This window comes from Gordionus sp. m RMFG-2023, chromosome 3, assembly GCF_954871325.1.
Source record: "Gordionus sp. m RMFG-2023 chromosome 3, tfGorSpeb1-WG-v2, whole genome shotgun sequence".
Lineage (NCBI taxonomy): Eukaryota > Metazoa > Nematomorpha > Gordioida > Chordodea > Parachordodidae > Gordionus > Gordionus sp. m RMFG-2023.
Genome location: NC_088777.1, coordinates 36,631,967 through 36,703,650, shown reverse-complemented (window position 1 = coordinate 36,703,650; position 71,684 = coordinate 36,631,967). Strand labels below are relative to the sequence as shown.

At 26.6% G+C, this 71,684-nt stretch overlaps 4 protein-coding genes and 1 non-coding gene across 6 annotated transcripts; 3 read left to right on the top strand and 2 right to left on the bottom strand.

Annotated features, from left to right (window-relative positions):
* Positions 1-675: 675 nt before the first annotated feature.
* LOC135925885 (NADH-quinone oxidoreductase subunit B 2-like) lies at positions 676-14,616 on the bottom strand. The gene is made up of 4 exons (XM_065461444.1): positions 14,302-14,616; positions 12,938-13,117; positions 1,620-1,755; positions 676-1,006 (listed from the first exon to the last, which is right to left on the bottom strand). The coding sequence occupies exons 1-4, from the start codon at positions 14,599-14,601 to the stop codon at positions 909-911; spliced, it is 714 nt and encodes a 237-aa protein (XP_065317516.1). The 5' UTR covers positions 14,602-14,616; the 3' UTR covers positions 676-908.
* Positions 5,753-5,840, top strand: Trnay-gua (transfer RNA tyrosine (anticodon GUA)). Its single transcript is given in 2 exon segments — positions 5,753-5,789; positions 5,805-5,840. It is a non-coding gene; the product is annotated as a tRNA-Tyr (tRNA).
* A 19,920-nt stretch (positions 14,617-34,536) lies between the features above and the next one.
* On the bottom strand, positions 34,537-57,452 carry LOC135927141 (rRNA methyltransferase 2, mitochondrial-like). Its single transcript, XM_065463086.1, has 5 exons — positions 57,378-57,452; positions 51,903-52,618; positions 40,195-40,422; positions 35,956-36,056; positions 34,537-35,069 (listed from the first exon to the last, which is right to left on the bottom strand). Exons 2-5 carry the CDS (start codon positions 52,594-52,596, stop codon positions 34,926-34,928), a joined length of 1,167 nt encoding a protein of 388 aa, XP_065319158.1. The 5' UTR covers positions 52,597-52,618; positions 57,378-57,452; the 3' UTR covers positions 34,537-34,925.
* A 206-nt stretch (positions 57,453-57,658) lies between these two features.
* Positions 57,659-59,521, top strand: LOC135927140 (polyubiquitin-C). Of its 2 annotated transcripts, none has more exons than XM_065463084.1 (5): positions 57,659-57,802; positions 57,859-58,088; positions 58,129-58,584; positions 58,629-58,856; positions 58,902-59,521. In XM_065463084.1, the coding sequence occupies exons 2-5, from the start codon at positions 57,863-57,865 to the stop codon at positions 59,360-59,362; spliced, it is 1,371 nt and encodes a 456-aa protein (XP_065319156.1). In that variant the 5' UTR covers positions 57,659-57,802; positions 57,859-57,862; the 3' UTR covers positions 59,363-59,521. The 2 variants fall into 2 exon arrangements, with proteins under 2 accessions (XP_065319156.1, XP_065319157.1); XM_065463085.1 differs by having other exon boundaries at positions 57,725-57,802; positions 57,838-58,088.
* Positions 59,522-62,970: 3,449 nt separating this feature from the next.
* Positions 62,971-63,854, top strand: LOC135926940 (uncharacterized). The gene is made up of 3 exons (XM_065462872.1): positions 62,971-63,028; positions 63,090-63,199; positions 63,276-63,854. The coding sequence occupies exons 1-3, from the start codon at positions 62,971-62,973 to the stop codon at positions 63,852-63,854; spliced, it is 747 nt and encodes a 248-aa protein (XP_065318944.1).
* Positions 63,855-71,684: the final 7,830 nt, after the last annotated feature.

Below are 71,684 nucleotides of genomic sequence, written 5' to 3'. Positions count from 1 at the left end.
TAAGATTTAAACATGCCCTTGTTCTGTCGTATAGGGGAATTTCATTTATATTTTCATTACCTGTATACGATATATCAAAATTCATCAATATCCTTGGTCCGCCTAGTTGTATAAATTGATAGGAATTTCTGATGCCACCACACTTTCCAAATCGAAACAATATTTTTTTTAAATTTAATAAATAATGTTATTATATTTTATATTACTAATTAATTATGAATTTTAAAACAGGTAGATTCTTTTTAATAAAAAATAATTTTTCATTATTATCACCATGAATATTTTTTCGGCGTGAACTATAAATGTTATATTTTACTACTCTGAATTCACATTGAGCGCGACGCGGTAAAGAATATAAAAACATAGCATATTGTATACTTGCAGCTAATTCGCGCTAATTATGAATTCAGGGTTAGGCGTATTCAGAAAGACGCAAACCAGCGAAAATAAAAAAATTATAGAAAAGTTAATAAATAATAAGATTCATTAAATAAAGATCAAAAATAATTTAATATTGGTATTGGCCAGTACTAGAGGCATGGCCAGATGGATAACACCTGGTATTGGTGTGTCTATAAAAATTATCATTATATAATATTTTTATCCAGAGAATCATACTAATTTATTTATTTCACTGTAAATAGATAATATAATATATAATCTAAAACTAAGGGGTCAAACAATTTTCAATCCATAACATGTAATATTATTAATGTATATAAATTGTGATACATATGCAGATATGGAAATATTAATAATATCTAATATCAAAATATGCGTTTTGTGCGTAGAAGGAATAAATTTTATTGGTGTTTAAAAAATTATCAGCCTATAAAGGATTATAATATAAATATTTTCTTCGTTTTATTTAATTTAATATTTGGGGTATTTTCAAAGAAAATGATTCTCTATCTCCTATACCACATTTCAGCCATTTTAGATCTCTTTATTTTTTTTTGAAGCTGCAAAACACCGTATAATAAGGCCTCGGCTGTCGGAGGACAACCTAATATGTTTTTAAGATAAAATTTAAATATATAATTATAAGTTTAACAAAATATTGCAATAATGGGAATTCGAAATGATAAAAAAATAATTTGAGATGGATGAGTTATTAAAAAAAATTACAGTCCATACAAATATATATTATATGAAACATCAATATAGAGTTAATCAAAAATAAATTTCCCTTCTCATAAGAGAAAAAAATTGAAGGTTTTTCTATGGGAATTATTTTCCGATAACCAGAAATACATAGAGAAAGAAACATCATATATATGTTGATTGTTTAAATAAACTGATCGAGTAAATAAATGACATCAAATTCTAGGGTTTAATTTAATCCTCAAGAGGAACTATCCAAAAATATATCTAAATTGTTTAAAAAAATTTCTACATTATCTAAAACACTAGTAAACACATGATATTTCAAGAATATACTTTGCATAAATTAAAAAAATTTAAACAAATAAAATCAGCAAATGGAAATTACGACCAAAATTAATAATAATTTAAAATAAAAAGAGTGGTAAGAGATAAAAACAACAAAGATAATGTAAGAATCCATTACACAGGTATTCGTGGTACTGATCAACTATGAAAATAAGTAAATAAATAACCTGGAACATATATGTCTACAGGTATGATTCTATCGCAGCCTCTGACAACCGAATAAGAATAATGATAGTAACCGCCCCCATTGGCACAGCTTCCCATTGATATCACCCATTTTGGATCAGGCATTTGGTCATATACCTTATTAAATACATTTTAAATAAAATATAAATACAAATGAAAAAAAATCACAAATACAACTAGTAATACCATCGCAAAAACAAAAATAAAATGTTTTTATATATTTAAAAAATTATTTTTAATACCCATTTACTTTTTATTATGAATCCTATTTAATATTTTGGACTTAATAATTTTTTAGTATGGTGTTAACCAGATTATTTGTACGTAGATATGTATGCCGCCGCCTAATTTTGACCACGCCGACGCCAAAAAGTGTCGGCGCTCGACACGCCGCCGCTGATGTAAAAATTCGGCAGCGTGATACATATTTTTTATAATTAAAAATAATATTTATTTTATATATTATTTATGAATTGTAATTAGAAAAAAAATAATATAAAATATTGTTTGAATTATTAAAAAATACGATTTTATTTTTTAAAATTAATAAATATTATTTGCAAAACATTTGATTTGTAACAATCCATATACGTGCTAGATAAGATAAGATTTGGCTAGTAATTTACAGAAAAGGTATTGAAACATTATTATATATTTTATTCTTTTAATTTTTGATGCTTTAAATATTTTGTATAAGACATTAAATTATGGAGTAATACAATATTTTCTTAATGCAATCTACAACTCATCATATTTATTTTTTATCATAAAAGGATTTTAATTAATGATTTTTATTTTATTGCCATTATAACTTATATAAACATAACAGGACTAAAACAATTATAATGGATGCAGCATTGCAATACCCTGTAACAAAATACAATAATATATCATTGAAAGTAAAACCTTCTTTTGCATGGAAACATTATGGATCCTTAATATTAAAAACTAACACAAATAATAAGAGAATTAGTGTTGCTGCAGATAGTCTTTTAATGCTTGCAAATAGCACTTGATAAAAATAGTGAGGATGAAAATAATTCTTCATTTTCAGAGTAAATTTTTTGATTATTTTTAAAATAATTGCGAATTTTTTAATTAGTTACCCAATCATATCTTTTTCAAAAAATATCAACACATCAAACATAATAAAACATTTACATGACTTATCATGTAAAGAAGAAATATCTAAAAATTTAAAATTAACAAAAATCCTATTAATATTCTATTAAATAGAATGGAGAAACCGAATCTCAAATTATTTAACTCCGATTGGGGCTTGGTGCAAGAACTTTTAAATTTTCTTAAAACCTTCAAAAAACTGTTGAATTTTTATCCGTCCAAAAAGGAGTTACTATAAATTTATCCTTATTATTTCGTAATGAAATTAAAAATCATTTAATTGTAAAAGAATATGATGGTCCTCCCATAGCATCCCTATGCTTACTAATTGATCATAGATTTCCAATAACGATCTTCAGGAGTATTTTAAATATATAAATTAGTTTTTTTGAAATATTATTTCTTTGTTTTTATTTTTTTACTTAAGTGTTAGGAGCATTATTGGATCCTCTTCAATCTATAATAGTAAATGAATATTTGAAGGAAAAAATATTACTCCGGTGAAATTTTTATGTCAACAAGCTACCTCTCTGTTGCCTTACACCGACAAATTAACTGAATGTTAAATGACGAAAGTTGCTTCAGAATTCGATTATCTTAAGTCATTGGCTACGAAACATTCATCTATTCATAACAATGGTCTTGAATAAATTAACTAGTCTAGAAAGTGTTATTCATTATTTTCGCCTTATAATTTAGAGATAAAAGATAACTTAGATTTTTGGAAGATAAATTGGATCTTCCTAAACTTTCAATATTATCTAGAAGGGTCCTGTGCGTTTCAGCTATGAGAGCAGACCCAACGAGTGTGTATTATCCATATCTGGACTCACTCTGAACTCTAAAATATCATTAATTTCCTATGAATCTAAATAAAATAATATTTATAAATGATAATTATAAATTAATAAAATCATTAAATTATAGTTAAACATAATAAAGCATAAATTTTATTTTAAAAGTGTTTCTAAATTTATAATTTTAATAAAAAGTTAAAAAATATTTGACTAAATCGATTCGCCGATGCCAGTCGATTGTTTTAAAAAAAGAATCGCCGCTGCGGATAATGCTGTTGGCATGTATATTTGTACGGTTATTCGATTTCGTTAAATTGGATCCGATATAACAAAATGATGATACAATGTTAATATTGAATTGAATCGTTCAAATTTTAAAAATAATTTTCTTGTTAAATTAGAATAGTCTATATTTGCTTTACTTTATATGTATATTTATTTTATTGATATATTTTTGTTTATTCTATACCTAATAAACATTTTTCCATAAGTCATTATTAAAAATTGGATTGGCTGATATCAGCATCTGATCAGGTTATTTTAAATAATTTACATGTCATCTATATTGATGTTTTTTATCGATAAAAAATTAAACTTGAAAATCAATTTTTACCCTAACCTATTTTTTTTTTGTATAAACTTACATTAATTTAGTGAACATATCAAAATTTTAAATGACCTCTTCAAAATTAAAAACTTACTTTACCTTTTCCAAAAACACTTTGTGATTAAAAAATATATAATTTTTTAATAAAGTAACTCAGTAACTATCTATATATAGGTCTTTATCATTTAAATTTTTGGAGTAATTTTTATTATTTGTTAATTCTACTGAGTGAGGCCCATGAGGGACAGGCAAAAAGAAGATTTGAAGGACTAAGCTATCTCCAAATAAACATGAAAAATCATTTGGTTACAAACCCTATATTTGGCTAATAGGGTTAGAAAGTGTGAATACTGTAAATCTGAAACCTTAGTGTACATGTGCCTGATCTAGAACATTTGTTGGACCTGCACAATAAAATAATTAATATAACCAGATGTTCAGTTATCATAAATATTACATTGTTGCATGGCGCTCAAATACAGGGTCATCCAATGCAATGGTGTCAAAATTTCAGGGGTAATTGTCAACATAATAGTAAGTATCCATTTTATCATTAAATGATTTTATATTTTAGTTATGAAAGGGGGGGGGGCTCAGTGTGTCATGATTAACTTAGAGATTGGTATAGGAGGATCTACAAGCCTCTATGTAAATCATAATTTTAACCCAGAACTCATTTAATTATACAGGTAGGATCTATTATACTCATAATTTTAAATTTATAAAAATTAATGTAGTTTTCTTTTCCTTCACCACGAACAAGATCCCCTTTCTCTTTGATTTGTAGAATATGTTTAAATTCCTTTATATTGAGAATATTCCATATTTTATCCCTTAATAATATATTAACACAAGAATTTTCATAATCTACTGTCTATTAATGAATTCATGAGCTCCATCGCTAATTAATAAATTTTAAATTATTGGATTTCTAAATTATAAAAGTTTATTGATGTTATATTTTCAAAGGCTATCAATTTGATCTTTTCAACAATGAATAAATTGAACAGTTGGCCATCTCCAGCTTTGGTCAGATTGTAAAATGTTGTGATTTCTGGGCTTTTTTAATCTCCTATTAAAGTGTTGATGCATCAATATTATTATCATACTGGAAAGCCATATTTCTATACCTTTTTTTAAGTATATATAACAATAATGTTGTATTTTCTTAAAAGACACAATAACTAGAATACACATCCCTTTTTTTGTAATTATATTCATAGATAAATAATTAATAGTAAATTTGTACTTATAAAAGATGTTTATGTTAATAAATAATTTTTAAATTAAAAATTTGATATATTTACTAATATTTATATTGTAGCTTATAATTGTGATTAGGAGTGACAGCATGACATGAGTGATAAAAGTATTATTTGCAATGATATTTAGAAAAGCATATGTAAATATTATTTTAATGTTTATAGAAAGCACAAAAACGACGATATCGCTTAAACGAGAGCATGACTATATTTTAACATTATATTTTGTAAAATATGCATAAAATAAAAACATCAAATAAAATTCACAAGATATAATAGATTTATTACAACATTTAATTATACTTTTTATGTACAATGAAGCATATCCTTCGGTAGCTCAGTTGGTAGAGCGGTGGACTGTAGATTAAATAAATAGTCATCCATAGGTCGCTGGTTCAAATCCGGCCCGAAGGATTTTTTTTTAAAAATACAAAATATGCATCTAGTTTGCTTTTTTCACAACATATGCACAATAAATACAATTATAGACCAAAATAAAAAAGATTAAATGTTTATTCATATAATTCAATACTTTTAAGAAGTATTGTTTATTTATCCCTAACCAAATTTCGACAACTTAATCAATTCTTATTGTATTCACTGTTAAAATTATGTTTTCTTTCTTTTGTAGATTTTCAAATATGCAATCAGATTTAGGTATCAACCTTTGCTCTAGACCAATTTGACAGGCATTTCCTTCACAAAAAACATCATTGTTAATCTAATAAAAATTTTGCTAAAATTTTAAAATTGATTAAGAGAGTTGTTTGAAAGTTCTTTATTCTTTCAACCAGCAAATAAAGGAGGGTTTCTTAAAACGTTAATGATAGAATTATATTTTTTTTATATGGTTTGTTAATGATGGGTTAGCTTGACAATGTTAATATTGATAAGAAAATATCATTTTAATTTCATCAAAAGAATGTTGTTGCCTATTATGTTTATTACATGTTAACATCAGATAAATTGGAAATATATGAAAGACATTTTTTAAACAGTCTTCTTATTTTAGTAAAGGCTTTGTAAATTAGAAATCATATTAATTGAAGGAGGGTATGAAACACTATAGTCATCAGAATAAAATGAGAGGGAGGGGGCAAATAAATTTAAATGGGGTAGGATTGGATTTTGCCCCATTCTGGTGAAAAAAATTGGATCCAGTCTGGTACATATGCTGGAATACATTTCCAGCAGAATTAAAACGTATTTTAAATAAATGATTTAGTGATAGGGCAATCATTTATTGTTGACTACGTTCTGTTATAATAATTTTGCCCAAAATGTATGAGCAGAATAAATATCTAATAAATAATAATTTGCACTTAAGTATTTAGTCATTTTTATTTAATTTACTCGGAAAACAAGGATTGCCTAATAAATAAACAATACCCCACATTACTGGCAACATATAAACTACCTATAAAAAATAAAGCTGGTCTTAATTTATGCAATGCAATATTAAAAGGTATATGATATGATAAAATATTATTATTGTCATAATTGTAATATTGGATATACATATGAATTGCCCATATTAGCAAGAATTTGTTTTTTAAAAAAGGTTGAATACATCAAAGAGTTATAGAATAACCAAAATTAGCTTTTTGATTCATGGATACAAGATACTAATATGGGTCAAAATTTAGAAACGTCTCTTTTCTGGGCATTATGTGTGCTTAGATACTTCATTTTCAACATTTTATCAGGATGGAATGACTTTTGAGAATACTCTCAAAATACAACGGCACCAAACCTTTTGACCATTTGGCAAACCAAACTTTATATTTCTTTGCGAAATAGTATTCTTCTTTTAGTTACTTGTTAATGGAAATTTTTTTTCTTGGCCTATCTAAACAAAAGTGTAGCTACTGTATAAAAATTAAAAACATTTTATAAAATTTATAACCCAAAGATTGAAGGTTAATTTTAAAATCGCATAGTCACAGCATAATAGCAATTAAATAATCAAATGATCTAAACAACGATCAATTGTTTTAAAAATGCAATTTCCATATTTTTAAAAAAATATTTTTAAGAGAAGGAATTTAATGATCGCATCCGATACTCTATATATCATCCCTCCATGAAAGGGCCGCCTAGTTGGTTTCGAAAAACATGGTTCCAGCTGGATTCGACCCAGAACTATCGGATTGAGATACACGTACTTAATTGACTAGGCAGCAGACGATTTTCGAAATTGTATTCCATATGTAATATTTAACATTAATCAAGAATAAATCATTCAGTTGCAAGGTAAAATGAGATTCTCTTTTATTTAATCGAATTTTTAAGTCAAATAAACAAAATTTGATCCACAATTTTCCCTGATAATTTGTTGCAAACTGATTTAATTTATCCCTGGATGTTGTCACATTTTGAGCCATTTCAACCAGATTTGACGGAATCAATTAATTTATTAATATTGTATAAGATAGTTTCTCTGTTTAGGTGGAGTTTTTCGATTAGGCGGGATTATTCATTCTTTCTTCATAAAAATAAAGAATTTCCTACGGAACAGGACATTTGAGATTAAAATTAGACTAGATTATTCATTCTTTCTTCATATAAATCAAGAATTTTCTCCTGAATAATTGGTTCAATTGGGATTCTACAGGGTATTTGAGATTATAATTAAAAAATAATTGTGATGCAGAATTTAAAAGCAGATGATCTTACCTTCATTAACTTTAGTTATGATTATTTAAAACAATGACTAAACACTAAATTAAAAAATGGCATTATTTTTTAATTAAAATATTTTCCTATAAATTGCCATAAGTTTGAATGTAGAATAAATTATTAAATCATCATTGGAACCTTGAAATTAAACTTAAATTACCATATTAAGATCATTTTAGTCAAATAAAACTATATGCAAAATTTTGTGTGCAAAGATGGGTAAAAGAGGGAAAATATAAAACTAACGTTATTTTTGTTTAGGATAATATATATCTATGTATCTTCATATTATTAAGCCATAATAATTAGGATGCCCTATATAACTCCTCTTTCAATTGTATCTGACCCATCTTACTCGTCTCACTAACTAACGGCAGTGACGAAGCGTCCATAGAAGCAAGGGAAGCATTGCTTCCCTTGAAATTTTTCTTATAAAATTTTTAAATAAACTTAATATAATCTTTGTACTGTGCTAAATAAACTAAACTGACTTAAAAATTAATAATATTTTTATAACGTTAAAAAGATTAATATAATTTTTATAACGTTAAAAATTAATATTATTTTTACTATATTAAGAAATACTATTATTTTTACTACGTTAAAAAGTTACTATTATTTTTACTACGTTAAAAAATTTACTATTATTTTTTCTACGTTAAAAAAATGTGGTAATAGGAAAAAAAATCCCCGGAAAAAAACCCCCGGAATGGAAAAAAATTTTAAAAAAAAGAAAATCGTTATTTTTAAAAAAATTTTTCTTGTCAATTTTTCTTAAATTTTTTTCTCAATTTATTATTTTCTTCCCATTTTTGCTTTAAGTCATTGTTAATCTTTATTTTTCTGACCTTTTCTCAATTATTCTCTTCTCAATTTTCACTTAATTTTTTTAGTATAACATAGCAATAATTATTGATAAATAATTTTATAAGCGAATGCCAAAATCATTAACAGCTATTAAATTCCAAAAAAAAACACAAAATATTTACGAAAAAATATTCGAAGTAATAATGTCTAAATGTCAAGAACGGGATTTATTTCTTGATCCATTATATATAATGGATTTCGAAAAGTCTGCTATTAGCGCGGTTAAAACTGTCATTGGTATGATTATTAATATGTTAAATTATTTATATTTATTTTTTCAATTAGAGGATCACATCATAATCAGAGGATGCTTTTACCATTTGTGTCAAAGTACATAGAAAAATTTAAAAGCTAGGTCTGGAACGCCAATACAGAACCGATGAAGCCCTAAGCTTCTTTTGTAACATGATGGACGGCTTAGCATTTGTTCCTTTATGTGATATGGGCAATGCAATGGCATTCCTTAGATCGGTTACTCCGAGCAATGGTAAGAATATTCTTGAATATTTCGATAAAAATTACATCAATGGAGTATCAAGGGAGGTCACAAGAAGCAATTCTCAATCACAGACAGGTCAAATTGGGCCTCGATTTTCTTCAGAAACTTGAATCAGAGCACTCTATCCAACGAATAACTCATAAATAATCAATGCGAAGGTTCGAATCATCGTTTTTCTAATCTGTTTGTGAATAAACACCCATCAATCTGGGTATTGATTAAAAAAATGAAATGCGATATGGCTGCCGATGAAACCAAACTTGAACGATGGCGTGTAGGTAGTTGGACACTGAAAACAAAATCGCAGTGCTTAAACAAGAAAAAATGCTGATATTCAAATTGGTACTGGGAAAAAAAATATCCTAGTAAAATAACCCATGTATTAATTATTTTCGTAAAAATTTTTGCTATAGTAATAAATACAATATCCATCCTTAATTACTATATTAAGTAGACTAAATTTGACAAAATTTGCAATAAGATCTGTTTATTTTATTGAAAAATCATTATTATGTATATAATTTATTATTAAATTATATTTTTATAATATTTTTTTCTAAAATACTAATTTGTCTATACCTTATATAAATCCAAATAAAAATATACCGATATTATTAGATCTTAAGTAAATTCGAAAAAAAATTTCTGGGTTTTTTTTCCTGGGGTTTTTTTCCGGGATTCAAAAAATATACATGAGGGAAGTAAATTTAATATTGCTTATTTTTTTTAATAAATAAGGAAAATCATGCCATGGTATTGTGTAATTTTACCATTAAAAAATAAACATTGGGGAAGCAAATAAAAAAATGCTTATTTATTTAATAAATAAAAGAGAAGAAAATTTTTTTATATAATATTTTTTTCCTTACTTTTTTAAAATAAAAAATTTTTCGTTTTTAAAATCCATAATTAATGTTTAATAATTGTAATTGTATTATTGAAAATTTATTAACATTATCATTTAACTAAAGAAACTTTGGTGCGAAAAAATTGATTATTGAAAAAGGAAGACCAAAACCAATTTTACAAAACGTAAAAAAAGAAATCAAAACTTGCATCCGTAATTTTTCTATCGATAAATATGAAAAATATGAATAGCTCACTGGATGTGAATTTTCTAATTCTCTATATTGTTGGTCATGCCTATTATTTCCAAAGGAAAAATATGTTTGGAATGATAAAGGATTTTCGGATATAATTTTAAAGGCAGCTAAACGGCAAAGAATCAACCGCTCATTTGCAGTCGATGATTCAATTAAAAACATTTGGCCAAAATCGTATTGAAAATATGATAGATTCGATGCGCAAAATATTCATCGAACAGCATAATTCTAAAGTCAAATCAAATAGAGAAATATTGATCAACTCTATATGTTTTGTTGGAATTCAGGAGCTCGTATTCCATGGTGATGATGAATCTTCTAATTCAGTAAATAGAGGAAATTAATTAATTTATTTGCTCGCGGAAAAAAATTTACTATTGAAACATCATTTAGAAATAGTGCAGTTTTTATTGGACTATCAAGCAATATTGAAAATGATTTGATTAATTCTATTTCATATGTCTTTCACCAAAAAATATTAAATTCGTCGAATTGTTAGATATTAGTAAATTCCAAATAATCTCCCAAAATATTTATTAGATATTTTAAACGACACTTATTCTCAATTTTTCGACTTACACAAGCTGGAAACCGAATTAAAGGTAGTGTTTTGGGATGTTGAATTAGAAAGAAAAAGAATGTTAATGAAATACTTTTTTAATATGCACCGATTTGATGAAAAGTTTTAAAGAGTTATTTAAATTATGCAAATTCATCTTAACTTTGGCTTCAACAACAGCAAGTGCAGAACGGAGTTTTTCCTTTAAAAAGAATCAAATCTTATTGCAGAAACAGGATGAGCCAAAATCGATTATCGAATCTATCTTTGATTTCGATTGAAAAAAAATTATTAAAAAATTTAAAATCTAGCGATAACTTTTATAATGCAGTGCTTGATCCTTTTACTCAAAAACAAAGACACCACTTATTTATAAATCTTAAAGTTGGTTTGAGTTTGACAAAATAAAAAAAATTTTTTGATTGCTTCCCTAGTAGTAAACTTGAAGCTTCGTCACAGACTAACGGTAATATTATGCTTATAAATTTATGTAATAATTAAAACGAGAAAAACTAAACAATTATTGGAGGGAGTTTGTTAATTCAAATTTTAATCCTGTTATTAATAATAAATTATATGCCCAGTGGTGATTTTAACAACCCGTTTGGGGCATGATACGGGTCCCATAGTAAAATATATAAGGCGATTTTCAGTTTCAAATGATTAGCAAATCTCTAGTGTGGTTAAACGGCTCGATTTGAGCCGATTTATATATATGACTCAATATTTTGTGCAAAAAAATATTATATAAGCTTGGGCACAAAAGTTTAGACATCTATTAGTAAAATCTCGAGGCTTAGGCAATAGTTTTCTGACTAAAATATTAAGTTAACGGTTTTTAAATCGGCTCAAATCGAGCCATTTATAAACTCTTTCACGCTAATTCTATTTGTAAATTTGGTGTAAACATCATTAACTTTTTTATAATGACCAAAATATAAAACATCGGCATATAATTTCCTCTGCTGGTATATAAAGTAAAAATATGTTTATATTGCATTTATCATGCCGGCCAATCAGTTCATTCAAGCATGTCTTATTAGAATCTTATATCGTGACTATAAAAACCTCAACGAAATGTAAATATTATATAAAAATATAGAGTAAATTTAAATATAAAAACAAATCTAAGTCTAATTTTTCTAGTCAGTTAGAAGGAAAAACAGAATTTGGTGTTAACACAAAAAAGTGTGATGTTAATCCTCATAATGACTATTATTAGCAAAAAGCGATAATTATTCCCAAGGGTATGGGGGGCGGGGCTCCCCCAACTCATTCATTTTTGGAGAGGTTTCATAATGTAATCTGACTATGCAACCGTATACTTCCTTACTTTCAATAGAAATTTTGAAAAGTTGATCATAATAGGATTAATTTAGAGGTAAAATTTATATCAAGAAAAAGAAAATTCTAATTTTCTAAAATTTTAATCTTAGAAGGACTTTTGTTAAGTTGCATATGATGAAGTTCTTTTAATATAATTTCTGTTTTTTCATAATCATAATGCATATTTTATCAATAAAGATTTTATCTATTTTTCCTATTCTTTTGATTGCTTTATAAAAGTTTATAATTTTGAATACCCCATTTATGGGCAATTTCATAATTATACTCTGAAAAAAGTGGGCATAATGACAATTTGAGAAGGTCTGTCTTCCAGTTTGGAAAGGTTCTCATCATATTGGGCATGCCTTTATCACTATAAAGCGTTTTTTGGCAGTGTCTTTCTGAAAATAAAAGATGAAAAGGAAGTTTAACCTTCTCTAATTGCCTCATGCAAGCCAATATTTAAATTTTAATGTACCCTTCTAAGTGCAGGAGCCATCTTATTAGTAACAGTACCAGCCACTATGATAACATCGGCTTGCCTGGGGCTAGCTCTAAAAACCACACCAAATCTATCCATATCATAGCGAGGTGCTGCCATGTGCATCATCTCAACAGCACAGCAAGCGAGACCAAAAGTTAGGGGCCATAGTGATGTCTTTTATATATATATGTTTAATTAAGGATATTATAGATAAACATATTTTGCAATCTTAAATTGAATATTTAATTATATTACTTAAATATTCTACCTACCATATGTGTCCTATAAAATCTTTCTTGTGACTATCAATTTTACTGAATTGATATAATTCTCCTATAAAATCTTTCTTGTGACTATAAATTTTACCGAATTGATATTATAATTCTCCTATAAATTTCAAAGGGAGTTAAATAAACAATAAAAAAAAGTAATCCATAATTGTCATATCAAATGCCTGAACAATGTAATTCAACTGATCAGAAAACCCATAAAAGTTTTGTCTTACAAGCCTTACTACTACAAATACATGTTTTCAAGTTTTATTATGAATTTAATAGCTTAGAATAGAGAAAAATTTAGCAAATTTAAATGTGCAAGATAAGAAAGATAGTTGATTGGTATTATTCATATAAATTTTATCACTTCGGAGCATGAGAAATATTTAATAAAATTTGGTTTGGCTCCAAATTGGTAAAATTTTGAAAGGGATTCAGTTTAAAGCGGTTTCAAAATGTCTAATAAATTTCTTAAAATGTGATTAGATTTTTAAACTATAATATATTGGTAAAATAAAATTATCATATTTCACAAAAATTTGGTATTAGTTTTGTTTTAAGAAAAAAATATAAATATGATATAGCAAGGATTTCACCAATTACAATATCCTTTTATAATAAAGTATATTATTTGTATTTGAATACTACATTAGAAAGGCTCAATTTAGGATTGGTTTTTTTTTTAAAACCCACACACAGTTCCAGGTCTGGTTTTAAGCCCATTATATATTAAGATTAATAGTTAAATTCAGCATATTTGATATTCAGATTTTTTTATCCCTATTCATTTTTTTTACTGTAAAGTGTTTTAAAATTTATTTTTATTTTACTTTACTTTTTTAGTATACATCACCCCTGATATGTCTTTAGACTTTTTAATTATTATTTTAATAACTATATTTATTAAATCATTTATTGTATATAATGGAACAAAATAAATATGTGCTTAATAATATATCTTAGTATATATATATATATACATCATTACAATATAAAGAGTATAAAACAATGTCCAAAGGTGAAATCATATGATCATTCCTAAATGCCTCAAATATAAATTAAATATTTAAAATATGTCATTACCCTTCTTGCCCAATTTAATAAGTCATCAATTTTTGCAATGGCATATTCCAATGGTTTAGGATTTATAATTGAACTTGAAAATTTTGTAGGCTTAATTAATTTATCTTGTTTTGCTATTTCTTTTGAAGATGTTGTATATGAACATAAAAATAATTTATTCCCCCAGTTAGGTATGGACTTTATAAAAGATATTTCTGGATTAATATGTTTTGAGAATAGTTTCAAATTGAACAAATTATTTATAAGAATATTCTGCTGCTTAATTTTTAATAAGTTATTGGGTGGTTTTGGTAAAATCATTATTTTGAATTTTTTTTATGTGTGAAAGAATATTATTCACCCAACTAATTATACTGTTTTCCAAACAGGGTTATCAGGTATAAGTATAACTGTTAGTGCTTTCGGTGTTTTAAATTTTTTGATAAACAATGCTGTATATTTGATTACAAATTTTGTGTTTCAATCAATGACATACATTGGTTTCAATATTGGAATATATGGTTGGTGAGGTATTTATTCATTTCAAATATATTCAAAACTAAATATTCATTATTCTATTCTATTGTAACCAGCGTCTACATGAGCAGGAGGGGTAGGAACAATTTGCATCCTATTTTTTGAGGGGGGTAGGGGTAGGCAGGCTGCTTTAATGTGGGTAGGATAAGTTTTATTTTTCTCTTTTGCCCCTTCTTTTTTTTTTCTTGTCACATAAAATAAAATTAAGTTTTTCTTTTCACCTTCTTTTGTCTTATTGTAAATGCATAAAAATTAAATAAAGTTTTCTTTTGTTTTGATTTAAATGCTTTTAAGGTCCACATATGTTTTTTGTGTTTTCTTTTTACTTAGGGGTTTTACTTAATTTTGGAGTTTTTCAAAGGGTGTTCGGTAAACAAAAGTTAGATATTTAGGTCCGGGAGACAGCTCTGCATCCAGTGGTATAATTAGAGTTTCGGAATAAATTCAGCCACTATTTATGATTAACATCTCAGGGTGCCGATGGCAATGATATATATATCATTGGCCGGTGGAAATTTTTTAAGGGGAGCGCAAAAAATATTTTATTAAAAATACCATTTATTGATTTTTTTTGTGTTTCGTCATTTTGCTTATTTTTGCGTATTTACGTATTTTTGTACATTTCAAACGATTTTTAGTATAACTTTGTTTTATTTACTTTTCGAGGTTTAGCAATAATTTGATATTGGTTTAGATTTGTTATATAATAGAAATTTTAATAAATCAAAATACTGTTTAATTATATATGTGGCCATTAGATAGTAATTGTTGTTAAATTCGGCGTTGGCACTGTAGGGTTTGACCGCTGTTATATTTTATTCAATGTTATATATATCATTGATTTTATTATCCCTTTTTTTATTTTAATGTATCAAGAAGTTCTCTTTTTTTCATATAAATTTATTATTTTTTAATTCATAATCACATAATAATAATCACATCATATATCTTTTTTTTCTTCAATATACACATCTTTTTGAAAATATATAAAAAAAAGTATTTCCTAGAAAAAATCGATAAATATGTAAAGGAAAAAATTAAAAATAAATAATAATTCCGAGAATCAAATGATGAAAATAAAATAATAATAATTCGTAGAATAAATACAAAAAAAAATAATCGATAAAAGAAATTATATCTATTCATAACAGTATTTATAAGTTAAATTTTTTTAGTTCATTCACACTTATCTTTTAAATATATTCAATTTGAACTAATCGTATATTCAATTTAATTTGCACATTATAGAGAATTAAAAAAACCTTGGAATATTATTTATATTAATCATTATTCAATTTTTATTGTATAATATATATGTTGTAAATTTGAAACTTTAGTAGTATAGAGAAATAAATATATTTTGTAACCTTCTTTTATTAAAAAATATGTCTCCCTGACTACTTACATATAGAAATCTTACATATTTTCATCGTTAACCATTCTTTTCTTTCATTTTGTATAGTATAGTGTTATTTGATCGTGGTTGAGACATGAAGAATGTTTAAAAGAGATTTCTTAAAATAATAATCTTGATGATGCACTATATAATAGGGTTGGGCAGTATCGAGGATATTTGTATCTTTCTAAAATTGGAAATATCTTGTATCTAAGATACAAATTATTTAAAAGTATCTGTATCTTAATCAAACTTTGTATTTAAAAAGATGCAGATACTTTAAAATAAATTTATATTAGTTAATTTAAATAATATTAAAATTTAATGATATTATTTTAAAATTTATATGAAAAATTTAATCTGAAGATATTTTAAGATAATGTATAATATATGACGCTGGTCGTCATATAGCAATTTGCAAATATACCATATTTTTGAATCGTTTTAAATCCATCTATTTTAAATAATGATTGAAGAATAAGATAGAATAATATCTTTATCTTCGTCTGATCATTCATGCAGAAGAATATAATTATAAATTTAAATTAAGTATTTTAAATGGGAATTTTTTTCAAGTCACTCAACATGAATCTACTAATATAATATTAGAATTACTCCAGAAAGTAAAGAATGCCACAAATCTATAAGTTCCTCTGATTTAATTTTGTCAAGCATCTAAAAGTATAATTTATAAATTTATTATAAATTACATTTATAATTTATAATAATATTCATTATCATTTCATAGTCCATATTAAAATAAATTTTTATATTAAAATGGCATATAAAAATCATCTATGAAAAGGACTAAAAGCTTTCTTGGATTCTTGTAACTGGGTAATAAAATCGTGTGCTATTTTATTTAAAAATTCAATTAAATAAATTTATAAATAAGCTCTCAAAAGTTAGTTTACAAAGACAATCTCGGGCCCTTGTTGTAAGAAGATTTTTGAGAAGCCACACATATTATAAAATAGCAGTTAGTTGATGAAATCCATTGTGACTTTGGAATTGATGAAAAAATTATTGCAATTGTGACAGACAACGGATTTAATTTTATCAAAGCTTTTAAGCAGTTTGGATATTCTATGAAAGAAGATGTGGAGAATGATTTTGAATTTAATGAAGATGAATGTATGGAATTCGAAGTCATTGAAAGTATTATTTAATACTTCCTTTATTGCAAAATTTATAATGATATCGAAAATTTAATAAAAGATTTTATTTAAATAAATTATATATTTGTTTACATTTAAGGATCTAAAGAAGCATCTATATCATTTCCTTAGCACATTCGTTGTCTATGCCATACGATAAGCTTTATTATCACAACAGATGTCGAGAAAGCTATTAAGGATTCTCCTACCATTTCTAGAATTCATCACCCTGCACTAACCAAATGCATTAAGTTATGGATGGTAGTGTTGTTAATCACCCTGCACTAACCAAATGCATTAAGTTATGGATGGTAGTGTTGTTAAACGGCTAAGCCGAGTCGACTTAGCTGCGACTCAAGCCTAGTTTCTAGTCGATAAAACGAGTTTGACTCGAGTCGACTAAATGAGCCGCATTGGTCGGCTCATTTAGTCGGCTCGCTTAGTCGGCTCGTTGGGTCTGCTCAATTTTTTTGTTTTTTTATAAAATCTGGTAAATTGCTAAATTTTGGGGAAATGATTAATGTGAACAAAATTATAATAAGAATATGTTGTTTTAGTTTTTCGTATTTTTTTGGCATAAATGGGTTAAAATAAGTATTGCTAAGGCTAACATGTTTAAATAAAATTTTAGTGAAGATGTACCATTGATAAATGACAATTGTCATAATCGTTGTTTTTAAAGTTTTTCGAATTTTTTTGATGTAAATGGGCTAAAATAAGCATTGCTAACATGTTTAAATGAAATTTTAGTGAAAATGTACCCTTGATAAGTGACAATTGTCATAATCGTTGTTTTTAAAGTTTTTTGTATTTTTTTGATGTAAATGGGCTAAAATAAGCATTTCTAACATGTTTAAATGAAATTTTAGTGAAGATGTACCCAAGATAAGTGACAATTGTCATAATCGTTGTTTTTAAAGTTTTTCGAATTTTTTTGATGTAAATGGGCTAAAATAAGCATTGCTAACATGTTTAAATGAAATTTTAGTGAAAATGTACCCTTGATAAGTGACAATTGTCATAATCGTTGTTTTTAAAGTTTTTCGAATTTTTTTGACGTAAATGGGCTAAAATAAGCATTGCTAACATGTTTAAATGAAATTTTAGTGAAAATGTACCCTTGATAAGTGACAATTGTCATAATCGTTGTCTTTAAAGTTTTTCGAATTTTTTTGATGTAAATGGGCTAAAATAAGCATTGCTAACATGTTTAAATGAAATTTTAGTGAAAATGTACCCAAGATAAGTGACAATTGTCATAATCGTTGTTTTTAAAGTTTTTCGAATTTTTTTGATGTAAATGGGCTAAAATAAGCATTGCTAACATGTTTAAATGAAATTTTAGTGAAAATGTACCCTTGATAAGTGACAATTGTCATAATCGTTGTTTTTAAAGTTTTTCGAATTTTTTTGATGTAAATGGGCTAAAATAAGCATTGCTAACATGTTTAAATGAAATTTTAGTGAAAATGTACCCAAGATAAGTGACAATTGTCATAATCGTTGTTTTTAAAGTTTTTCGAATTTTTTTGATGTAAATGGGCTAAAATAAGCATTGCTAACATGTTTAAATGAAATTTTAGTGAAAATGTACCCTTGATAAGTGACAATTGTCATAATCGTTGTTTTTAAAGTTTTTCGAATTTTTTTGATGTAAATGGGCTAAAATAAGCATTGCTAACATGTTTAAATGAAATTTTAGTGAAAATGTACCCTTGATAAGTGACAATTGTCATAATCGTTGTTTTTAAAGTTTTTCGAATTTTTTTGATGTAAATGGGCTAAAATAAGCATTGCTAACATGTTTAAATGAAATTTTAGTGAAAATGTACCCAAGATAAGTGACAATTGTCATAATCGTTGTTTTTAAAGTTTTTCGTGTTTTTGATGTAAATGGGCTAAAATAAGCATTGCTAACATGTTTAAATAAAATTTTAGTGAAAATGTACCCATAAATAAGTGACAATTGTCATAATCGTTGTTTTTAAAGTTTTTCGAATTTTTTTGATGTAAATGGGCTAAAATAAGCATTGCTAACATGTTTAAATGAAATTTTAGTGAAGATGTACCCTAGATAAGTGACAATTGTCATAATCGTTGTTTTTAAAGTTTTTCGTATTTTTTTGATGTAAATGGGCTAAAATAAGCATTGCTAACATGTTTAAATGAAATTTTAGTGAAAATGTACCCTTGATAAGTGACAATTGTCATAATCGTTGTTTTTAAAGTTTTTCGAATTTTTTTGACGTGAATGGGCTAAAATAAGCATTGCTAACATGTTTAAATGAAATTTTAGTGAAAATGTACCCTTGATAAGTGACAATTGTCATAATCGTTGTTTTTAAAGTTTTTTGTATTTTTTTGATGTAAATGGGCTAAAATAAGCATTGCTAACATGTTTAAATGAAATTTTAGTGAAAATGTACCCAAGATAAGTGACAATTGTCATAATCGTTGTTTTTAAAGTTTTTCGAATTTTTTTGATGTAAATGGGCTAAAATAAGCATTGCTAACATGTTTAAATGAAATTTTAGTGAAAATGTACCCTTGATAAGTGACAATTGTCATAATCGTTGTTTTTAAAGTTTTTCGAATTTTTTTGATGTAAATGGGCTAAAATAAGCATTGCTAACATGTTTAAATGAAATTTTAGTGAAAATGTACCCTTGATAAGTGACAATTGTCATAATCGTTGTTTTTAAAGTTTTTCGAATTTTTTTGATGTAAATGGGCTAAAATAAGCATTGCTAACATGTTTAAATGAAATTTTAGTGAAAATGTACCCTTGATAAGTGACAATTGTCATAATCGTTGTTTTTAAAGTTTTTCGAATTTTTTTGATGTAAATGGGCTAAAATAAGCATTGCTAACATGTTTTTTCGAATTTTTTTGATGTAATTTTTTGATTAAATGGGCTAAAATAAGCATTGCTAACATGTTTAAATGAAATTTTAGTGAAAATGTACCCTTGATAAGTGACAATTGTCGACTAATCGTTGTTTTTAAAAGTTTTCCGAATTTTTTTGATGTAAATGGGCTAAAATAAGCATTGCTAACATGTTTAAATGAAATTTTAGTGAAAATGCATACCCTTGATAAGTGACAATTGTCATAATCGTTGTTTTTAAAGTTTTTCGAATTTTTTGATGTAAATGGGCTAAAATAAGCATTGCTAACATGTTTAAATGAAATTTTAGTGAAAATGTACCCTTGATAAGTGACAATTGTCATAATCGTTGTTTTTAAAGTTTTTTGTATTTTTTTGATGTAAATGGGCTAAAATAAGCATTGCTAACATGTTTAAATGAAATTTTAGTGAAAATGTACCCTTGATAAGTGACAATTGTCATAATCGTTGTTTTTAAAGTTTTTCGAATTTTTTTGATGTAAATGGGCTAAAATAAGCATTGCTAACATATTTAAATGAAATTTTAGTGAAAATGTAACCTAGATACAGGGTTTCCCATTCTAAATAAGAAAATCATAATATTTTTTTAATTTTTCTAAAACTTTTATTTATTTTTTAAGTTTATTTCTAAATTTTTGCGATTTTCTTTACTTTTATTTTTCTTACTATATCTTCTCTCAATTTATAAATTTAGGTCCATTTTTTTAACAATTTACGTTTTTTTTCATCATACATACAGATATAATATTCTTTTTATGATTTATACATTTTAATCTTTTGCATATATTTTAACCTTTTCAATCTGGTCATTTTTAATCTTTATTTTTTTGAACATTTATCTATTTTTTCTTCTCATTTTTGATAATTATTTTTGCTAGTTTAGTTTATTACAAAATCCCTGTATATATAATTTTGTTTATTAAAGACCATTTAGTTAAAACATATATTTTATATCTGACTTTGATAAAACTAATTTATAAATTAAAAAAAAAATAAGGACGCATTTTTTTTACTATAATCTTTATTTATAAAATAACATACACTTTAAACTATAATAATGTATAAATAAAATATGCTAAAAAATTATTTCCAAAGGCCTTCCTTTAAATTTAATATATTTATGTCCCATGAATTTAGCGACAGGCATTGTTTAAGAGTTGAAGAGGACATTCTATTTCGTTTGTTCGTCAAGGTATCGGCAGCTCTAGAAAATACTCTTTCGCTGGCAACAGATGTTGTTTGTTGCCCTAAATAATCTCTAGCCATATTCGATAATTTTGGAAATCTCTTGGCATTTCCAGACCACCAGCTAAGAACATCCACTGTTGTCTTTGCTACTGGATCCGACAAATAATCCTCAATCTCTTCTAAAGCAGGATCAAGCACAATATAGGCATCTCTAAAATAAAATATGAACGATTATATATAAATAATTAGTATTAATTTCTATATTTACCTTCTTAACTCATTCAAAATATTTACCGACATCAAATTTGATTCGGTCTCCTCGAAATGGTATTGGTGAGAAGAAGGTGCTTGATACGTACTATACAAAATCTTCAATCTTTCATAGTATCCAATTGTATTAATAAAACTCGGTAGAAAATTTTTTTTGATCCTTGGATCAAGAAAACTACTTACATAGTTTTCAAATGTCGTCATATGCGATATATATATAGTGCATTTATCTAGCATCTTCAATGAGGCCATTTTAATAGCCTCAATTTGATGATAAGCAGCATGCCTATCTAACGTTCTATAAATTTTATCTATATATAGAATGGCCATTCCAATTGTAGGGGACTTTTCTGTACATATTTCGCATGTAATTTTATAAAATGGATATAAAAATATTTCGAGATGCTTCAAAAATTCACAATCATCAATAGTTATATTAAAATTTTCTTCTCCAAAAATTTTCTTCCCCAAATCCTTGATAGCCTGGATGTGCTATATAAAATAAAATATTATCGAACATTAAATATTATTATAATACTTTATTAATACTAGATAACATTATGAATTTGCTATTCCATCTAGTTACCACATCCATTGGTATTCGTGTACCACTAATTTTTGTAAATTCTTGCATCCATTTCGGACTTTTATGTAATTTTTTTACTAATTTTTCTACCATACCTAGCTCTTTCGAAAAGAAATCTATCCCTTCCTTCACAATAATGTTTATAACATGCGCAAGGCATCTATGACTATTAATGCCCTTTTTATATTTTGATTGAAAATTTTTATTTATTAAATCTAGGGCGACGATTATATTGGAGCCATTGTCATGTGTGATGGCTAAAAATTTTTTTTCTATTTTAAAGTTTTCAATTGATTCTATAATTAGCTCACAAATATCTTCACCTTTGTGAGGGTAGGGAAACTCTAGAATATCTAGCAAAAAATTTTTTAATATCCAGAATTCGTCAATAAAATGTACGGTAATCGCACAATATGATATGGAATTTTGTGACCATATATCCGTGGTTAGAGAAACTAATCCCGTGACATTACTTAAAATTTTAATTATGCCATCTTTGGCACTTAAGAATATATTCGATAAATACCTTTTTGCAGTTTAGCGACAAACTATCTTTATATTTTTATTTGCATATTTGAAAATATCTTTAAAGGTTTCGCTCTCCAAAATATTGAAAGATATATTATTCCTTATAAGGCATCTTAATACTAATTTATTCATATAAAGATTTTCGGTATCAGATAGTTTTCTAGCTCCGAACAACGAATCAGGAATTGCAATAAAATTGGTGGATAAAGCTTCAGGATGCATAGACTTCATATGCCTTCGTAAATTTGCTAAAAATATTATATAAGTAATTAAAGATAAATATAAAATCTGAATAGGAAAAAAAAATGAAATTTTCCAAATATTAAAGATAAAGATGGTAGATAAATCTATTCTGATTTAATTAGACCTGTACCCCGTCGTTAATTTTATTTACGCCGGAACAGCCGTCGATTTTATTCAAGCTCTAATTTTATGTTTTTTAAATATCTATTTAATTTATAAAATAAATTTGAAATCTAATGGGGCGAAAACAAGAATTGGAACCGAGCAAAAATTTTGCCGGGTTCGCAGGGCGATAATGTTTTTGCCGAAGATTTAATGTCATTTGATTCTATAAACAATAAAGGAATAACTGATTTTAAGTTTTAAAATTTAAATAAAATGATTATTAAAAAATTAATTGTCTAAGAAATATAAGATAATTATTTCTCGTCAGAATAGAAATTACATAAATGTAAATTGGTGTGAGACAGGAAATAGTTGAAAAAATGAATTAAACCATATAAACAATATGTTAAAAAAGAGCGCCCAAATAAATTATAATTAAATGTAATTGATTGTTTTATAAATTAAATTCATTAAAAAAACTTTTTAATAAATTTCGTGCCACCGTCGCCGACAATATAGTAGGCGGTGGCATAATCTGCACGCCGCAGAACCCCGATGAAAAAATTATAAATCGCCGCGGTAGATTGCGACATCGGCGCACATGTCTAGATATTATATTAGAAGTAGATTCATCTAATGAAGGTATAGATAATGTGGAAAAGCCTTTTAAATTAAAATTAGTTATTTTAATCAGTTGTTAAAGTAACGGGCTATCATTTTGGTAGTGTTAGGTATTAGCATAAAAAATACTACTACTGATAATTTATTTTAAAATAAAGGATATAATATAAAATCCTACTTTTACATATATTAAATTATACAATTTCATTATAAGTAAAAAATAAAACAAATTTATTTCTAAATTTTTTTTATAAAAAGTAACCTAAAATTAGCCAAAGCTGCTTTTAAAAAAAATAATAGCTAATAGCGCATTATGATAGATATCGCGTTATATTTTTAAGGGGTTAAACAACTGATTTTAATTTGTTACTTTTATTGAATTAATACACATTAAATATAGGTAAAAATTATGAATGATTATTTTAAAAAATATACTTGTCGCTGTACTCACTCTATACATCTTTTGGCATAAGGAACATTTCCTATGCGTTTTTTGGGGAGTATGGAGAAAATAATTTTTAATATTAGAATTATCAGAAATATTTATAAAATTTTCCCTATCCATTTCCAACATTGAACTACATCTAAACTCAGTGTCAGTATGGGTCTATATAAAATAAATAATTTTTTTAAAAAATAATTCGTGCCTGGCGTGGTTTGAAAAATTTATAGTTTCAAATAAGAATAGGCTCATCTTCAATTTTTAAAAGATTAATAATAAAATTTAAAGAAATATTTATTTATATTCCTCTAAAATTATGAGAGATGGAATAAAAAAATTCACTAATCGGATGCTGAGCCAATTAGCATATTGGGCATTAATTCTATTGTTAAAACCTCAATTAAATATAAATAAGAGCAGCAGGATTGTTAGTTGATTAAATAAAATAATAGGCAGATTCAAATTAACTTCGAAATCTAAATTATTATAATTATCAAATTAAAATATATCATATTGATAAATTTTAGCAAAATTATATAAGAAAAACTCATCTTCAATATTAAATATACATATAGTTTACCTCTATCCCTGCAATTTCTTGTTGGGACTGTGATGATTGTACCACTGAATATAAATAACTCGAATTAAAATCCATGGAAATATATTTAAAAAAATTTTATTTAGTCTGTCTTCCCTAATGTTTTATATAATAAAAATTTTCTAATGTGTTTTAAAAATAAGAATTTAAAAATGATTATATTTTATTAATTTAAATATCGTTTGGTATTACAGGGTAAACCAAACGATTAATTTATAATTTAGCAATTGTTATATTGTCTGCCAAAAACATTAAATATAATTTCAAAAAATAATTATCAAAAATGAGAAGAAAAAATAGATAAATGCTCAAAAAAATAAAGATTAAAAATGACCAGATTGAAAAGGTTAAAATATATACAAAAGATTAAAATGTATAAATCATATAAAGAATATTATATCTGTATCTATGATGAAAAAAAACGTAAATTGTTAAAAAAATGGACCTAAATTTATAAATTGAAGAAAAATAAATTGAGAGAAGATATAGTATGAAAAATAAAAGTAAAGAAAATCACAAAAGGTTAGAAATAAATTGAGAAAAGATACAGTAAGAAAAAAAACGTTATGAAATCGCAAAAATTTAGAAAAAATTAAAAAGGAATAACTAAAATAAATAAAAGTTAAAGAAAAATTGACAAAAATTAAAAAAATATTATGATTTTCTTATTTAGAATGGGAAACCCTGTATCTAGGTTACATTTTCACTAAAATTTCATTTAAACATGTTAGCAATGCTTATTTTAGCCCATTCACGTCAAAAAAATACAAAAAACTTTAAAAACAACGATTATGACAATTGTCACTTATCAAGGGTACATTTTCACTAAAATTTCATTTAAACATGTTAGCAATGCTTATTTTAGCCCATTTACATCAAAAAAATTTGAAAAACTTTAAAAACATCGATTATGACAATTGTCACTTATCAAGGGTACATTTTCACTAAAATTTCATTTAAACATGTTAGCAATGCTTATTTTAGCCCATTTACATCAAAAAAATTCGAAAAACTTTAAAAACAACGATTATGACAATTGTCACTTATCAAGGGTACATTTTCACTAAAATTTCATTTAAACATGTTAGCAATGCTTATTTTAGCCCATTTACATCAAAAAAATTCGAAAAACTTTAAAAACAACGATTATGACAATTGTCACTTATCTTGGGTACATCTTCACTAAAATTTCATTTAAACATGTTAGCAATGCTTATTTTAGCCAATTTACATCAAAAAAATACAAAAAACTTTAAAAACAACGATTATGACAATTGTCACTTATCAAGGGTACATTTTCACTAAAATTTCATTTAAACATGTTAGCAATTCTTATTTTAGCCCATTTACATCAAAAAAATTCGAAAAACTTTAAAAACAACGATTATGACAATTGTCACTTATCTAGGGTACATCTTCACTAAAATTTTATTTAAACATGTTAGCCTTAGCAATACTTATTATAACCCATTTATGCCAAAAAAATACGAAAAACTAAAACAACATATTCTTATTATAATTTTGTTCACATGAATCATTTCCCCAAAATTTAGCAATTTACCAGATTTTATAAAAAAACAAAAAAATTGAGCAGACCCAACGAGCCGACTAAGCGAGCCGACTAAGTGAGCCGACTAAGCGAGCCGACTAAATGAGCCGACTACACGAGCCGACTAAGCGAGCCTACTAAGTGAGTCGGCTCATTCGGCTCTTTGATCGGCTTGAGTCGGAGCCGTTTTTTACGACTACGACTCGAGTCGCAAGTCGTAAGAACTCGACTTTTTAACAACACTAATGGATGGTAGTAATAGACCTAAAACTGCAGAGTTTATTAAAGCAGTTTTAGGGAAACAATTAGTTTTACCATGCTGTAAGAGATAGAATAACATGTTTGATAGCCTATTTAGTATAATAAAATTTAAAAGCGAACTTCAAAAATGGAAAAAAAAGAATTTCCACAACTAAGAGATATTGAAATGCAATATTTAGAAGAATATTGCCATATAATGTCTAAATTGGCTATAGCAATCAAAATACAAAGCGAAATCAACTGCTATTATGGAGAATCAACTCCAATATTAAATGTTATTATGGAAAATCAGCTCCAATATTAAATGCTGTTAAAAAAAAATACAAATTTAATTCAAATTGATCTACATTTTTGCTAACCATTAGCTATTGCAGTAGAAAATTATTTAAATAAAAGATTTAAAAATATATATGAATTTGATAATAACTTTAAAAGCACATTTTTGGCCACTATTTCTCAACTCTTAAAAATCGTTGGAATGATGGTGAAAAAGAGAAAAATAAACCTGCAGGATTTATTAATACATAAAGCTGTAATTATTTTTAAAAATAATTTTGAAATTAATGTCAACAAAGTCATTGATGAAGATGGTGATTACTTATGTTTAATTACCACATCCAATTCTAATAATTCAATAATTGAATTAGAGGTCCTAAATAATATGAAAGATGACAGGGGCAATATAAATATGTTAAACAGTAAAATATAAAAGAAATTATTCAGCTTTGCTAATATAGTTAATAGACCAAATCGTCAAAGACTGAACGACATATTATTTGAAAAATTAATAATATTAAAAATTAATGCTGATTTATGTTGATTTATTGATATTTACTAATTAATTTTTTGTTCTGATATTGTTTTCATTATTATAATATATAATTTTTAAAAAATACCTTTATATCGTGTTATCTTATAATAAATTTGTTATTTTCTACAATTTATTTTCATATATTTGTATTATAGTTAAAAAAATAAAGCCTGATACATTTTGACTATTTAAAGTTTTTTTAAAGTATCTTGTATCTTAGATACATTTTTTCAAACAAAATTTTATACTGAATACAATTTTCTGAAATTTGCCCAACCCTGCTATATAAATACAATGAAAATTACTAAGTCACATAATGGAGAACATTCTTGAACATGATAAGATTATTGGTAAAACAAATTAAATCGCAATGATCAAAAATGATAAAATAACTAATAGTTTTAAAAAATTAGAAAAAACCATTTTTAATTCTTAAAGTTAAAACTTGACTTATTAATAATTAGTAGTGATGTTAAATGTTACTTTTGAAACATAACTAGTTACAGTTACTAGTTACATTGGCAAAACATAACTAGTTACAGTTACTAGTTACATTTTTACAAAAGTAACTAGTTATTAGTTACAGTTATTTTCAAAAGTAACTAGTTACTTACTTTATACATCATTCATATGCGCATTATTTATTTATTGAATGCATTTATTTAATATAAAAATAGGATAAACAAAGTATAATCAGTTATTTAAAATAATATACAATTTATTAATATAAAAAAATATCGCAAAATTGAATATTTACATCGAATATAAAAATATATATTTTGCATTGAAAAAAAAACATTTATTTTTCATAAAAATTAGAATCTAATAAATGTTTATTTGCTTTTAACAAATTAATTTCAAAGTTATTATCTAGGAGACGTGCTCGTTTATATCCAAAAATGAGCTTACCTAGACTGAACAAGCGCTCTACGGGAGCACTTGATGTTAGAACAACATTATATTTAATAAAGAGTAATTTTAACTTTGGAAAATCGTTATATAAAGAAAAAGTGTTGTTATTAGATTTGATAAAGTTTTCTATAAGTTCATAATCCAGAATATTTTGGCGCTTTAGGTCAGAAAATCCAACTACATCAAGTGATGTTGGTTTTGAGCATGATTCATTCGTCTGAGATTCACTTTGAGGTATTAAGGTATTTATTAAATTTAAAATTTCCTCCTTTTTTGCTTTATTCCTTTCTTGCCTAATCCAAGGCCAGTCATTTTTAAATAAAGGGTGAAGAATTGCAGCAGTGATGTTGTCATTATCATAAAGATTATTAAACCTATAACATGATATTATTAATTTATAAATAATTATTTGATTTAAGTTACCCTTTTTCAATACTAGCTAATATAGTTTCCTTTAGAGGTTGACAATATTTTAATCCCTGCACATCTGCCATACATATAAGTATTTGTTATTGTTGGGGTATAATAACCAAGATACATGTATTATTCCCCTTCAAGAATATCAATAGCTTTGGACACTGGTTGCATAATCTAATTTTTAAATTGTAAATTTTTATAAGACATTAATTTAAATTTACACTACAATATTCTTTTATAAAATCACGATCATCTGATGTGAATCTACACAATTTTAATTCATCACATAATGAATCAAATTCCACAGGCACTTGATTTAAAAGTGATAATATTTTAGGGATTTATAAAAGGAACGCCATCTTGTTATAACGGGATATGGGAGTTGAGAGTGTAATTTTTTTTAATAAGTTTGGCGGATGGCCCAGATTTATTTTGGAGGTTACACAAACGTTGGCATCTAGATATAGCTAAGTTATAAACTTTCCTATACCCCTCATTGTTTAAAAGTAACTTGTTGGCATCTAGTGCTGCCACTAAGTTTAATGTATGGCAAGAACATCTTCGATGCCTGGGAAGGTAGTCGAAGTCATTAATATCATAACTGGAGAGCCCAGAAGAAGACATTATATCTTCTATTGAGATATATTCAATATCAGAAATAGAATCTTCCTCCATGATAATAGATGGGCAGCTAAATACTCTAAGAGAAATAATTTATAAAGTAAATTAGTTAGGCATGCCTAAACGCCTTTGAAAAGTTGCTTGCATTATCCGTTATTGTACAGATATTTTTATTTTGGATATGGAACTCCTTAAAAACAGCAGTTAAAGCTTTGCTGATCACATCATATGTATGCCTACCTTGTAGTCTTTGGCAGGCTAGAATAGCTGAACGCCTTTCCAATTTCTCCACATCAATCCAATGTACTGTTATACCAATATAGGAGCTATTATTAATATAACAAAAGATAACCAAGTGTATTGTACACTTTAGTAAAAAATAATATTTACCGATTAAATGCTGTCCAGCAGTCAGCTGTTGTACAAACATAATTAGGCTCTAACAATTTTTCTATTAGAATATCCTTCATTTGAACAAAATATTTTGATATTCTTAAGGTTAAGGTTTGTCTGCATATAATCTTCATATTAGGTTGCAGGGTGTTTATCAGCTCAACAAAATCTTCATCATCACAGGTTGTATATGGGTGATTTCCATTTATTATATATTTAATAATTTGTGAATCAAATTTATCTTTGCTGATACCTTTAAAATTTGATTTTCCACCAAAGTCAAGTTTAGTTTGTTTAAACTTACTTGATATGGCTGAATTAATTTTCTTATTATCTATGGTTTGTTTTATATTTACGGATTGGTTAGGATGCTTTCTCTATAGATATATGTTTTATATATATAAATATTTAATTAATATTAATTATTCTTATAAAGTTAATTCATTTAATTATTCTATATAATATTAATACAATTTATGTAAACTTACAGAGATATGTTTCCATAAATTAGCTGTGGATGACTTAGATGCTGCAATATAATTTTATATGGTAGGCATAAGAGACATTTGACAATAATATTAGTATTACTACCAGCCTTCTCTTTGTGGAATTCAAAATATTTTTCAAAACTTGGCCAAGGAAGGTCCTTTTTTTGCAATTATTGTTGAAGGAGAAGGTATAATTTCTTCATCATCTGACTCAGAATTCATATTGTATTCTGTTTCTATCTAGGAGATAAATATAAATAACACTATCTAAATTAGGAATAGAATAATCAATTAATGAGTAACATACAGCTCTAAAATGTGTTTAATTTATATATAATTTGATTATAAATAAAAATTCAGGCTAGACCAAAAATAAATTTCAGAAAGCAATCATTTTTTAAAATTTGAATAATGTGCTTATGCTTTTGTTAGACTTGGTTCTTGTAAGTAATGATTGATAATTTAATATTAAATTCTATAATAATCTGTCTTTGTTTTTCCTTATACTAAATTTAAATTTTTTTTTATTACGTATGATATGAAGTTCCAATGCTTATTACTTGACGGAAAAAAATATATTGTGCTACATTTGTAAATAAATATAATATTTAAATTTATTAAATTACTTGAATTTGCTTACAAAATTATGAAGCCCAGCAGCAATGTAACAATTTAAGAAAAGAAAATCAATTTGAACGGGAAAGTATAACAATCAGACATTTTCACAAAATTTTAAATTAATAAATTTAATTTAAAAAATAAATTTAATTCAAAATTAATTTATCACAACATATTATAAATAAAATTAATTATTTGAATATATCTTTAAAAGTAACTAGTTACTTTTGGTAGTTACATTTCAAGAATTATAACTAGTTACAATTTTAAAAATATAACTAGTTACAGTTATTTTTTAGCCAAAATGTAATACGTAACTAGTTACCTTAACATCACTAATAATTAGGAATTATTTTTTGCGTAGTTTTAAATTTTGCATGGCTTAGTAATCCAATAAAAATACTATAAAAATTTATATTTAAAAACAAACTATTGAATGGATACAATTTCCAAATTATGAATCACTGTAATCCTAAAAATAAAATATAATTATTAGGCTATAATATAATAATTTATTATAAACGCAAGTTGTAATATCCTTGAATTTTATTAAAATACTAAAATAATTTCTGAGCAAGATTTATATGTCTTTGATTCGAAATTAAACTAAACTATCATCACACCAGGATTGTTATAGTATTTAGTTTCATAAATGTTGTATCTGTACTCTATCTAAATATAGTATATCTTTATCTTAATATATGTTTAGCTGTATCTATTATTCGATACATTTTTATTACAAAAATACTTAATGCCACTTTTTGTATTAAATTTATTTAAATTAACTTCGATTTTATTTATTCAGAATTAAAATTTAAAACAAACAGAAATTTTATTTTAAATGAAAAAAATACCAGAAAAAAATTTAAAAATTTAATATATGATTTTATTTTACATCAAATTTTTGAATGATTTAAAAAAAAGAATGTTATGCATAGGCCTAATCAAAGGGTGGGAAAAATCAGAAATTTTCCACACCACCGGAATTCTACCTTTTCCTTAAATATTATTTTAAACTAATAAAAAATTCTTTTCCACTATCTCCCCCCCCCCTCCCCCGCCCCATCACATAAATAATTTGACAATAAGTGGACCTAAAGACCTCCAATAAAATTTATGGAGGATTTAATATTGCTTTTCCCCTATAGGAAAATAGAGATTCTACTATATTTGTAGATTTTCCTAATACAATATAAATTTGCTATTAATAAATTATAGCGCAGCGCTATTTTCCAATACATCAGTGGAATTTTTTTAGTGTGGCTAAAAATATATTGTAGAGAAACCGGGATAAAGTTGGTACGGTTATGATGAAAAATAGATCATACTGGCAAGAGATCGAACCATATAGGTTAACATGGGAGCATGCTGATAATGAGAACTCGAGCTAGAAAAGAAAAAAAAGTAAACACAGAATTCCGAATATAAACATTAGAGAAATTATAGTTCAAGTAGATTTATTGAGATAGAAAATTTGCTTTAATAGATAAAACAGGAGATGTTGTAAATTATGTTTTATTTGTAAAATTAATCCATTTATTAAATGGTTAAATTGAAAACATTTTTTATTTTCGAATTAATAGAAATATGAATCAATAAAATTATTCAACGCATTTTTCCGTTATTCCTACGGTGGTAACTTAACCTATATAATTTTTATTTAAATAACGATAAAGGAAAATTTTGGCCCCGTAACCCTTAAAATAATAATTTATTATCGATTCCTATCATAAAGTTGAGTGTCTAAATATCCTTTGACGGCCTACTGGAAGGTAAAATAAATAATTGGTTCTTATTTCTAAAATAATTAATCTGAAATAAACTTTAAGACCGTGCCCCATGTGGCCTAATTTGGGTACTTAATTACTTTTTAGTATAGGCTAAAAAGTATTTGATCAAGAACACCCTATCTTGGTTTATTTTAAGTATTTGGTATTGTTATTTTTCGTATTTTATTTCTGATTTTTTTTAAAAAAAATTTTCTTTTGCTATTTTGGTTATTTACCCGATACTTAAAAAACGGCTAAATAGCTGGTTAAGTATTATGACGACCTGTGTCCTGGTTCGACATAAAACAAAAAAAAATTTAAAAAAAGAAATTAATAAAACAAGAAAATAAATACGAAAAATAAGAATGTCTCCGGTCCGAATGCCAAATACTAACAAAACAAAATAGGATGTCCTAATTCAGAAGCTGTTTATCTATCGTGTTTTTATGAGATAGTCAAACCTAAATTTCTAGTACAGGCTAAAAACATTGACACCCTATTTTGGTTTATTATGAATATTTGGTGGTATTGCTATTTTATTTTTGTCTATACATAAAAGACGCCTGTACACAGCCTAAGGATTTAATTATTTTTCTTGAATATAAAAAATCGTACTAAGTTACTCTTTTAAAGTCAACTGTTGACATAATTTTGGGTTTGATTCTTTAAAGTAGATTAAAATTGAACTCCTTTAAAATTATTGTAATGATAACTTTCAATGCTTACAGAATTTAAGATGTATGATATTAGAAAGATTGAAGAATGTTATTTGGGGCTATTAATTATGATTTTGATTGTCCATTGAGAAAGTCTTAAATGGTTACAAATAGATAAGAGGTGTTTCATCGTGCGTGCCTAAAGAAAAAGATCACACCCTACGTCTATGATGATCTGGGGACGATTAATTATAAAGGTTTGTGGAAGTTATGTCTTATTCATGCTTGGTTAATCTCCGTGTCAAGCGACCATTTCAGCCGGCAAAAATTGATTTAAAAAAAAGTAGTCGGCTGCATTCATATCCAGCTTATAAACAAAACGGAATCAGTTATTTAAAGCATATTTAAAAAATTATCAATTATTATAATTCGAGCTGCACTATCGGCAATTTAATTGAACCCAACCTTGTTTTATTAAGTATTATTTTAAAATCATTTTGATTTATATATTTATGTAATTGTTGTCTACATGTAAAATTAATTAATATAAAAATAGCAAGTATAGCACAAATTGCCCGACTAGTCATTTAAATGTTTGTTCGACCCATCCGGACCGAATAAATCTATTACTAATATTCTGGCTCGACCCGAATTTAATTTTCCTTGGGAAATATAAATTGTGATTACTTTTCAAATTAAATTTTTCTATACAATTAAATAGCTATTATCTTCATATCAATCAAAAAATAAAAATTAAGAAGATTTTTTACTAAAATTAATGATTAATTTTTTTTAAAATCAAATTTATAAAACCAGAACGAACCAAAAAGAACATTTATAAATTTTAAACCGATATAAAATATCTTTGAAAAAACCGAAATGAAAAAAAAACTTTTATAAAATTTTAAATTAAAAATCAAATCAATCGAACCGCTAAACGATTTGAAAACCCTGCACATAAGTGGAGCGAATTAACATTATAAAAACTATATAAAACATTAAAAATTATTTTTTCTTAACTTAGGAAATAAATTTTGACATGTGACGCCAGCAAAGGTTAAAACTAATTACGCTTTTATTTTATTTATAAATTCAATTTAATTAGGTAAGAGAAACTTCTTGTTATTTGTAACAATATTAATCAAAAAAAAATCCGAGACTGCGAAGCTCAGCCCGAATTTTTATGTACAAATTGTCCGACTTCTGAAATTTTTTGCCCAGCCTGATATATATTTCAAATTTACGAGGCCCGAGGGATTTCGGACTGACCGGGTAGGCAGATCTCGACAAATCCATAAGAGATTTTAAATCCCGTAATAATTTTTTAAACTTTTAGTTATTTTGCTTGTCAGACTAATTAAGACAAGAGTGTAACATTCAAATAAAGGCCTTTCATATATAAAATTGCAAAATTATGTTATATTATATAATTCGCAGGTAAAATCATATTATATTTTTATGAATTTAGGAAAATGGAAGACGATTTCAAAATTTTTATAATTACATAATATAATTTATAATAAATATCACATGTAAAATATAAATTGCATCATTGAAAATGGTTCCATTCATTATTTATTAGGTTTGAATGATTTGCAAACTAAAAATGTTTCCGATGATTCATCTCTCGAACAAGCAGGTTTAAACTTTTTGACAATTTCGAAACTTTGACCTAATTTGGTAACTAATTCTTTAGCGTTGCATCCATCCCATATCTGAGTAACAATTTAATTTGGGGGAAATATAAAAATCATTATTTAATGTACCAGGAGAACATTTAAAATAAAACTGTTATATATAATATTTATGTGGTATATTGACGAAATCTCACAATTTCTTTTGCTGATGGTGATTATTAAATTTAAAATAATGATTTGATAGGAAATGTATTCTAGCAGCTTGTGTAGAGCACTTTTTAAAATTTATATTAAAAATCTCTCTATTAAATATAAATTAAGATTGGTTCATAATAACACTACAAAACTTTCTGATATTCAAAATGTAGGTACTCTAGACATGCGGGAATACATTTCCAGCGGCAGTATAATCTTATTCTTAACACAATTACGGAGAAAATGAAGAGAGAATATATTAATCAAAATCAAAAAATTAGTAAAAGTACATTTAGTATACGTTTCTGTATGAAGAAATTAATATAATCAATTTTTTAAAATATTATTTTTTAAAGCCCTATATTTTACGAAGGAACGCAAAAAAACTTTTATAAGCGCGAAAACATTACAATATATATTTAAGCCCTCACAGAATATTATGTAAATTTATTGAGAAAAACAAAACAAAAAACTCGGATAAGATTTTAATTTTTTTTAAATATATTTATAGTAAGTGGGTGTCGCTAAGATGTGATACGCATCGCTGGGCATTTTTCAAAAGCAAGTAAATAATAGATAAAATTTATAAACTATCGCGATATAATACATTTTATCGCATCGCGCAGTCATAAATTTTGCCTATTTGCTTGCTTTTGAAAAATACCCAGCGAAACGCGTTTACTATAAACGATGTATAACCCACCTTTAAAAGAAAAAAAACATATCGAAAGATATTTTTTTTAAAAAAACAAATATTGTTTTTCAGTACTTTGCAAACGAAAGCTCCACCGGGTTTTAAAATTTGGGGACATAATAAAAACGCTTTTAGGCAAAGGGCGGTAATAACATCGTGATCTAAAGATTTTATCCCTAACAAAAAAAAGAGAATTATAGTTATACTCAATAATATCTTTACTTTTTACTATATTTTCCCCCATGTATTTTATCTTAATATTTTCTTTACCAAGTAAATCACATAAACAAACAAAAAATGATTAAATATGTAAATGTATATTATATATATATAACAAACTCCTGCAAACTCGAGTTCTCGATTTAAACTAAGAAAACGAATTCATGTAGCTGGTTGGGAAAAATAATGATTTTATCGCGTATTTTATTTAAATCAAATTCTTAATAAAATTTTTAAATATATGTAAAAAATCATTTAAAATTAAGATCTGGTGTGGGTCACAAACTCTAGGAAAATTAGTTTATCAAACGTTCATTCATTTAATTATATATACCCTTACTTTACTTTTGAGGAGAAAAATGATAGTTTAGCAAGCAAAACAAAATTTTTGGAAGATCTTGTTGATTTTAAAATTTACAGGTGATAAAGGAAGTGATGTAGTCCTAAAATTTCGGTGGGGGCTCGCTCAAGTGGCCACGATAAAATAGGCAAAAAATAAAGGCTAATTTTTGTTTTCCATAAATTTTAGACAAACTTTTTTTAAAAAATTTATTTACTTTTTTAAAAGTTCATTATATATATCAGAGACCGGCAGAAACCATTTGAACGGCCCGACCCTGACATTTTTTTAAAAAAAATTTCGGACCGGCCCGCGTTTTATATTTTCAGATCCGGCTTGGGTTTTTTAAAAATATATTTTTAATTTTTATAGCTAATAATGACTATTTAAAATATTTGGTTTAAAAATATCCGGTCCTGTCCGGGTATATTTTAAAAAATGGAAATACGACCTAGCTCGTGTACCTGAGTCCTGCTATATTTATTTTATTTTATATTATATAAAATAGCTATTTATATAAAAATAGAGATATATATTGGATAAATAAATTACATAATATTTTAGATTGCATGCATTTCATAATTATATAAAAATAATTATATTATAACAAAATACATAGAAAATAGACTATAATATTCGCCATAGCGAATCACTTTCAATATTTTTAATAATAATATTAACTGAACGGTTGCTTGTTTGGTTATCGTTTGCAAATCTGTGACTTGTAAGCTTATTATATGGAGAAGAATTCAAGGTCCGTTAATATTAATCATCATTAAACAAATGTTTTATCATAAGATTTGCAAAATCCGTCATAATGATATTCATAAGAAAGCAGCACCCACTGTCAGCAGTAATACACGGATTTATGTTAATACAATTATGAGACTTTCTAATCACAGGGGAATTTATTACTTTTATTATCATCAATATATTTCTCATCCCATTTTATTGCAGGATCCACATCGAACTATGGTCAGAATTAGTTTAAATGTCCCCATAACGAATGTGAGTCTAGCCAGTGTTCTTTTTGTAAATTATTCGATATCAAATAATACAAAACTGTATTATTTAATATAGTATCTTTAATTACTAAAATTATCGAAATTAGCATGTATTAACCTATTTTTTATATTGTCTATTAAGGCAGTAATGGATTGATTTATACTGATACCAAAGTTCCTTATTTTCTTATAGCTTCTTGAGATATTCTCATTTTCTTTAGAAATAGTCGACTGAAAATTATTATTTCTCCATTTTTTGTAATTTAACAGAAGAGCAATTTTTAAAATTAAGTTCTTTATTTTTAAATATTATGGTTATAAAAAAATTGATTTATGTAAAAAAGTCATTTTTCCAAAAAAGTGTACATAAAATAACACAATTTTCAAGTGATGAATCATTAAATAAACATTCATTTATAAATAGTAAAAGAGATTTAAAACCTATCAAGCATATCCTTAAATGACTTTACAACACGAAGTTCTTAGCGTTAGGTAAACTGACCGTTCTTGCCTAAAGTCAAGGTATGACTATAGTCCTGTTCAATTAGGTCTAGAAATTTTAAAATAAATTATTATAAGAGACACCAGTACCGATTTTACATAAATAACTAAGGTCGGTATTTGACAATGTAGTAGATTCATCTTCCAGGATGGTAATTCTCGATTTTAAATTGTAGTATTATTTACAATTTATATTTGTATTTCCTTGGCAATGAATTATTAACAGGCAGAATATCCATAATGCAAAATATGTCCCATAAATCTGTTGTGCTCTTATAAATCTATTAACGATTTAAAATCTACAATGGGCGAAGATAATATGCATTATTCAATATCATCTTTTTATCAACGTGCATAACCAGTTTAATGTATGCTCTGATTATAAAAATCCTTGTATACTTTTCAATTATTATCAAAAAGTACATGGTGGTCAAATTCCCCTATTTCTTTTGGGTATTCTTTTTCATGAACCAATTAAAATAGAGAAGGGTTCGTTTTTAAATTAAAATGTACAATTACATTAATATGCTATCATTTTGTTTATGAAATATTTTATGTTTATCTTGATAAAAAATATTAATGATAGGCTAAAATATCATTATAAAAAATTCAAATTTTTTTAGAAGGGGTACATCGTGCCCCTACTTTTGAGAATTTCTGGTAGGGGCACGCTAAAATTTTTTAAATCGGCAAGGGCACTCTGTGTTCTCCCCCAGCCTACTATATCCCTGGATATAGGGCATTTAAATTATTGTTTCATATTGATACCTTTTTCATTCATTGTAAGAAATACCATTAAAATTTACGATATTTAAATCATTCTTGTGGGAGCTTACTCTTATAATAAAAATAATAATTTTAACAAAATAAAAAAAATTAACAATTAATGAAAATTAAGCAAAAAAACAATTGATTTAACTCATGATCTAAAAAAAAATTATCATTAAATCTGTCAAGCTAAGTATCCTACCATCACTGTTAGCCAATTTCTCTGACAATAAAGAAAAACTCTACTGCGAGAGATATTTTGTTTAAAATTCAAATATAGAAAGATAAAGGTTAACTAGGATTTATTATAATAGAAAAAAATTTAAGGTCATCAGACCAAAATCATAAATGTTTTTTACATTTTTTAAAATAAAATGTATTGGATATAACATTTTTTCCTCAACAAATTTGGCAAAATGATTGAATTGACGATGTGGAAGAGCGTTACTTGAGCAAATTTTGATTCTATCAGTCTTTTTATTAGGGTTGACAAAATTTGTGATTTTTTTAATATTTAAATCGCGATTTGAACCAAATACTAATTCAATTGAAAAATATCATACATAATAAAAATTTTTTTACCTTAGCATAATATTTCTTTGTTAAGTAAAAAGTTAATGCTTCAGGTTCGGTCAGGATTATTGAAAAAATATATATTGATAACATGAGCTAATTTGATATTTTGCCAAATGAAAAATCGACTGTCAATGGTATGAGCAAACTGTTTAAAAAAAATTAACTTGTCGATATCAGTGAGTCAAAAAGAAAATCATTCATTTACTAAAATGAATTCTATTATAAATATCGAAATAAAACTTTTAAACGAAATTGAAAATTTTATTTATTTGATTAATAAAATAATGGTGGTTTTATTATTTTTAATTTTAACTACTCTTATTTCCAAATTGGGTGTTCTGATACATTAGCCAAATTTAAAATATTCGTTATACCTTTAATTTAAAATAATCTTGATTATTAGTTTTGTGGCAATTGTTTAACATTAACATCTTAAAACTCTCTCTCTCTTTCCTCCCTTTTTCCGATAGAAGCTAGTTTTTAAATTATATTATGATAAATATGGTTTAATAAACCCTTTTTTTCTGAGGATAAATCAATTGTTAATATTAAAATATTACACAAATCAATAAAAATCTAATCATTTATGTTTGGTTATTTGACAAAATAAAAAAAGATTAATTATATCTAAATTAAATTAGTTTTTATTACATGGTTGTTTTTATAACCCACCATCTTGAAAATCAACATTATTATAATACTTTCACACACACATTTCTTATCCTATGTTTTAACCTCAAAATATATTTCAAATTCGAACAATGAAACTGATGTGAAATGGAAAGTGGATAATTTTATATCTTCAACCAATCTCTTATCTATCAATCATAGTAAAATTCCAAGGTTCATCTGCATTGTTTAATTGGAGATACAATATAATAATGAAAGAGGGAATAATGTTTATACCCGAAGCATTAGGTGCCATGTCGCTCAAGATAATATCGAATATTGTTGAATGATTCTCGTCGCTATCACAAACATAATTGATTGCCTTAGCCGAAGAAGGATGTTGTTTCGCAATATTTTTGAATATTTTAGGTATTAAGAAAGGATCATTGATATCTTGGAATGGCATACATACGACACCCGAGATAGGAGAAAAATAATTGATATCGATGGCAACTATGGTTCTAGCTTCGAAAGTTTTGATTTTAAAAAAGGGATGTAAAATAGATAAGAAATTTTTCTTTGATTTTGAATTTTATATGAAAACTAATATAAAAATTAAACATTTAGATTCTCTAACGTAGTTTTTTTTTAGCCTTTTAGATGCAATGATTCCTCGTTCAAATTTGTTTTAAAACAGAGACTTGCTTCAGAAAATAAAACCCTAAAAAATTTGAGTAAATTAACAAAATAAGAAAAAAAATTCCACGATAAAAATTTCCCAAATAATTTTTTTTTTAAATTTAACAAAAATGGGTAAATGTTAAATTTAACCCTTTTTTAAAATATTGTAAACTAACTCCTGTATCAAGTTGCGGTGAAATTAAGCAAAAAGATTATTATAAACTAGTGCTGTAAAGTAATGTCAAAAAAGTAACGTCGTTACTAATGGCGTTACCTTTTTAGAAGTAAAGGAATGCCATTCGTTAATTTCTTCTAGAGGTAACGAACAAACGGTAACGCAAAACGTTACTACAATTTTTTCTTAAAAAAATATCGAAAACCTCCTATTTTTCAAAAGATAATGACTGTTTCAGCAAATTTTTCTAAATATTGTATACACAAAAAAACTTATTGATAAATTTTATAGATATATTTTACCATTTTCCAATAGTACTTTGTCCCAACCCAATTAAACAATGCTACTTATAGAAGTCCTGGTCCTGGACATAAAAAGATATAGATGAATAATTTGTTCACTGGAAGATTAATATTTTTAAATATAGTGCCTAATTAATAAATAAAATTTAAAAATTAAAGATGCTGCATTTTTCTCCATTTTGAGTCTATTAAAACAATACGTGTGATTAATAAGAAGCTCATGATCTTTTAAAAAAGACATGATTCTTGTATATGAAATTATGATCTCGGTAAAATTTATGTAAACCATAAAAAGGGGGAAAAAAATATGAATTATTATTACATCAAAAAATTTCCACCGATATACACATGATCGCATTTATTTTATTTTTAATAAAAAAAAATAATATTAAAAATTTACCCTAGTTTCAGTGACTTACCTATTTTTGTATTAATTTATTCATAAATTATATATAAAAAAAACTATTACAAACAGATATCTTATTATATATTATTTTTTGCATAACTTTTTTATACTATATATATATATAGATAATTGTTTTTTTGTATATAATATTTAATTTTTTTAAAGTAACGAGTAACCCGTTTTATTTTGAATAGCCAGTAACGTGCGTTCCTCTTTTCACAAGGTAACGAATAACGGTAATGCGTTTCTCTTTTCAGACGTAACGAGTAACGCCTTTATTTTTAGAAGTAACGTTGCACTACTATAAAAACCACAAACTTATTCCTACCCCTAAATAACCTGCCAGGCCTAATTCCGTATATTAATAAATACATTATCATAAACTAACATCTAAACCAGTAGCGTCGTAAATAAATTGGGGAGGGGCACACATGGGCTCCCCAGATTTATTTTTGCATATATTAAAATTATTTATTTTTGGCTAATTTTAAGTATAATTTTCTATCTTTGCTCATTTTTGGACACAATTATTACCCTCTTCTTTTCTTGTTAATTTTGAAATTTTAAAGTGCTAGCGACACTGATTTAAATGAAATAAAGAGGAACATATTTTTAGTATTTTTTTAAAGGTTATTGCTATTATGTTAATGTTAAGCATATATTTAGAATTACATATTTTAATACAATTTAAATGCAATCAATTTTTTGGTTTAAGCAGATCTAATATTTTAAAGAAGTACTAAAGATTATTAAAAAGGGGGTGCAATTCTAGTTGTGCGCTAGTTTTTTTGTAATGATTACAATAAAATAAAAAATTTTCATGTTCAAACACTGGAAATTTTCGGCATTTAACCTCATTTGTTGTTTTAACTCAGGTCATAGACAACAAAACTTTTACTAACTCTCAAATAGCGCTTAAACTAAATAAAATAATTAGCTCGAATTTTGGATTTGTTCGTAGTCAATGATGAGGCTATCCAATTATATAATCACTTTGCTTAACCCACATATAAATACATAAATTCTGCCGAGAGCAAAATGTTTATCATCTTGTCTTCTATTACTTTCTTGATAAATATTATTTATCTTATAGACGAGTTCTTTAGATCATATAAAACTTTCCAAAAATTTTAATTAAATACTAAAAAATCTTACTGCTATTTAAATTAAATAACTCGCAAAGAATATGGATCATTTTAGCTAATGAACCCTTTTATAAATTTGTTTTTAGTATATAATATAGATAAGCAATCAATATTAATATAAAATAATATGAAATATTATATAGGGTAAAAATATTATTCAAATAATGAGAGACCTGTAGGTACTATTTGCACGGCCTGCCTAGGTTTTTTTTTAAAAAAAATTTTCGACCCGGCTCAGGTATATTTAAAAAATTGCCCGGCCCGTGTACCTGAGCCGGGCTTAGGACCGGGCCTGAAGGTCTCTACAAAAAATATAATTCTTAAATGTATTTGTTTTTCGACTGAAGTAGTGTTATCAAACGGCTCATTTTGAGCCGATTTTTTAAAACGGTTAATTCAATAGCCAGAAAAATATTATCTAAGCCTCGAGAATTCGATAATATATGTCTAGACCTTTCCTTCTATGAGCAAAATCTTCAGGCTTGCGTAATATTTTTCTGAATGAAATTTTGAGTTAGCCGTTTTTAAATCGGATCAAAACGAGCCGTTTAATAACACTAAACTGAAGAGAGAAAATTAATATCTCTTTTAAATAATCTGTAAATGAATTATTTCTTTATATTTTTCTGCCATATAACGCCAGTTATTTGTTTCAAAACTATATTATTTTTTTTAAGGGGAATAGTAAATCCTGCTTATTGGAAGATGAGCATTCGGTCGGGACTAGTTTAACGATAGACATTTATTAAAAATTAAGCATGCGTTCAATTTAATACCAATTTCGGTTTGGATCAAAAATTATGGGCTTCAAATATTATTGTTGAGGTTCCATTATGGCGGGATGGATTATTCTTTCCATCTATAATATGAGTTATTTTTAATTACCAAATATTCTATTTTGCTAATAAATAGTTACTTTTATTGGGTGATAAAAAAACTTTTAATATTAAAAAATTATTATTAACATTAAGATATATATTACAAAGGAACTAAATTATATAAATTTAAAAAAATAAAGATTTTCAAAGAAACGAAAGGATATTAATGAATGTTTCTAAATCTACAACTTAAATTTAGTGTTGTTAAACGGCTCGATTTGAGCCGATTTTTAAAAACGGCTAACTCAATATTTTATCCAAAATAATATTACGCAAGTCTGAAGATTTTGCTCATAGATGGCACAAAGGTCTAGACATCAATTAGCGAAATTTCGAGGTTTAGGTAATATTTTTCTAGCTAAAATATGGATTTAGCCGTTTTAAAAATCGGCTCAAAATGAGCCGTTTAACAACACTACTTAAATTAGGTGAGAATTCATGGCGCTCTGGGATACTCTTTTGTTTAAAATTTTAAAAGGTACCATAGGAGTACCCAGTATTTTCTTACAGGTGGGGAACACTGTTAGGAGGGGTTTTCCGCAAAAATTTTATTGAAGGTCTTTAGGTCCACTTATTGTAGGCCTTTGGTTATATTCGATTTTATCTAAAACTAATTAGGATTTTCACTTATTTTTTTCTAAAATTTTGAATTATAGTTAAAAAGTTATTAACTTTTAATAATTTTTCCCAAATTCTACTTTAGGCTATGGCCAAAATCTAAAAATATAAATAAATTTTGAAGAAAAAAATAACATACGCTATTTTTTAAAATAGTGTGTTCTAAATCATTTTTCGTCATTTACAAGAAATATTTTTTTAAAAAAAATAATAGAAATTTCAGAGTTGATAAGAAGCGCCGCTACAGGAGCGCGCCGCAACACTTTTTCAAAAACACCAGGAGCACCCAACATTTTAAAAATCAGGAGCCGGAACGGGAACTAGCTCCTTTTAGGGCTGGTAAATTTTTTTTTAAATATTAATAAATCTTATGTTATTAAAATTCAATAAAAATGAAATTTTTTAAATTTATGCAATATTAAAGTTGAACTGAGTTTTATATTGGTTTTTCATCTAATCAGTTAAAATATTAAACATCAAGTTTTTCTATTAATATTCATTTATAGATATGATAAAAAATAGTTATTTATATTATGGATCCAGACATCATGAAATCGAAATAAATTATCTATTTAAATAACTTTATTGCAAATTTTCAAATATTTATAATGGTGTAAATATCATTGCGGCTATTATCCATCTGCGATAAAATCAAATTAGGAATGGATAAAAAAAAGCACAAAATATGGTATTAAAATACAAATTAATTAATTTTCTAAGAAAACAAATTCCTGATACAAAAATAGCTACTAGTTCACGATCCTGCAATGATTTGAAAAATTTTTTGTTCGATGAAAATGTCATCAGGAAGATAATATATTGGAAAAATATTTTTTCAAATGATGATATCAATATTACTAATTTTTAATAAATTTCCTGTATTAAAAATATTTTTATAAAATACAATACCCCGCTTCCCTCTAGTGCTCATGTTGAGCGCCTGTTTAGTATAGCTAAACAGGTTTTAGGGGAGAAGCGTGGATGTTTGTTGGATTCAAATTTAGAAAACTGTTAAACTTTTAAAAACTAATAAAAGATTATAAATATTTTATTATATCATTTAATATAAATAAAACTTTTTTGATAAAAAAATATGATTTTGTTTCGTGTACTTTCTAAAAAAAATGAAAATCAAAGGAGCGGCTATAAGTGGCACTTCATTACTTGGAGCGGGAGCTAGTTCTCTTTGAGAAGGTAGGAGTATTCGAAATTTATTTGGGTAATTTCTACGAAAAAACTAATCAACTAAGTAATTTTAAAGTATTTAGTGGCATAGTTATTTTTCGAATTTTATTCTCGTTTTTTGGTATTTTCATTTATCTTTTTTTTAATTTTTACAAAACTTTAAAAAAATAATTAAATATTTCGGACATGTTTCATAATTTTATTAATTGCGAAAATTAATAAATTTTGAGGCTTATTCAAAACATTTTGGACCCTTATAGTGATATTTACGAGAACAGGCAAATTTGTGATGGGGAATCACCCTCCCCTTCTTGGTTACAAGCCTGATAGGTATTTAGGATAGTGATAACTAAAGGTAATAAACAGTATTCTGTAAATTTGAATATTTATTTCTAACATTTCTGCTTGAGAAATTGTTTAGTTGTTAAATTAGAGTAGAGGTCTGCATTGGGACGGGGAGATGGGTGGGTAAAATTTTTTTCAAGAATGGGCAGGCGGGCGGGCAAGTTAAAAAAAATTTGAAACTATGGGCGGGATGGGCAGGCGGGTTAAGGAAATTTAAAATTTTTGTTCAAAAACAAACTAAAAAAAATAAATGTTTAATTTTTTTTATTGTACCAATCGTTTTTTATAAGTGAAGAACATTTACATAACTATATTATGTAATAAACACAACTATTAAACTTTTTTCTTAGAATAAATCAACATTTTTGTCTATTAAAAATTTCTTTTTCGGAATGTAATAAAACTTTTCTCTTAAAATTTCCTTTTTTTGGGTTTGCAATCTTCATTGTATTATTTTATTTTAGTAATAATTGTTTATCTTTATAATTGCCCTTTTCATTTTTATTCTATATAATATATAAATTTTATTTTTTATAACATAATTTTTAATAAAAAAAGAATGGGCGGGCGGGCGGGCGAGCGGGTAAGGAATTTTAGACAAATGGGCGAGGCGGACTATGGGCGGGCTGTTGGTCCAAAAACCCGCCCAATGCAGACCTCTAAATTAGAGGTCATTGTAAAGTCTAGTGCCAAGGGGAGATCGTTTGTCAATGAAATAAGTGTGATATCTGACCTAATCTAGTAGAGGAAAAATACCGAAAGGGAAGGAAGAATACTTTGAAAGACTTGAGGATTATATTTATCGGAAAAGCGGGATAAAATCTCATTCCAGTAACCGGGTTATCACTCAACTGAAATTAGCTCTGCATATTCAATCCCAATCTGTACCCATCCTTATAAAAGTGTTGACGAAAACAAACTGGCCAGGGATCCTAATCAGAGAAATGAGGAGGGAGTCATCTTCCTTTTAACAAATTCTATAACAATTTAAAACCCCTTTTTGCTTTTCTATTAACTTATCACATATTTTATTTAAGCAATGTTTTTTAACATGTCTAAAATCTAACTGTTCGAACATCTACGATCTTAAATTCAATAAAAGCTCTCCTCTTGACTCTTGGGTCATTCCATGACAAATCAACCACGATTCGGCCGACCCCCTTCGATTTTTTTAAAATTTGGTAAGCAAAGAAAGGTCGATGTAACTAAGAAATAGCCAAAATTTTAGCCTCCTAACATTTATATTTTTGAAGATATTAGGGTTCAAAGTGTCAAAAATGACGTATTTTTACCATTATCTGCCTTCATTCAATTAAGCATATCTTAAAAACTACATAATTGTAAATAACAAATTTAATATCAAAATTACGTACAAAGATTCTACTTTTAGATAAAAAAAATTTTTATTTTTTTCCCCAATTTCCGGTCATTTTATTTAATATATAAGGACTAAAAACGATTTTTTGGAAATAATACGACCTTCAATTTTTTTAAAAAATTTAGTAGACATTATTAAACTCTTCCTTTATATTTATAAAAAAAAATTGGTCTGGGACGCGGCCATCTTCATTCTCAAAATCGATAAAAATGTTTAGAAAAGTGTATAAATATTTTCCCGAAAGGGGGCGTCTTTGTATAAAATTATATATTAATTAGTTTTTAATGTTTTTTCTTGGACTATTTGATATAATTTAAAGGATTATTCATCTTGTAAGTGAAAATAACAATAAATGGGGCTTTCATTCAATTATAGAAATTGTCTATCGATAAAAGAAATTCAATTTATTACTTTATTATAAAATTTTTTGCCCATATAACATATACTTAATGAATATTAATAAAATATATTCAACCAAGTTTATAGTTCTTTAATATATGAATCAGAATCTTGTTCATTTCATAGACGCCAAAAATAATATCAAAATTTTCTCTACTCAATTTTTTAAAATAATTTGAAATTTTTAAAATATTACAAATATTAATTTATTATTATTATTATGAAATTATATACAAAATAAAAGTATTATCATAAAATTACCCAAAACAATATAAATATTGGATCGGATTTTCTAAAATCGGCATAGTCTTTCTAAATTAGAATAACAATAAATAAGTGTTTCAATCAATAAAATAAATAAAAATTTTAAAATTGATTAACCCTTTCGCGCCCAGCGAGATCATTTGTCATTAAAATTTTTAATCAATTAATTTTTATATTTAAAGAAACTAATGGTTGGTACTTAGAGATATTAATTTATAAAACAATATTTATTATTTCATATTTTATCATTAACCTGTCAAAATCATTATTTTATTATGTCAAAATGATTATTTTATTATATCAAAGTACAAGTATTTTTTGTTTATGGGAAATATTTCAAGCGCGAAAGGGTTTTATTCATTCAATAACACATACTCACTATATTAATTCATTTTTTAATAAATTTCTTGGTATTTTGATTTCTATCAACACCTAACCCCAAGCCTGGAAAAACTATAGATGAATATACAGTTAAAATTGTACAAGAATTTTATTGTATGGACGAAATAAGCAGAATCATACCAGACAAGAAAGATTGCGTTTCGATTTTGACCAAAGACGGAAAAAAGAATACCATAAGAGATTAATTTTAGATAATTTGAAAAAAATTTATATATTTTTTAAAGAAATGAGGCCTGATGTTAAAATTGGTTTTTCGAAATTCGCAAGCATTCGCCCAAAAATTGTATACTCGTTGAAGGTAGTGGTACACATGTATGTGATTGCAGCTACCACCAAAATTTAAATTAATGATCATTGGATCAAATTTAACCAATGATATGTTGCCCTTTAAAACATACAAACATATTTTACACTTAATAATTTGTAATTCGCCTCAACCATCCATTTATATGGGCAAATGTGATAATTGTCCAGGGTCAACACATTTACGCGATCAAATAGAAATATTGTTTCGTTCTAAGGACATCGAATTTATAACATACAAACAATGGCTATCCGTAGATAGAACCACCCTTGAAACAATAACCAAACCAGTAGGTGAATTTATTAATGCCTTTTTAAAATAAATGGAATCTTTATCATTTTTTTATTTCAACGCAACAATCGTTGTATCAAAACAATCTAAAATTGAACTTAAAGATAATTTTGCCAATATTTGTTGCCTAAATTATGTAATGATATCCGAATCTTTGCAACACAATACAATAGCAGTACATAATTTTAAAAAAACATTGCTAAATTTTTTAATTAATAAAATTTTTTATTTTTCGGTGGATCCGCTGCACAGTACAAAAACGTAAAAATTTTATTAATATTTGCCATCATGAGATGGATTTCGGGGTACAGGCGAAATGGCATTTTTCTGCTACAGCACACGGGAAAAGTGTTTGGGATTGGTGGCACTGTTAAAAGATTAGCCGCTAGAGCTAGTTTACAAGGCCTTACTCAAAGTACACATCATATGAATTGTACGAGTTAGCTAAAGAAAATATTAAAATAGATGACCAAAATAAATTATGATTACGAAGATCTATTACTCAGGGAAAGATTTTCAAAAACTAGATCTATACCTGGAACACACAAAATACACCTTGATTCCAACAGATCTACATAATTTAAAAGTAAAATATATTGCAATTTAATAGAAAGTACTTTGGAATAGTTATCATATAATGATGAAAGTATAATTATTGAAGAAATATCATGATACCTAACTTATTTTTATGATTCTAATTGGTGGTTAGCTTTGTTTTAGTGAAAAATCAAAAGCAGGAAGAAATATATATAAAGTTTCTACACCCATCCGGACCTTCAAATTCCTTTACATTTCCAAGATAGACGACACTCTTTGCTTGCCCAAATGTCATATCTTAACATTAGTTTCACTGTTAATGCTACTGGCCGTAGTTATACTATACATTGTCGTCACAAGAAAGTAAATGCGCTACCGAAAAATTAGAATCTTTTAAAAGTAAGTTTAAATTTAAATTATAGTAATTTTTTTAATATTTAGGGCGCCATATATGAAATGCACAAGATTCTGATTCATATATTCAAGAACTCGAAACTTAATTAAACATATTTTATTAATATTTATTAAATATATGTTATATGGGCAAAAATTTTTATAATAAATTATAAATAAAGTAATAAATTGAATTTCTGTTATCGTTAGACAATTTCTATAATTGAATGAAAGCCCCATTTATTGTTATTTTCACTTACAAGATGAATAATCCTTTAAATTATATCAAATAGTCCAAGAAAAACCATTAAAAAATTATTAATATATAATTTTATACAAAGACGCCCCCTTTCGGGGAAATATTTATACACTTTTCTAAACATTTTTATCGATTTTGAGAATGAAGATGGCCGTGTCCCAGACCAATTTTTTTTTATAAATATAAAGGAAGAGTTTAATAATGTCTACTAAATTTTTTAAAAAAATTGAAGGTCGTATTATTTCCAAAAAATCGTTTTTAGTCCTTATATATTAAATAAAATGACCGGAAATTGGGAAAAAAAATAAAAAAATTTTTTTATCTAAAAGTAGAATCTTTGTATGTAATTTTGATATTAAATTTGTTATTTACAATTATGTAGTTTTTAAGATATGCTTAATTGAATGAAGGCAGATAATGGTAAAAATACGTCATTTTTGACACTTTGAACCCTAATATCTTCAAAAATATAAATGTTAGGAGGCTAAAATTTTGGCTATTTCTTAGTTACATCGACCTTTCTTTGCTTACCAAATTTTAAAAAAATCGAAGGGGGTCGGCCGAAAATCTCATTTTTTTTGCTCATTTGACGTGGAATGACCCTCTTCCATCCTCACCAAAGTCGACAATTGGGATTCGATGCCCATTGCCACTTTCGCTATCTGCATTTATTTTATCAGGGCTAAATGCCCAAAGTAACCTGAATAATATTACCAATTTTAAACAATAATTTATTAGCTAGCTATTAAGAAGTGGGATGTGAATTCCATTTTTCAGGCTGGAATCATTTCATCTTTTACACAGACTGAGATGTTGTCTAACTTTGTAAAAAATGTTTTCCAGTTATAAATTTAGGGTTATAACAAAATAAAATTAAGGTCGAACCGGGTTCAAGCCTAAAATAAAAATGACCGAAAAAATTAAATTTGCGGCTCTATTTCGAGTAGTGTGAACATTAAGAAACATCATTTATTTTAAAGTTTTAAGGTATTATGATCACATGATCGCGCAAATTTTAATTATATATCAGTATTTATGATTTTAAATTTATACTAATTTTTACAAATGAGAAATTAGTTTTTTTAAAAAAAAATTGGATCTTCATTTAAATAAAGTGAAAAATCATAAAGCGTCCCTGGTAAGGACTCGATTACAAAGCGTCTTATCTAGATATATCGTCGTTTAGACGTGTCCTAAAATTTGTATATTTCGAGCGATTCATAAAAAAATTTTGTTTGCTTATTAGTCATATAACTAAATAATTTAAATATTTTAAAGTAATAGATGAATGTATAATATATTCAAAACTACCCTTAACTTTTAATAATGACTACCAAACGTTCATGAGCTCTGGTATGGTTTAACCTATTAAATTTATGTTGTCTATCTGTTTTTCTTTACCCAAAATTCGTCTTTCAAAAAACTTTGGTATTCTACATGTCAACATTTAGTCAAAAATAAAATACTATTTTTAAAAAAAATTATGATGAACGATCAACTCAAATTGTCATGTTCTGAGGAAACAATTTTAGTTTCCTAGGATCTCAATGAAAGTTTCCTTTTCCCCCCCCCAATCCCCTCTTATATGTTTTTTAATATAGTTTTTATATTTGTCTTGTTTTAAATTGTTTACATGTTATTTTAATATTATCTTATATATTATACTATTTTTTAATACAAAAAAATAAAAATAAAGGAAAACATCTTAAAAATACAAAAAATTAAAGGTATTCTCTTCTCTCACTTAAGTTAGATTTTTGGAAATCTAAGATTCAATTTGCACAGTAATGTTTGGATATTAAAAAAGATGGTTGAAGAACCTTGTATTCATATACAAAAAATGGGTTAGACTTATAATTTAATAATGGATGCATCTCATTCTGGAATAAATCTTTGAGATATGTCTAATTCGGGCATAGTTGGGATAGTCCCATTCTAAAAATAGAGAACCAAACATGAACATAGTCTGATTTTCTCTAGCATTAAAATGACCAACTTTCGACATTAGTAATAAGAAATATATAATAAGTAAAAAAAACTCACTTTCTTTAATTCCTTCAACTAGCACTTGGCTCCAAGCACCAGGAGCGGCTCCACAATCTAATATAAATTGATTGTGCGCCGAATCTTGTGTTAAAATATCGAACTTTTTGTCGATTTCAATGAGTTTGAAGGCACTTCTAGCTCTGTAATTCATGGCAGAAGCCATTTTAACGTAGGGGTCCTTCAAGTGTCTTATCATCCATTTGCGTGAACTTCCAGTTAATTTCTGGTTTTTCAAATGAGAATTTTCGTTATTTATATGATTGTTAGCTGTGTGTATTTGGTAAAATTTTTGACTTGGGGGTATTTCTACCTTGGTGCTAGTCTTATTTAAATCAAAATTCATTATTTTCTGTTTGTTGTTAGGTCTAAATTTGAACGGATTCCCTGATTCATTATTTTCCATGAGTACTCGCTCATGATTAAATTCTTCATATATATCTCTTTCGTATGGTGAGAGCGATGTTCCCTTTATTTCGTTTTTGTCATTTAATTTTTCTCCGTTTATCGAAGGTGCGATTGATTCAGCTCCTATAAAACTATGGCGGGGAATAAAAAGTTCTTTGTATTTTTGAAATGATAAAACGTTTAACAAAACTTTAGACGAAAAAGTTCTTGTATAAATTTGGTTGACATGTGTATCGGTTAAAAAATGTATAATCAAATTAGAAGTTAGGTTAAAAGGCTTGAGCATTATTTGGTGACGCCTGTGAGGGCTATTTAAAATAAAATAATGTTTTTATACTTTCATTTTGTATAAAACCAAAGATTAACGGGTTTATGCGAGCATGTGTTTTTAAACAACCTCACATAAAACTTATATTTTTTATTATCTTTATGAGCAATAATTTGGAATTCATTTTTTTTATTTATCAGAAATATATATATATTTGAAAAAACCATTAAATTTGCACTTTAATGATATGGTTTGAAAAAAAAAATGACAAAAACATATTTCTTATTTAAAAAAATATATATTTGAGCAATAATTTGGAATTAATTTTTTTATGTTATATTTTGTTTTGAAAAAAAATTATTTTTTAAAATAAGTATTTCTTTAAACTTTTAGAATCACCTTAAATTTGATATTTTTAATTGATATCAAATTGTCTATAACATCATTAAAATGCAAATTGAATGGTGATTTAAAAATATAAATAGGGGAAACCAGGGTACATTGAGGACAGGGGAGCGCTAGGTCACTCCAATTATAATTTGAGCTATTATTTTATAAAAATTTGAGCCTGACATAGATAATTACGTCATACATAATTGGCTAAAAAGATTTGAAAAATATTTAGTATTTTAATTTTTACAGAAGAAAAGTGTTTTGGCATACCAAAAGTAATAAAATATTTGCAAACTATATCGTTTATATTTATAAATAGAGCTTCAAAAATCGTAATAGATTTTAGGAAAGTTTAAACCTTATTTTTCAATTTAACAAACTTTCAGAATCAATTAACATGATTTTGGATGATATTTATAAAGTTAGTGGGCTCAGTCATAGTTGGTCATAGTATAGTTGGGACACGCCATTTTATTATTTATTAGTGATGAAGAATTACATGCATTAAATTTATATTCAACAACCTCAGTCAGAAAGCTATCATTACTTATAGGTAAGATTTTTTATATATATTTTGTTAGGCATTCCAAAATCAAATTAGCTAAATTATCAAAAAAGAAAATTGAAATCAATTCAATACTTACAATGAGATATTCAAATCATAAATGTGTTTTTATTAAAGTGGAGAAAATTATAGATATTAAAATCCTCCAAAAATTTTTATGGTATTATTAGATTATCATTGTGATAATGTTCTCAAATTAATAATTTTTAAGTATGAAATGAACATCATTTTAAAATACAATGTTTGGAAAAGAAGTTATGAATGAGCTTAAAAAAAATAAGATAAATGTAATCATGGGGAAAGAATATATAAATTAACATTGGTGAGTTAGCTTTTAATATCATAAAACAACCCTAAATAAAATGATGTTCATTTTATACTTGAATTATTATCATTGAGATAATGTTCCCACCATTATTAATAATAAAATGATGTTTATTTCATACCTTATTAACTTGATACATTATCTCAATGATAATCTATAAACTTGAGAACATTATCATTCAGTATTGTGAAAGCTTGTATTTTAAATGATAAGATCATTATCACAATGATAATCTAATATTATCATTATTCACAATAATTAATAATAAAATTATGTTCATTTCATACTTATAATATCATTATTCACAATACTAAATTAATAATAAAATGATGTTCATTTAATACTAAAAAGTTATTATCACAATGAGAATCTATAAACAAGTTAATAATTTATGTAATTGATATTTTTACTAAAAAGTTATTATCACAATAAGAATCTATAAACAAGTTAATAATTTATAAGTGTGAATTGAACATTTTATTATTAATTTAGTATTGTGAATAATTATTTTAAATGAGAATATTATTACAATAAGAATCTATAAACAAGTTAATAAATTGTAAGTATGAAATAAACATTTTATTATAAATTTAGTATTGTGAATCACCTGAACCATTAAATATTTCGAACCCTGTAAATTTAGAAAACACTACCTTACTGGTCTCAGATCACAAGAGACTACTAGTACTCAAAATTATAATGATTCAATATAAAGATAATTTATTTGATATTGAGAATATATATCCATTTCCTGAACTTGTGAGAAATATAGATAACAAAAGAAGGAAAAAATCTGAAATATTTACATCTTCATCCTATAAGAAGATCTATTATCAAAAATAAATAATAAAAAAGGTAGAAACAAAATCTCATAAAAACTTAGATTACCTCTGGGAAATAACATAGGAAATAAAAATAAGTCCAGATTAACTAAATATTAAAAAAATAAAAAATATTTGCATTATATGCTTCCTAAAATATAAAAATAATTATGAAAAGGAAGATTGGTACTAATGCATGGATTGTATTGGGTGGTGGGCACACCAAAATTGTGCCAAATTTGATAATTTTTTCTATGTGCAATATTATTAAATTCTCATCTTTCACTATGTTTATATTAAAAAAAATTTTTCCTAAATTTTGCTAATTTTTATTTTATATAGTTATAAGTTATATCAATAAAATCAAATGTGTTATAGTCTCTAGTCTTAATGGATTACTGATTTAAAATTTTAAAATTTATTTATACCTCTATTTCATGTGTATCCCAATGTACACAGAGTCTGTCATGATTAGGACAAAAAAATTTTTTTTACAATCCAATTTTTAAAAATATATTAATTATTTCAAATAGTACTTTTGTGATTCGGAAGATGTTTTACTTATTCAGGTTAGTCTATTAATATTAAATTATTAAGATTTGAACAAAAAATGTCCCAACCATCCCCGGTCTCCCCTATTTCTAATTTCTGATATAAAAAAATGAATTCCAAATTATTGCTCAAAATAATTTTTTTTAAATAAAAAATATGGTTATGTCAATTTTTTTCCAAAGCGAAATATAATATATAGATATATTTTATTAAAATGCAAATTTAATGGTGATTTCAGATATATAAATTAGAGATCTGCAAAGTTAGGCCTAGCCCGTACTTAGCCCAAATGGGCTTTGGGCCTGGCTCAAGCCTAATATAATATAAAATAATCGAGTTCAGGCTGGGCTGGGTCTAATATTTTTAAAAAAAAATTCGGGCCTGGTGGGATTTTGAATTTTTTTTAAATATTTTGAATTTTTTTTTAAATATATCTAAATTTATCAATTTTATATTGAATTTATGTAAAATAAAAATATTTGATTTTATAAAAATTAATTTCTATATTTAAATAAATTGGGGCCAGGCCAAGTCAATAAGTTTTTTTAAAAAAAATTTCTGGTTCAAAACTTTTTTAAAAAATTTCGGGTTCAGGCCAGGCAGGCAAAACTTTTTTAAAAAAAATTTCAGCAGGGCCGGGCTTGAAAAATTAGGCCCGATGCATAACACTAATATAAATATTTCTCATTTCTGATAATAAAAAAAATTAATTTCAAATTATTGCTCAAATGATTTGCAAACAATTTTTTAAAAAATAATAAAAATAAGTATTATACCAGGATGTATAAAAATACATGTTTGTATAAAACTTTTTATCTTTATTTTTATGCAAGGATATTTAAAATTAGCTCCTTGCATGAATAAAAATATTTTTAAAAAGTTTTATACTAACAAAGGTAGACCTATATATATTTAATTATAAAAGATATCATTCAAATTAAAATAATGTCATTTACATTAGTATAGCACCTCTGTTTGGTAAAATTTACTCCACAATATTATTAACCCTTATTGAATAGGTTATAGAGGTTAACATATCTTTTTATTTTTAAATTACTGATATAAATGTCAGGCAAAAAGACAGTGGTAAAATACCCAAGCACAAAGACATAATAAAAATGTCACATTAGAAAAAAAATAAATCCATTTAAAAAATGGTAATTTAAAATTTTTCCAAAAATTGGAGTATTTTTGTATGTCTTTTGGTCCAGGATATTTATGTCAGTGATTCAGTTTTTAACCTTGCCCATAAAATATTTTTGTTGAAATTATCTGCATAGACCATAATATTTTTAATAAAGAAAAATGACATAAATTAGCCCAATTCTAAGTTTGAATTTTTTTTTTGTGAAATACTGGACTACACTAGTCTGTAAAAATATTTTACACAAGTTGCCTGGACAAGACTAAACTAAGTTACCTGACCCAAAAATGGCCAACATCCATTGGTATCAGACAGAAGGGATAAGCAAAAGGTAAACTAATTTTAAAAAGATCATTTTGCTAGGCCTTTAAAAAGTTTTGTAAGAACCCTAAATGTTTAGGGCTGGTGCCACTGACTCCATGTCAGCTGCGAATTAGGAATTATCACAGCCACTTGATGAAGGTTATATTTTTTTAATAAATCCTTTTATAACATGAAGCTCCTTTATGTCATTATATTTTGGTATGGGAATGGGAGGAGGTATACTGTATTTGTATATGATAATTCCAATTTAGGAATAAGATACAGACACATAAATACCTTGAGATTATATCAATTTATAGAATACTCTTATCATTAAATATTGGCTGATACTTTAAAATTTAACGTATGCTCAAAATGATAACATTCCTAAATTTTAAAGAATTTTTTATAAACATTATGCTGAATTTATATAATAAAATTATAACAAATAAAAAAGAAAAGTGATAAGCTATTCCCAATTTATACAAATAACAGTAGACTGCATTTTGTGCATTCTCTACTATTTCCTATTTTTCATCAAATGAAGTGAATAAGGAATTTAAGGAATAGCTAGAAAATTTATTGCATATTTATAAATTTTCTATGCTGAGATAAAATCCCATAATTTTTTCGTTTTATATTTTGTAACCCTAATCATAACTTAAAATAACTAAATATTTACATATTTAATCTTACGTTAAATAAGTAAGATTAATCGTCACAATGATTAGAAGGCAATTTATCTCATGACTAAAAAATTGAATGATAAAATCAGCTGATTTATTATTTCCAATCAAATGATATTACGTATTAAATATGATGCAATAATTTACCTATTTATTTATAGTAGATATTTCCAGAAAGAACTTTATATTTTAAACTTACCTTATTATAATTAATAATTTAATACACTTAAAGTCAAATTGATTTGGAAGGCCATAAATTATATAATTCCCTATTTGTTTTTTGTTATTATTAATCACGTGCTATTGTTTATTTTAAAATATATATATAATGCGGACTAATTTATAATACGCCATTTTATAATTTTTTTGTTTCTCTCTTCTCGAACATTATTAGAATAACTCTGTACAAAATCAAAACTTTTAGAAAAGAATAAAGTAATTTTTATCTGATAAATAATTTATATATTTAGATCTCTTTTTTTTCTATTAAGAAATATGCAAATCTTTGTCAAAACATTAACTGGTAAAACAATAACCTTGGAAGTTGAACCAAGTGACACAATTGAAAATATTAAAGCAAAAATTCAGGACAAAGAAGGAATACCTCCTGATCAACAACGATTAATATTTGCGGGAAAACAATTAGAAGATGGTAGAACATTGTCTGATTATAACATTCAAAAGGAATCTACCCTACATTTAGTCCTAAGATTGAGAGGAGGTAAACTATTATTTTTATTTGGATTTTACAATATTTATAGGCATGCAAATATTTGTTAAAACTCTAACTGGTAAAACCATAACCCTAGAGGTTGAACCTAGTGACACTATTGAAAATATTAAAGCTAAAATTCAAGATAAAGAAGGAATACCACCTGACCAACAAAGATTAATTTTTGCAGGAAAACAGTTGGAAGATGGAAGAACTTTATCTGATTACAACATTCAGAAAGAATCCACTTTACACTTAGTACTCAGATTACGAGGAGGAATGCAAATTTTTGTTAAAACTCTAACTGGCAAAACTATTACCTTGGAAGTTGAGCCAAGTGATACCATAGAAAATATCAAAGCTAAGATTCAAGATAAAGAAGGAATTCCTCCAGATCAGCAAAGATTGATTTTTGCAGGAAAACAATTGGAAGATGGCAGAACTCTGTCTGACTATAATATTCAAAAAGAGTCCACCCTCCATTTAGTTCTAAGGTTGAGAGGAGGTACATAATGTATTATGTTTTATATTCATTGAAAAAAATTTTAGGTATGCAAATTTTTGTGAAAACTCTGACTGGTAAAACAATCACCTTAGAGGTAGAACCAAGTGACACAATAGAAAATATTAAAGCTAAGATACAAGATAAAGAAGGAATACCTCCTGATCAACAAAGGTTGATCTTTGCCGGTAAACAATTAGAAGATGGAAGGACTTTATCAGATTACAATATACAGAAAGAATCCACTTTACATTTGGTTCTTAGATTGAGAGGAGGTAATTAATGTGATAATAAATTTTATATCTTGCAACCTATTATAGGAATGCAAATTTTTGTTAAAACTTTGACTGGTAAAACAATTACTTTAGAAGTGGAACCTAGTGACACTATTGAAAATATTAAAGCTAAAATTCAAGATAAAGAAGGAATACCACCTGACCAACAAAGATTAATTTTTGCGGGAAAACAGTTGGAAGATGGAAGAACTTTATCTGATTACAACATTCAGAAAGAATCCACTTTACACTTAGTACTCAGATTACGAGGAGGAATGCAAATTTTTGTTAAAACCCTTACTGGCAAAACTATAACCCTGGAAGTTGAACCAAGTGATACTATAGAAAATATTAAAGCTAAGATCCAAGACAAAGAAGGAATTCCTCCAGATCAACAAAGATTGATCTTTGCCGGTAAACAATTAGAAGATGGAAGGACCTTATCAGATTACAATATACAAAAAGAATCCACTTTACATTTGGTTCTCAGATTGAGAGGAGGCTAATAATAACAAATGGCATTTAAATTTAATATTTTATTTATAATTACAATATTACACTTATAAATGCTTAATATATTGTTTTTAATTATATTTTGGGAATAATAATGCCTTTTTAATATTTAAACAATAATTTTATCTCTGAAATAAAGCATATTTTGAAATTTTTTGCATTATATAATTCTTTTTGAATAGTAAATAGAGCTTTTCTGATAAACCTATTAAAATATTTACTCATATGGTGTTAGTTAGCTCGATTTTTAAAAATAACTAATGCAATTTTTAGCCATATATGTGTCTGAAAATTTAGCTCATATGGCAAAAAACGACATTTTTGTATAAATTATTATTTTACAAAATAAATTGCTTTACAACACTACTATTATCTATTTGAAAAAATTATATATAAGTAGTGACTTCCATATATATCTTTTTGGTTCTTAAAGTTTGGTCTTTTTGAGATTACTTATAATCTGAAGCCAGAATAGTAATGTTCTTTAATTAACCAAGCTGTTTTATGTTTAACTGGTAGCTTAACTTTTTAAATAATATTTTGTGATGTTTTTGATCAACTTAATATTCCAACCAAGGTTTTTTTTTAATGTTTCCCTCAGATCAAATTTGAAAAATTATGAAATCCTGCTATTTACTGAAGGTTTTGTTTGGAGTCTATTTTAAAGTTAGAAGTGATTTAAAAGACTGCCAAGGTTCAGTGTAAACTAGACAATAATCCTTTACTATACTGATTTGATTTCATAAAAATAATTTACACATAAATATTATAATGTAGATGTAAGAACAATTTTAATTAATCTTCAAAATACTTTTAAAGTTTCTTATACTGATGCTGCAAAGTAAAACTACATGGCAATATAATTGAATTATTTTATAAAATTAGGTAATTCTAATAGATAATATGAGGTGCTATTTGCCTGACACGATTTGAAGAAAAAATTAATTACTTTCCTATGTTTTGTATTTTTAGACTCGGCTTTAATTTTTTCGAATCCTGTTAACTTATTGTAGTATTGTTAAACAGTCTAGTTTATCCGACTCAGTGTGTAGTCGACTCGTAGCATGAGTTTGCAACCTTGTGGACTAGTATTTCAAATTAGTTATAATTAACAAAACCTTTATTTTAACTTTAGACCGAGTTATATACTTTAGTCAACTAGAAGACTAGTAGTTCTTATGGGCAGAACGGATATTACAAAATTGTATTGTAAAATTATTTGGTCGACTAGATGACGAGTAGTTGTCATGGACTAGAGGACGAGTATTCCAATTTATTATAACATTTTTACTTTACTTCCAACTTGAGTCATGAATATGAGCTATATACTTGAGTCGACTAGAACGAGTGTATTATTGGGAATCGGGAAGATCGTGGCTAAATTGAATCTAGTCAACGATTTAATATATTTTTTAGAATATTTAAGCTTTTGTAAGAATTGTGAACAAACATTATAACAATTTAGTATACACCTTATCCCACCCAGCAAGATGTTTATTAAAAAATTCGTGGGGAGGACGGGCAAAAAATTTTTTAAGTATGGACGGGTTAAAATAATTTTTGACTTTGGGTGGGTGGGTTAAAAAAATTAAAATCATTTAAGTAAATATTAATAAAAATATTGTTCTTATGAACTTTTTCAGGGACCGGAGTTAACCATTATAGACCGTAATAAATATCTGAACCGAACCGATATTATAATTTTTTGAAGGAGTAAAAAGAACCCTTATAAAATAGTTAAACTGGTTTAGATTTTATATTTTAGGAATTATAAAAATTTGAATATAATTATATAAACTTGCTCTTATAGTACTGGCGGTTTCCGCAATACAAGTTTTTGTAGAAAAGGCCTTTTCGGGGCAAAAATTCCAGTTATCGTCACAATGAACAAATATTAATCCATTTATATTAGAAAATATATTGCTTATGCGTTCAAATAATATATTAAAAGATGAGTTATTTTGAATCCTATATATTTTTTTATATATATAATTCATAGATGCTTATAATAAAAATAAATTAGACGATGGTGTTGCTTCAATAAAAAAAAATTCTAACCGTAATGAACCATTATAAACCTTTACAATTAGCTGTACCGAACTGAACCTTTATAAATTTTTTCATAAGAATCGTAACCATAACTTTTTACATACTGAACCATAACCAAACTGAACCGTTATAAAGTTCGGGTCCCTGACTTTTTTGGATATTAAAAATTAAAATGTCCTTTTTTGGTATCAAAATGTTTTTTTTTAAAATAAATAACTTTTTTGTACTTTGGTGGAAACGACAAGAAAGAGATATGACAAGGCTATCAAGATAAGCAAGAAGAATATTGGCAATTACTGCAACTAGTGCTTCTTCTGAACAAGAATTTATCATTGCTGGAAGGTTTTTAGAACAAAGAAGAACGTATTTGAATCCAGAAAATGTTGATTCATTATTATTTTTGCATTATAATTACATATAATATCAATTTTATATTTATATTTTTTTCATAAATATTTTATTTGATTAAACAAAGCAACCATAATTTAAATTGAATATTTTTTATGCTTAATATAGTTATTTCCTAAATTATAAAACTTTTTGTAGAAGTGTAATGCTGAATTTTTATTTTATTAGATGCTTAAAAAATTGAAAGAATGGCCATAATTAAATTTTATAATAGCGGGCTTGGATTAAAATTTTTTTATAAATAATGGGTAAGGGTAAAAAATTTTAGACTAATGGGTGGTTAAGGAATTTTAGACTAGTGGGTAGGCGGGTATATTTTTTTATAAATTATGGGCGGGCGCGTTAAAAAATTTTTAAAAATTGGGTGGGCGGACTTATGGTCCAAAACCCGCCCGATGTAGACCTCAAGTAGTTACTTCTTAGAACTTATACTTACTATGATGTATTATCAGGGCCGTAGCCACGCGGGGGCCCCGGGGGTCCACCCCTCCCAAAAAAAATCTTTGGCCCCCAAAAGTGGCCTCTAAAAATTTTTCTGCCCCCCCCCCTAATTTGAAATTTTTTTTTTTATATTTTTAATATAAATTTTGAATATTTATTCAAAAATTTTCAAAAAACATATCTATTTAGAATTGATTATTTTTATATTTTTAAAATAAATTTTGAATATTTATTCTACAAACATGTCTAATTTGTAAATTTTTTTCCATCCTGTTTTATTTTTACCCCATATTAAATTATCATTCATTCATTTTTTTTTCATTTGTTTTTGTTGTGTATAACATTCTCTATAGGTATCACATTTATATTATAATATATAACCAGTTATTCTATTTTACAGCGTTTATTTTAAAATTATGAAGAAACAATCAGTTATTAACTCTTATTTTAAGTTAAAGTTAAACAAATGTCAAGCAACATCACCTCTACAAACTACTAGTAATACTACATCAGAAATTTCAGAAACTGATTCTTCTTTATTTCATGACTTATATGATATTGATATAGGGCAATACCTATATATTATTATTTCATATATATTTATTTTATATAAGATAAGAGACAGACATTTATTATTAATATTATCATTTTTGTATAATAATTTTAATTATTAAAATAAATATATTCACTCATATTTCAAGATATGAATGAAGCTAATAATCTAGAAAATGATCCTCACTACACTCAGGAGGAGGAAGATGGTAAATAGTTTAAAATTTAACCCAAATTTTTCTATTTATATATTTTTGACAATATAAATAGGAGTAGGAGATTATGGTGTTTCATTATTACATTTTGATTTTAAAACAAATAAAGATGAAGAAGAGACTCAATCATCTTCATCTAGCAGCTCAGTCTCTCATTGTCAAGAGGCAACTGACCATTATTATTTATGACCCTTTCCCTCATTACAATTTATTAATTATAATATTTTTAGTGTCAAAAAAGTCCTCTAATGGTTCAATTCAAATCCCAGGTGACCTTGGCCAGAATAAGCCAAATCAAATAAAATTAAACAATTACGCGAAAAAAGATATTCATGGAAGGCAAAGATCATTTCAAAAATCATGGTATAGAGGCCGAGACTGGTTGGAGTATAGTGTAGAAGCTGACGCTGCCTTTTGTTTTCCATGTAGGAAATACTTGTGTAATCCAAGTGATGAATTTGGACAAACGGGATTCAGAAATTGGAAAAATGCGTTAGCTGCCAAGAAGGGACTGCTAAAACACGAGAGCTCGAAAGCTCATTTAAGTTTAATTACAATATGGCATGATAAAAATCAAAATATAAATAAAAGTACAGAAATAACTAAAATGTTGGGAGGTGATCAAATTAATCGTAATCAATATTATATTAAATCAATATTTGATTTGATGCTATTTCTTAGCATACAAGAGCTACCTTTCCGTGGGACTGTTTCAACAAATATTATGGATGCTGCAAAAGATGAAAACATAATTTATTCTTCTGGGCTATTTATAGCAATGTTTTCCTACACCATCCAAAAAGACCCTGAATTAAATTAAATTATGAAATTTATACCCCAAAATGCCCAGTATACATCACCACAGATTCAAAACGAAGTAATATCCATTATGGCAGATATGGTGCTTGAACATATTTCAGACAAATATAATAAAAGCGAGATGCCTTTTTTTGTCTTAAGGCTGATGAGACAAAAGATGCTTCAGGTTGTGAAAACCTGAGCATAATAATTCGCTATATTTTTTCTGAAGAAATCCAAGAAAATTTAATAGGAATCATTAATTTAGAGTGTCTTTCTGCTGAAAGCATTACAGATTGCATTTTAAAGCAACTTAATGATCTAAATATTAATTCAGCTAATATAATAAGCCAGGCATATGATGGTGCAAACGTTATGTCTGGCCGAAATGGAGGAGTGCAAACACTTCTTCAAAAAAAAATTAATAAAAATGTTCCTTTTAAACATTGCTACAACCACAAGTTGCAAAATTGCTATAATAATATTGTTATTATTTCTAATTTTTTTAATTTATCAAATGCATTTAATTTTTTCAGTCGTTTTAACGTATCCTGTAAATATACAGGCCACACCCTTAAGAGACTTTTAGACCAGAGGTGGACTGGTCATTTAGAAACATCTCGCATTATTTATGAGAATTTTTAGGCTATTGGTGAAGTATTATTTTACTTTTCTAATAGAACTCTTAATTCAGAGGTTTCAATTCATGATTCAGTCGAAGCCTCTGGTCTTTTATCTCAATGTATTAATATAAATTACATTATATTAACCATCATAATTTATGAGATATTAATTACAATAGATCCACTAAATAAGTATCTACAATCAGTAGGTACTAATCTAGTGGATGCTAAAAATTGTATTGATTCTACTATCAATATATTAAAAAATAAAAGAAGTGATAATTCTTTTGCTTTGATTATGATTAAGGCTGAAAAACTTTTATCAAAATTTAATCTTACTCCCCAAAAATCATCACGGGTACGTAAAACGCCTAAAAATTTCCAAGATTTTTTAGTTGATAGCAAACTAGAATTCCATTGTGAAAAAGACTCCAATTGGAGTTCTTTAAAAAGGATATAATTATAGATAACTTTGTGGATCGTTTTTTAGACCGATTTACAGAAGATGATTTTAATCTTTTTTCATCTTTTAATACATTGTCCCCCCTTGATCCTGATTATTTTTTATCAGATAAAATGGCCCCATTAAAATCCCTGTTAAATTTAAATATGGAAACACTGCATCATGAAATGAAGATAGCAAAAGGATTGCTAGCTTCATAAGCTAAAGAAAATCATAATTTTGAAAATATCTTACATATTATGTATAAAAAAAATATAATCATGCATTTAAAGAATTATATAAATGCTACTCAGCAGCGATAATCATTGGTATATCAACGGCTTCTTGTGAGGCCTCGTTCTCTACATTAAAGAGAGTTTTATCGAGCAGTAGAGTCTATGAAGAATAAACGTAAACAAAATTTAGTATTAATGGCGTATGAAAAAAGAATAACGCAGAATTTATCTTTTAGTTCATTTATATTAAAATTTAAAAATAAAAATCGCCGTATTCTATTATAGTAATATTTTGTTTTGTATATGCATATTATAGTATTATTTTATTTTGTATATTCATATTTTAGTATTATTTTGTTATTAAATTTTTAATAAAAATAGGAAAAAATTCCTATGAATGCGTAATTATTTGTTTGATTTTTAAAAAATAGTGCCCCCCCCCCAAGTAAGCACTTGGCCTCCCTAAGTGAAAATTCCTGGCTACGGCCCTGTGTATTATATTGCCGACTTTTTGGGATGAACCAGCTCTAGGTGATCAGACAAACAATGGCTTTATTTTTGAATTTTTTTAATCGGGATAATTTTTATCCCATATTAATTTAGCTAGTTCACTATTCTACAAGCAAATTTATATTTCGTTGCTTACGCATAGAGATGCTAACCCGGCAAAAATTTTAGCTGTGTTCGGTTCGAAAAAATATTTTAATTTATTATTTAATTACAATGAAATTTTAACAAATATTAAAATGAAAAAAAATTTCAATAATTTTATTAACATATTAGCACATTATTTGTAATGTTTTATTATCAACCTTCACAAATTAAAAATAAAGTAATATAATATAGCCTATAAGCAATGTGCTTAAGTTATAATTTATTTTAATGCAAGCTTAATTTTATTTTTTTTTAAATTTTCTTTCCTTTTTTTATACTGATTTAACGAAATATGTTGAGGATTAAAATAAAACCCATCCAGATAAAAAAATTTTGTTTGCAAAAATAATTTAAATAACTTTGCACTATATAAAAAAATTTAAAATTATCTTTTTTTCTTTAAAATTTGTTTTTTATGACCGAGGTTTTTTTATAAAATTAATTTTTATCTATAAACTGGAAGATGTTTTGAATGAGTGAAAATGTGCACAATTTCTTTTTGGGTAAAACTTAAAGTTAAATTATGATAATTTTTTTAACTTATTTTTTCATTGTTTATTTTATTTTCTATTAAATTTACCTTTCATTATAGTTCGAAAATGACCTGTTTATATATAAGATCAAAATATATTTATTTTTCTATTTTTGTCACACATAATATAGCGAATACATAATATAGCGAATAAAAATATCTATATTATATAATAATTATGTAATTATCTATTTCCTTAGTCGTTACTAGTAATTGCCTCGTTTATATGTGTTCTATGGGGTATATAGATTGATATTTTTTAAAATGCCAAAAATATTTTCAATGGGGTTTAGTTGCAGGGAATAAGGTGGGATATGCTATATTTTGAATATATTGAGTTATTATATGGGCACGACGCACGATGAATAGGCGCGTTATACATAATTATGAGTGATTTCAACGGCAAAATAGATTATAATTCATCCAGGTAAGTTTTAAATTTTAGCTTGTCCTGTCTATAGTCGTGTATTTTTTGAGACCATTAATTCCTATGGTATACATAACCGATACGTTTTTCTCGTTTGAAGGAGGGAGTTGGATGGCCTTCAACCAGTGGTGCCCAACCATATTGGGAATTGAAGCCTGTTTCATCTAAATAGAATATATTTTGAAATGGCACGTTCATTAAAGGCAATATTCGTAAAGAATATTGATAACATCTGGGGAATTCCGTCTAGTTAATTTTAGATAATGTTAGTTAAAAACAAATGGTTATTTAAAAAAATTTTTTTGAGCCCCCTGAAATTGTATTTACTTTCTCTTATATTTCATGAAATTTTCATCCACATTATCTCTGATATTTGTTAATATTTCAACATTATCCTTTGACCTATTCATAACCACCCCTAAATCCAAATCAATTTTTTGTAGCATTTTGCTAAAATCATATGTAGAGTTTAATAAAAAATATACTCATTAAATTGATATTAAAAATGTGGCTTCGTATAGCCTGCAAAAGATTTTCAACATCTGCGGAATCTTTTACTTTGCTTGATATGTAGGATTCGAGCGCTGCAAAATAAATTCATATAATTTGATGAAAAGTCTCACTGATCGTTGTCTTTCAATAAATAGTTGGAAAAAATCTTTTTAGGTTTTTTTTGATTATTTGAATCAATATCATAAACGTTCGGTTAAAAGGCTGTTTCTTCTTGGGTGGTGTGAAAAAGTCACAAACCGACTATATTGTTTCTATATTTTGAAAAATATATTAGATAAAAAGATATCTATAATACATAATAAAATTCAATAAACTCCAATTAAATTAAAATATTTTTACGTAAACTGTTCCGGATGTCTAGAATTTCGCATGCCTCATATATCATCAAATTTAGGCAATGTGAACTACAGTGAATATATAGAGCTGTGCTATAAAGCTCTCTAATTCTTGACTGCACCCCTTTAAGGTGACCACTCATTGAGGGAGCTATATCATATCCTTGGCCTCTCATTAGAATTAAATATAAATCTAGGCCTTGAATGGATGCTAAAATTTTTTGGCTAACGTCTTTGATTTAGTGATGTAAGTTAATAAATTGAACAAAGTGTTCCTTCATTTTGAAATCACCTGATTCCATATCAATAAACCTTATTGCTATGGATAATTGCTCTATGTTACCAACATTCGAAGTTTCATCCGCCAAAACACTAAAAAATGGTGATGCTTTCATTTTTGAAGAAATTTCTTATGAATCTATTGCATATGGCTATTATTTCATTTTGAATATTTGGACTAAGATAGGATAGGAGCATTTTTAGCAGAGTTTTCAAAAAGTTTTATATAGTTATCATTAATATTACATAAAAGCTTCAGCAATTCCTTGAAATTCCCTTCATTATGAGAAGAGTATGTAAGTGAAGGGGCCAGCAGATATTCTATGAGCTCTTTATGCTAAGCCCTGCCTCCCTAACCAATATATTTATATGAAAATACAAAACTTTGGTTGTAGGAATAGAAAATAAGATTTTGGATAAAATATATAAATCAGGGTACTGCCGCTTAGCAGACTCGCAAAAATGCAAAATATTTTCTTATCCAATCTTTTAAAATCGCCAAATTAATTATCGTTTAAATACTTTTCTCTGCAATCGTTTACTCTCGTTTAAGTATTTTCTGCCTTTCTTTAAGTTGTATCAATTTCTCAAAATCAACTTGTTCAATAGCTTCATCCGAACTATTATCATCAGATGAAATAGGCCAGGATATGGGTTTTATACTTCTCTATAAATTAACAAGATGCCTTTTCTCACAAATCTATTCATCATTAAATAATATCTGTAATATTTAAGGATTTATACAGAGGATATTTAAATAAATTGAAAATATTAAAAAATCTCATTAAATTATTAATATTTGTATTTACTACAAATATCTTAATATATGTTTTTAATCAATATTCACTGAACCCCCCCGGGTTCAGGAAAATTCTGCGGTTTGGTTCGGAGTTTTGGAAATTCTATAAACTAGGGTTCAGGTTCAGTTAGGGTTTAGAAATTTCTTTCAAAAACCCGGGTTTTCTTTTTCAACCAACTTTAGAGAGAATGTAAACAGTAAACCACTATCCCCTGTACATGAAATAAGGGTAAAAAAACAGTAATTGTAAATATAACTTTAAATAAAAAAATGGTTCCAGGATAAAAAAAATGACTTAAGCACTCTGAAGGGTTCCATGTCAATTCAGCAAAACTTTTATCCCGAATATAACGAAACATATTTCGCAAAATATATCAGAGATCCGCAGAGGTACCATTTGCGTGGCCCGAATTTTTTCAAAAATTTTTTATGGCCCAGGCTTTATATTTTCAAGCCCAGCCTGGATTTTTTAAAAATATATTATATTTATTTTTAATTTTTATAGCTAGTAATGGCGATTTAAAATATTTGGTTTTAAAATATACCTATTCGGGCATTTAAAAAAAAATTTTTTAGAACCGACCCGGTTCCGACCCTTGGACCAGGCTCGCATGTCTCTGAAATATATAGCAAAGATATAGATAATTTTGTAGCGATAATTGAAAATAGTTAGTGACTATTTTATTTTGAAATACTTATTTTTATTATAAAATTAATTTTTTTTTCGTTCAATTGTTTCTTTATTTGAGTAAATATAACTAATATAGCAAATTATAATAGAGGAAAGGCATATCGCTATTTTTTTCTAAGACAAATAGGTGATAAATATAAAAATCTAATTTAGGAGAACAAACGGATAAAGATCTATAAAAAGATATATAAAAAAATAGTAAACAAAAACTAGGAAGGAGAAAGAAAGGTATAAGGATACATGGACGATTATTTGATGGAAGAAATAAAACTTAAGTAGTTAGAACAAGAAATCGTGGTAGCAGGCCTTTGTCGGAAAAAGGATTCTTTAGGCTCATAAGTCTTTTTTCGTTCCGCCTTCTCAATTCTTTTAAAAAGCATTGATCTTTGCTGCCTAAAGTGGTAAGAATGGAGCAGGCAATGGGTATGAATGAGTAAGAAGGATTGATGGACCTGGAGTGTCCCAGGTTTCTATAAGAGCGAGAGCATCGGCGCTGTTTTTGGATGGTGTATTTGGGTTCATGCCGGTGAAGTACTACTAGAGGGAATGCCTGCATATTTAAGTGCACGCAAAAATATATAGTTACATTTATCATGCCATGGGAAACGGCCTCGACAAAAGCGGAAATAGAGGCACAGCCTACCTTTGCTTCTACGCTGGTTCCACAATTACATAATGTAGAATAATTTTGCAGTTGAGCCGTAATTCAATAGCAAATCTTGGCCCATCTGTGGAAAGCAACAATTCAAGGTTATTGGAGGGTATGGTTTCCAGAAAATCGTAAATAGATCTTTGGTTCTAGTGATGAAAAATGAGATCGTTATTGTGAAGACTCGATTTTAACTTGCTTGGGATTAAGGAATTGTCCCAAGTTTGCGCTTCGCTAACAAGATGTCAGCAAAGGGGGAAGGCTGATGAATGTATGGATGGGATGAGAGACGAGAAGTGATGAATTAGTTTAGAAGGGTTAGGGTTAAACAATACCCCCAATCATGCATGGAAGTAATGCTGAGTTATGAATAAAGCGGAGATTATAGATCACTTCAGTTAGAGATTTGACGGAAGTTTCAAATGATTTTAATAAATTAGGAAATTTGAAAATTGTGGTTGATTAATTAAAGAGATAATTTTATGAAATTTTTGAAAAGAGAAAAAAGCTTGTCAAGGAGGGAGATGCTATGTTTTTAAAATGAAGCATTAGTGAAGTAGCGATTTAGGTCTAACATACCAACTGGGGAACCGAGATGAGCAAGGGACAAGTTTGATTGCGTGGAAGTTAAGAGTGAATGAATGGGATGGAACACTATATTGGTATTGGGCAAATCTCTGTTTTCAGATCCTTAAGTGAACGTCCAATTGTTTGAGAGTGTGTTTTAATGATGGCTAGTACCTTTGTGATCTCTTTTGATGGGCCGCAGAGTATTCCATCAACCATGTACCAGGTGTGCAAAGATTATAATCAGCGGAAATATTTTTAATAAATTTTAAATAAATTGTTTTAATAATTAATCCTGTAAAAAATATTTGTAAATGACGCGTGAAAATAAATTTTTTATTTAACATAAATTTAGGAATAATTTATAGATTTACAATTATAACCATAGCTATATATATTCTAGAGAGGATCATGTCTAAAACAATCTTACTTGAAAAACGACATACTAGAAGCTAGAATTTAATTTATGAGTCTAACTGGAAGTCTATCTAACTTATTATTAAACTAGGCTATATAAAAAACACTATTAACGATGTTCATAAAAAATACAAGATTATAATGGGCTCTTAAATACAATAGATGTGGGTTTAAACAAATACCGTTCCCCTTTCAGATGAATTCTACGAAATGAAATGTGTAATGTTAAGGATTGTAATCAGAAATAAAAATGAAGACTTTCATACTACTTGCTTAAAGAGAATTGTTAAATATGTAGAGAGCACAATAATATGGGAATTTATGAGTTCTAACAGTTTTGGAAGTCTGGCCTTTGTAGATAGATATTAGATCAACATATTCGGTTCTCTTATTCATCCATGGATTTTTTCTTGATGGCACTAGTGCATTTCAACAAGAGGCGCCATATCGTACTGTAAAATTGACTATAAAATCAAGGAATTAATAAATTCGATGGCCAATATCGACCTCTGAAATAAATCTAATTAAAACTCCACGCGATAACATCTCCACGTGCTATCATGTATAAAACAATTTGTTATACACCCTACTACTAAAATTCTCAAGAAAACTATAAAAAATACTTATAGAATTCTATTATATGGGAATCATGTAAGCGGTTAGGGCAGGAGTCTCGGTCCTCCAAAAT

Bases quoted from the DNA above. Each gene is read 5' to 3' on its own strand.
- LOC135925885 (XM_065461444.1), bottom strand. From the start codon at position 14,601: ATGATTTTACCAAAACCACCCAATAACTTATTAAAAATTAAGCAGCAG. The intron at 1,756-12,937 runs GTACATTAAAAT...GTATTTAATAAG, and splicing joins TGGCTCCTGCACTTAGAAGG to GTATATGACCAAATGCCTGA. The intron at 1,007-1,619 runs GTTATTTATTTA...AAAACATATTAG, and splicing joins TGTAGACATATATGTTCCAG to GTTGTCCTCCGACAGCCGAG.
- LOC135927140 (XM_065463084.1), top strand. From the start codon at position 57,863: ATGCAAATCTTTGTCAAAACATTAACTGGTAAAACAATAACCTTGGAA. The intron at 58,585-58,628 runs GTACATAATGTA...AAAAAATTTTAG, and splicing joins AGTTCTAAGGTTGAGAGGAG to GTATGCAAATTTTTGTGAAA. The intron at 58,857-58,901 runs GTAATTAATGTG...AACCTATTATAG, and splicing joins GGTTCTTAGATTGAGAGGAG to GAATGCAAATTTTTGTTAAA.
- LOC135926940 (XM_065462872.1), top strand. From the start codon at position 62,971: ATGAATGAAGCTAATAATCTAGAAAATGATCCTCACTACACTCAGGAG. The intron at 63,029-63,089 runs GTAAATAGTTTA...CAATATAAATAG, and splicing joins CACTCAGGAGGAGGAAGATG to GAGTAGGAGATTATGGTGTT. The intron at 63,200-63,275 runs GCAACTGACCAT...GTGTCAAAAAAG, and splicing joins CAGTCTCTCATTGTCAAGAG to TCCTCTAATGGTTCAATTCA.
- LOC135927141 (XM_065463086.1), bottom strand. From the start codon at position 52,596: ATGCTCAAGCCTTTTAACCTAACTTCTAATTTGATTATACATTTTTTA. The intron at 40,423-51,902 runs GTGAGTTTTTTT...AAACTTTCGAAG, and splicing joins AGTTGAAGGAATTAAAGAAA to CTAGAACCATAGTTGCCATC. The intron at 36,057-40,194 runs GTATAAACATTA...TTTTTTTGTTAG, and splicing joins CATGGCACCTAATGCTTCGG to GGATAAAATCTTTAGATCAC.